The sequence below is a fragment of the Leuresthes tenuis genome, unplaced genomic scaffold (assembly GCF_036924035.1).
Source record: "Leuresthes tenuis unplaced genomic scaffold, fLeuTen1.0.hap1 SCAF_17, whole genome shotgun sequence".
In the NCBI taxonomy this organism is placed as follows: Eukaryota; Metazoa; Chordata; class Actinopteri; order Atheriniformes; family Atherinopsidae; genus Leuresthes; species Leuresthes tenuis.
The window spans coordinates 22630128-22702216 of NW_027325371.1; the positions used below are offsets into that span (position 1 = coordinate 22630128).

Below are 72089 nucleotides of genomic sequence, written 5' to 3' on the forward strand. Positions count from 1 at the left end.
AGAGTCTGAAAGCACATCCAGTCAATCTCAATCAAGACTCAACACTCAAAGGAGATTGTTATTGTTCACCAGACCTCTGTTTATTGTTTCTAATTTAGCGTGATGGTTAAGACTTGGGTCTTTTAACATAAACGGCACCACCTATATGAATTAACCACTCAGGGATCCCCCTCGTCCCTTGAAGCGGTTGCATTGCCTTGGCTACAAGGGACCTTGGGCATTACTGCTGCTGGAGCCAACTTCATGCAGCACAGGACCACCATGGTCATCTACTGTTAGACACTGAGGTCTTCTTCAAGGGATTCAGGATGGGGAAGTCCACCTCATAAAAGCACACTTGCCTGGGTATTCGCAGCCAGAGCAGCTCCTGCCTCACATGTCCACGTAAAAAAGGTTTATACCATAAATCATAAGTGATTAGTTGCTCATGGCAACATGCTTTGCGAGAGAAAATGGGACTTTTATGTAATGGCAGGCTTTGTGTGGAGAAAGCACATTGCTTAAGCAGGACTGTGTGTATTTTGCAGGGTGTCAAAGCCTGTTCATGTGAAAAGCTGTGGGAGCATACACATGAACATTTAAGAGTGTTTTTCTTTAATTAAATGTTGAAAACTTGGAGTCAAGGCTCATGTAAAAGACAGCAGAAACTAAATGTTGCTGCTGTTGGGAAATTACCACAAGACTGAAATTCCATTGCTTTTCTTCCCCAGAATTGATATTTCACCACAAGTTCGCACATCTAGTGATTCTAACTGGCTCAGGTCAAAAAATAGTTTGTTAAATTCCAAAACTCTATTAGCTCAAATCAAAGAAAAGGGTTCATTTCCTTCAACTTTAAAGGTAGGCAGACTCTGTGCAGATACATGTTTTTTTTTTGGATTCCGACAATGGCAAGAAGCATCTGGTAACACTTCTGTGTAATTGCTGCTGAGAAACTGAGAAGATCTGAGAGCAGAAGAAAATTCCAACATGTTTTTCCGCCGTCCTTCTCCTGCCCTGTTCGCCTCGTGTTGGAATTTCACCCGGGTTTGGGCAAAACAAATGAGAGGGGTATTCGAAAAAAAAGCCCTGAATGTAATACAGGGAGGCTTTTTTTCAGTGACTATTTATTTTGTATGTGCAAAAGGTATTTTCCAGAATAAAGTTGTGAGGAGATTTAAATGAATATATGTCACACTAACAAAAAACTAATGACTCTTAATAAATAATTGCTCATTGCTCAACATAAGTTGAATTGATGTGGTGGTGATCACACTCTTATTCTCAGATATCACCAGACCTTTGAGTCCTCTTATTTAAAGGGGAACTCCGGTATTTTTAAACCTAGACCTTATTTCTGGCATGGCATACGTTCATCTACTCACCGAGAACAGTTTGGTAAAAGTCGGCGTCCTTCGGAAGATATTTAGATTCCTCGAGATCCATATAACAGAGTGAACAGGGCTTAGACGATGCAGCCTCTAAATAAGGCATTATCTGTCTTTATTTCATCAATACTTTCAGGTGAATGAATGAATGAATGCGTACTATTGCACTGTTAGCTCATAGCTGCTGTGTTGTTGTTATTGGCGGCTATCGGTGGCTTATAGAGGGCTTTCTACACACTCGTCTACTGGAATGACATCATTGACGCGCGCTGCTGCAGCACAGCTCATTTACTCCGTGCTCTGTGACAGTTGGCTAACTTCACACGTAGTTTGCTATTGATAGTTTTATGCAACATGGCAGGATATTTATCATATTTTTTCACCTTACCGGAGTGAATGAGGTGTGCTACAGCGGCAGCTGTTTTGTTTTTACAGGTGTTGCAGCTGGTTGTCTGGTTTTTCATTGTTTGTATCTTTCTATTTCTGTTCTGTTTCTTTTTCTTTTCTCTTCCTCTTTCCCTATCCCCCGGTCCAGTTCAGCACTATTTCATGTTAAGTATTGTAACAAAAATAAATAAATAAGTAGTTGATGGGCATCAAGGGGAGCTTTACATTCATAAAGCTTCCCTTGGCAAAGCAAATCTCTTTGGCATAAACAGTATTCAGATTACAATTCTGCTGCCATAATGCTGGACAGGACAAGGGGAAAAAAAAATCTAATACTCCTTTTCGCCATACTCCGCAGCTCTTTCCAAATAAGCTTTTTCTTCTCTACACCTTCCCAATTCAACCACTGTCCCTGCTTAGCCTGAATCACTGCCTTTGTATCCCTTAACATTTCCTGCTGTCTACGAACCTGCTCAATAACTAGCTTTCTCTTCTCCTTGGGACCTGTTCTACTCCACACCAGTTTGCCTGGGCCAAGCCCCAAGCCCCTCGAGCTATTTGAACATTACCCACAATTTCTGTATGTTTAAGAGTTGCTTCTGCCTTCTGAGCTGCCATTTTTGGATTCCATTTCCTCCCCTTGGTTGGGTTTGGAACCACCTTACTAACTACTACATCTTTACTCCCAGCTAACAGGAGCTCTGTCCTAACTTTAGTACATTTAAACTCCTCTACTAGACTAGATCTGGAGTATGCTATTCCCATACAGTGCCACAGTATTTAAGCATCTAGGAACACCTAGCCATTTCCTAATGTAAAAGCTAACTAATCATTCATCTCTGTCAGGTACCGCCTACCTAAACTCTTTACTGCCTTTTCCCTAATTATTGGAATTGTTTCTTCATTTATTACAACTTGCTATAATTTAATTCCCCTCTACTTATTAAGATACTTCTAGACTTAGTAGGTTGATTTTCATACCAGCCTACTTTAGATTTTTATTAAGTCTCTCAAGTATTCTCTTCATGCATGGCACTGTTGTAGTCACCAATGTCATGTCATCCATGTAGGCCCTAATTGGTGTAAGATGCATTCCATCCTGATTTCGCTCTCCACCTACAACCCACTTGGAAGCTCTAATAATTATCTCCATCACATACTCTGCCATAATGCCTATTTCTAGCCTCTTCCAGCCTGCTGTACTTAGGCACAGTCTAATATCCTGGAAATATTCTCTTACAAAGTTAACAACTCTAAAATAATCAAACCCTTTCCATTTAAGGCTATGTGACACTGAATCAAATGCATTTGCTTGATCCAGAAATATAACATGCAAGTCTTTTTTCTCAATCTTGGCTGTTTGAATCTGATGCCAAATCATACTAGTGTGCTCTAAACACCCTGCGAAACCTGGTATTCCTGCCTTCTGCACAGTAGTATCTATTAAGCTATTCTTTTCTAAATAACTAGCTAATATCTGTGTAACTACACTAAAGAAAATCTTCCCCTCTACATTTATGAGAGAGATCATCTGGAACTGACTCATGTCCGAGGATTATTTCTCCTTTAGGATAAGAATGGCTCTTGCCCTACGCCATGCTCTAGGAATACACTGTTTCTATTCTTAATTGCCTCTAGAAAAACTTTAAGATATCAGGTGCACTGTTATAAACCCAGTAGGGGACTCCATTTGGCCCTGGGGCGGACGAAGCCTTTGAATGCCGGACTCCCTCCTCAACCTCTTTCCACCTAGGTGGTCTAACCATCTTATGAGCTATCTCTCCTAGTGGTGAAATGTCAGGTGGAAAGCCTACAACTCTGCGCTGCTCAAGATCTGAATATGTATTTCTTAGATACTCTTCCGCCTCTGACTATGATGCCTTAAGCTGCCCTCCCTTTTCCTGGTTAAACAACCGATTAATAAACTTGAATGGGTCCCTGTAAAACACAGTCCTTACATATTCTGTATTCTTTCTCTTTTTCCTAAGATATTCAGCCCTTCTGAGTATTGTTAGCCTGCCTCTCAATTCTTCCTGTAAAACATGAATTCCATCCCTCTCTTCCTATGTAGCTTTTTTCCACTGCTTCCAATTTCTCCACCCTGGACAGGTCGCCAGCCCATCACAGGGCCACACAGAGACAAACAACCACAAAGAGAACCCACGCATACACGGGGAGAACATGCAAACTCCACACAGAAAGGCCCCAGATGGGTATCGAACCTGGAACCCTCTTACAGTGAGGCGACAGTGCTAACCACTACAAGTGTAGCCCCCCAATATGATTCATTTAATTCTTAATCTTGCATGTCTCTAGATTATCTTTGCACCATTCATAACTCCATAATTATTTCAGAAAAAGGGAGAGTTTAAATCTTGGGAAGCGTCCTCCTGAGAACAGAGGACTCGGGGGAAGAGTCTTTTCTGATTGGTTAAAATCTTGGGTTTGCAGAAGGGTCAGGGGAAAGGTCACTGTTGGTGATACGTGTATGCACACTACTCTGTGTTAACGCCAGCCAAGAAGCTAAAACTTGCAAGTGTGAGGGCTGGCATCTAAATTTAAAGCACCGTCCTGTCAGGTGGGGCCAGAGGTAGCTCCCTGCCTTTATAAGGACAGGTGAAGGCAATTAGTGCCTCTTTGGTTGAGGCCTGGTTGTGTGGCAGGATTGCAGTGTCCATGCAGGTAAAGGAGAGTGAAGGAGAACGATGTGTTTTATTGCCTTATGGGAAAACTAATACGGCCTCTTGTATATTTGGTTGTGGTGTGACTGTCCTGGGTGATCCAGATTGAGCATGGCATGTAGCCCTGAGCTACATGCCAGCTAAGAGGTATGTGTTAGTGAATTTTTGGGTTTTCATTTAACTTTAGACATTACTGATATATAATCATTTATAAAAGACTCAGCTTTCCTTACCTCTTCCCTGTTTAAATCAGAATAGAGCCCATTAACTATTGTGTCGCTTTTTCAGCAGAGCCCCATATTGAACCAGATTTAAGGCCAGACTACTGCTTTGCCTGAGACAGTTTGCCAAGGCTGTTGGTTTATATGTTTACTGACTATACAGCTGAAATAATATGTGGATGGTTGGAAATTGTGTCTTTACATTGACTGTAGTGATACTGAACCTCTAGTGACTACCCTGTTGAAAGAAATTATGATGTGGGGAACCAAGAGTCGCTGGCGGTTGTCTTAGCCCTTCAAGAGTGGCGGCATTGGTTGGAAGGAGCGGCTCACCCATTCATAGTATTGACTGACCACAAGAACCTGTCGTACGTCCACTCTGCCCACCGGCTGAACTCCTGCCAGGCTCGGTAGGCTCTATTCTTGAGCCGTTTCAATTTCACCCTCACTTACCAAGAACGGTAAGAACTCTTTCTCTCGTCAGTTTTCTCCCACACATACAGATGAGGCTGCAACGGACCCCATCCTCCACACGTCCTGTGTGGGAGGTGCCATTCAGTGGTTTGCTGAACAGGAGGTCCTGGAGGCGCTTCAACAGTACCCATCCAAAGAGTCGACTCTTTGTTCCCCCACTGGTAAGAGCCTCAGTACTCCAGTGGGGGCATTCTTCTAGAATCGCCTTCCATCCGGGTAAGCTGTTGCCCTGATTCGCCAGCGCTTCTGGTGGCCCTCCATGACCACTGACGTCAGGGAATTTGTCATGACTTGTGCTGTCTGTGCCCGCAACAAGCCCTCACACCGCCCCCTAGCTGACCCCCCTCTCCTCCCCCTTGTATTATTGACGGCCACCCAGCTTATACAGTGAAGGTCATTTTGAGGTTTCCAATTCTCTGTGTACTGGGAGGGTTACGGTCCTGAGGAGCGTTCCTGGGTCTCGAGGTTGCTCATTCTCGACCCCCGGCTTCTCTCTGAATTTTACACTAAATTCCTGGACAAGCCGGGTCGGACGCCAGGTTAGAGGGGTGTACTGTTGTGCTTGGGTTTTTCGGTTGTTTCTCCTGTGCATTTTCTTTTCATTTGTCTGTCTCTCTCAGTATTTAGTTTCACCTGCAGGTGGTTGAGGGGTGGCTCCACGCTGGCCCACCTGCGAACAATTCTCCATAAAAGAATGCTCGGGACTTGACTATGCCACCAGATAATTCCGTATGTTTGGTCTGAGTCACGGAGTCTTTACAAAGATTCTTGTTCAGTCTTTCTTGGTGCTTAAATAATACTTTGCCACCTCTGTTTTTTTTTTTGTTTTTTTTAAGTCTGCAGAGTGTTCGTGAGCGTCTTTCTTTCTTTCTTTAGTTGTTACCCATATTGGATCTCCCCAGCCATTGGCTGGGTGTTTTTAGTTTACATTTTTTCCAAGCAGAGCTTGAATTTTCTTTTCACTATTGTTTTTTTTTTTTGGATTTTAATCTCCCTCTGGTTTATTGTCTCCTACTTGTGGTTCCAGCCTCCTGAGGAGAAGTAACATTTTCTTTGGTAATGAAGGAGGAAAAAGCCTACTTTTTTTGAATACCCATGTTCACATGTACTTCTATATACATGTCTATTACACCCTCTATGTAATCGCACTTGGAACAGATTTACATTGACTCATATGATCTTAGTTTCTCTGCTATTTCTTCTTGAACACATTTCAATTTAAACCTGAAATGTGAAATGTAAAGGAATAATAAACAGAAGCATACTGGATCATGAAATGTTATCAGAAAAGCTATAAAATAATCAGATATGATAAAGAACCAGAACTGATATAAAATTAAATTACAGGTTTATAATTTTGTTACAGTTCAGCAAGAAGCAACAAGTACAACAGAGTGGGAGATATGGGTGTTTGTTTACTCTGTAGTAAGATATACAGTGACTTGACCTGACAGTTTGTTTAGTTCTTAATCTGCTGAGTGGTAGCATTTTAATCCTGAGATTGCATGGTGGACAGAGAGGAGACCTGGTTTCAACACACAGACACTGACCACACACACACACAAAGATGCAGCCTGCTATCACCAAAATAAATACTTTATACCCACACTTAACCACATTTCACCAACATACCCAACCACACCAGTGAGCCCACCCTGACTCTGTATCCCAATCTGCCGTCCCGACTGACTTTAATTTAGCGTTTCAAGTCTCTGTGTGGCACCAGGGTGGCAGAGTGGCAGGGTGGCACCACTGAGGATTTGTGGGTGTCTATGCTGCCAGAGGTGGAGGAGTGAGGGTGCATATGCCTTCAAGCTGTTTGCCGGCTTCAAAGCAGTTGTTCATTTTGTTTGGTAAAATGCTGCATTTTACACACTGTCACTTCTACTGAGCACTTTGGAAATTACTGCTGTGAAGCTGGTTTGCAACCTTTTATCTTTTATCACTTGTACTGATGCCAGCATGATGCTGGCATGGATGTGGAATTACTATGTATTTTTCAAATTATGTGAAGAACACAGAAGGAAGCATGACATAAAGAACAAAAGAAAAATACACTTAAAAAAATAGAAAATATTAAATATATACTTGAACCGAAGGTGAGGATGACAAAGAACTTTTGACGGGGAAATCTAGAACCACCTGAAACAAACAAAAAAACTTCAGTGTAAATTGCAAATGAAAACCCCAAACAGGAATTTAATGGAATGATTTAAATGATTTGCTATTTTGCCACTCATAATATTCAGACTTTTTCTTTTTTTACTTAAGATGATGTGTTTAAGAAAAAAGTCATGCACTATTTGGCAGTAAAAAAAAAAACTCTCAGGATTCTCTCCCTTTTGCATCATGGTTTTAAAGCTAGTATGATCAAGAAGAGCGCTATGTAAAATGTAAATACACGCAGAATCACTGGATCGAGTCAAAGTAAAGTGTATGAGGGAACATGTTCATAATTTTGATAGATGTATGAAATGGCAGGGAAGTTATATCAGACGTTGTCTTGATGCACTTTATAAAGCTCATTTACTCTTCTGTGATGGCAGCATTATTGCAAAGAAGTACATTACATTTTAGAGTATCATAAACTGCCTTCAAAGGAATGGCTAAGAGAGAAGAGGGTACGAGTATGGTACTGGCCTGCCTGCATTCTACTAACTAAGTAATCTACTAACAAAATGCATCAAGTTGATTAGTAAAAACATGACATATTTTGGGTTCATACTGTCTGCAACTAAATGAAAATGCAAATACATGTACGAATAAATGGTTACTTATTACATATTTTTGCTGGATTACTTTAGAAAAACAACAACTATGATCTCAGTCAGAAAATCAAAGCTATGGATGTCCATCTTGAAATGTGTAAGACTTTGGATTCTTCACTGTGTTTGTCTTGTAGCTGCATTTTCCATTTTACCCTGTTTTCAACCAAAGTAACAAAAAAAAAAGAAAACAAACCCTTCAACATCGAAACTTCAACATGTTAGCTGTTGAGTAGAGGCTTCTTATTGTCTAAAAGTCCATGTAGCTGTTTTATCAGAGAGAAACATCCCGGTGCTGATGGATTTATACACACACTGGCTGCTGCCTGTCTAATCAGAGATGATCTTAAGCTCTAATTCAATCTGCCCTCTCACCCTCAGAAGGATGATGGAGCCAAAACAGTCTGTGTTTAAATGACCACCCACACAAACAGACAAACACACTGAAATACATGCAGCCAACTAGACAGGCAAAAAGTAAGCAGGGCAAGGTGGGCAGACACAGACAGGCAGCTTTGGTATTCATCAGTCAAACCACAGAAGGCCTTTGGGGAAATTAATGTTACTGTGTTTGTTAAAAACTGTCTCTGATACACAGGTGAAGTCAGACAAAAAGGTATCAGTATAGAGTCAGCAAAGTTCAGAAAAACAGAGGCTGTTTAGACTAGTTCTGTAATGGACAGAGAGATAAGTAGGCTAATCATTTCATATGATTTATTTATTGAATTCAGTATTTTTACAATATACTTTGTAATCCCCACACAACTCATGTAGAAACAAACCTAGAACTTAGTTATCTAATTTTAACAATCAAATACTGCTGTAAATGTGCCAGAATTGGCCAAAAAGCAATTTTGTTGTTGTTGTTGTTTTTTCTTTTTGCTTTTGAGAGCCAAAATTCAGTTCACATCAGGGTCAATGCTTTTTATATTAAATGATAAAATCCTGATCTTAATGTCCAGAAGGAACTTTTGAAGGTTGATAGCATTTCTGGCTCATGAACCCAAATTGGGAGTTGGTTCCTCAACAAAGGGCCCTGAAGTGAAGGGTCTAAACTCGCCAAGTAAACCTGTAGTCTGAGAGCAAAGTGCTCAGTTGGGTAAATATTGAACTAGAGATTTTTAAGATAGAATAAAGCATGGTCATTAGGAGATTTAAATGACTGTATTTGGAATTTGGAATACTATACTGGATTTCGCAGGTAGTCAGTGGAGAAGTGAGAATTCTAGTCAGAACTCTGTAGCATTTTTGATCGGCTGAACACTTTTCAGACTTCTTTTGGACGGCCCAATAATAAGGATTTGCCATGGCCAATCTTAAAATGCATATGAGTTTTTCTGCATGATTATGAGACAGGATGTTTCTAAACTGAGTTTGAAATTAGGTCAGCAGAACCCTGTAACAGGCAAGAGTTTAGGATTTTTGCTAAGAAAACTTGAGACAACGCTACATTCATTTTTGAATACTGGATGTGGCATTTTGTTTAACTAAGAATCGGAAACCCACAGAAAACCATTAGTTATGTGACAGTGACAGAAAACAGCAAGCTAAAACTTGTTTCATCTGTACCTCTATTCACACTGTTTAAAAAATTATGGGAATTCTTCAAAATCCTTTTGAAGGTGGTTGAAGTGAGCAAATCTGTAACTAAACTGAAAGCGATGAAAGCGTTTGTAGAAATTCAGAAAATAGTAGGAAATGCTCTACTCAATTAACCCTGGCGGACACTCTCACCATGCGTGTTTTGTCAAATCAACCATAATTACAAAAAATGAATGGAAATAGTGTAATTAAGGGCCAACGGCTAAAAATTAAAAAATGTAATCAAAATTTTAAATTTCAATGAATAATTACACACGGTCATATTTTTTAAATTATTTTTATATTATTTGTTAATGCAAAAATCGTTATTCTTATCCCAAAAAACGTTGATATGAATTGCACTTTGTGAAAGATATTGAATTACCTTCTGCCACTATATTTTAAAACAAATACATTTGACAAATTTGTTTTAGTTAACGTTTTTACTTTTGTTTTTTGTTTTTTACAGCCCTTCTCAAAGATTTGTCTCCTGAGAGCTCTGGACAGCTGTCAAAACCATAAGTTTGTAATTTGTCTAAACTTCAAAATCTGCACAGTTTATTTCACAACAACAAAAGCAAATTATAGCCCCACAGTTTATTGAATTATTACAAATGATTCCAAGATTCTTATTGAGATAAATACATTGTTGAATAAAGTGCGGTGGTTAGACTGACAGTGAACATCAGTGTACAAGAAATGTCAAATTTTATTATGAAAGATGACTTGATCTGAAGCTGACGTCAGTTCAGGAGTTTTTAAGTCTTTTTATTTTGTACATTCACTTGTTATAATGTCTTAATTACCCACCTTGGCTGTTACTGTCTGCAAGGCAGTGTTTGTGTAGAAATTCATTGACATATGCCTATACGTTAACTATTACAAATAAACATCTCCAGGGCCCTCTGACTCTTACCTGAACCCTAAAAAGCCAAGTGTTTGATTCAAAGCCCAAACAGCCTGTTAAAAGAGTGACTAGAAAGGAGGACAACACAGAAATGTCCCAACTTTTCAAATTAAGTCCTCAATCATAGGGTCTAAAGTTCAAACACAGACATGCTTTAGAGGATATTTAATTGATTTGAGTACATTTTCTAAAGACTTATCATAACCACCACTTACATCACCACTACATTATAGCTTATTGGTTTTTGCTGTGAAAGGAATGGCGGTCCCTATTGTGTGACTGTGATAAAGACAAACGCACGTTCATACAGTCCCTGGTGTCTACTGCCCTCTCCTGTTGCTGTTACCGTCATAACAGTCAGAGTGAATCAGGCCAAAAGGCGACAGTGGATCAGGATAAACAAAGTGAATGAATAAAGTTCAGTTTAGAGGCAAAGATGTTCTGATGAAATGCATGTTTATCATTCTTCCACTATTTCTGATGACTTGAACAGGGCTGAAACTCAACTCATCATCATTAAAACAGTATAAATACCACATGTTGCCTAGACCTGTTCGACATCCTCTATTAGACTTTTCTTGAAGAATTAGTGCAAAGAGTAAAATGTAGGGCCATGAATATTCACAATAGGGAAAAAAATCATATATATATACTAATAATTACATATTGTGCTAATACTTGCAATATTTTACATATATACTGTGTAATCATCATCTTATTTAACAGAAATAGGAATCACCAGTATATATAAATACTTCAATAAAAACTGAAATAAAAAGCAGCTTAAAACTAAATTATACTAAATTCTTGTGGAGAATAAGTATGAAGTCCATAGAAATATGTATGTAAAAGTACGTAAGTACCTTAAAATTTTACTTAAGTGTGGTATTTTAGTTTAGTTTACATTTTATTAAATCACGTTTTCCTTCAATTTTAAACAAGACTTCCTAATCGAAGTTTGAAAATAGAAAGTAAAAATAATAATCAAAATATGTGTTTAGGCATTTTTCTAAAAAGCTTTTTGGGTGTTAGTTAAACATGAGGAAGCTGTCTGTTCTCTGCCCTGAGGTTGGACTGAGGGAGGAATGTTTTCCCGTCTTAAAAAAACCTTTGATCTCACACTCCTTAATCACTTCCTGAAGATTATACAGTACGTGCACCTCCGCACTTCCCTCACTGAGTGTGTGTTTGTGTGTGACCATGTGTGTGTGTGTTGTGTGTTATGGCCTGAGGGCAGCCAGGGCAGATGTAGTCATTCTGCCTGATGACAGACAGCGATAGGGAAGAAACAGAGACAGAAATATGATGTCATCAAAGAGTGACAACCAAGAAGAGTGATAAGTGCATCTGGCAGTCGAACTGAAAAGCATGAAGCGAATGAACAAACCAAAAGAGTCAGCGCATTTTTACGCTGCAAAAATACACATTGGAAGTGCTGGTAAAGTCATTTGGCCCAGTCGTCAGTGCGACTTTGGCAAGTCTGAGTATCATTATGGTTTGTGGGGGCAGCTAAATGCGTAAAGGGGCAAGAAATGAGGATGCAAAAATGAGCATACGTTTAGCTCTGAGTGATAGAATTGCAGGGCTTAATAAAGACAATATTGTCGTAATAGGATGCCCTCAGTTAAGTAGATCAATTCAATGCACCTGTAACTGCTTTCAATCATTTTCAAAATACTGAAAAGAAATCAGTCTGGTTCAGATAGAAATTCTCGATCCACTGTGTTGTTTGTGGCACTTAACTGTGGAGGTTATTTAATAGAGATTCAAAGATTAACAAAACCTGAAAAGTAAGCAGAGATACATTTGTTGTTGATCTCAAACAGAAGAGAGCAATGCTAGTCACTTTACAGATTGTCATGTCACGCTTTGAGTTTTGTTTTTGTCTTGTCTTGTTTTCAGGTTTTTTTTAGGTTAATTTCTTGTAATTTTTTTCCCCTGTCAGGTTAGGTTCAGTATTTAGTTTCCAGGTTTCCTTACCTCACCTTTCATGATCCAAGTTCACGTTCGTTCAGTTTTTGTCAGGTCAGGTTTTTGCCTTTTGTCCACAGTGTTTTTCACACTTTAAGATTTCTTGTATCCGGCTCAGCCACGCTTTTGTTCTTTATTTTGTAAATAAATCTAGTTTTGCTTAAGTTCTGCATCTGGGTCCTCCCTTCCACACCATGTTGTGACACAGATAATCACAAATAACAATTAAATAAGTCGTTTACTATATTTAAAAATGGGAAAAACCTCTGAACCAACCCAATCTAATGACAGATGACCCTCGGAGTGAGTTGTTTGTCTTGTTTGTCTCTGTGTGGTCCTGTGACGGAATGGCAACCCATCCAGGGTGTCGCATGTATCTCGCCCTGTGGCTGCTAGGATAGGCTACAGATCCACCGTCGCCCTGAATTGGATTAAGCGGGTATAGGAAATGGATGGATGGATTACCATTTAATAACCATTTAATGATTGCTATTATCATTAAAGATGATGAAAAGTGTCTGCATTAGGAGGAGAATCTACTCAAGCAGCACAGCTTCTAAACCAACGCATATTTTATTTTTATTTTTTTTTACAGTTGTCTTTAATAATATTTATTGAAATATATACACAACCTAAGTAATGTTATTATGTAAACCCAACCAGGAAGGGACAAACAACTTTCAGTAAGGTGTTGCCACATGTTGATCTCAATCTCATGTCACACTGAAAAGTGCATGCCTGAAAGCGCTACATGTTGTGAAACATTTTATTTTCTCTATAATACACATTGGAATATTTGGACCCATTGAAGGCAACGTGGGGTTGTAGGGAAGCTGGGAATTCAAAATCCGACCTTCCAATTGGCAGACGTCAGCTCTTCCTCCCGAGCGTCAGCCGACCTATATTGTGAACAATTCGCATTTGCCTCCAATACTAGGATAAATGAACAAAGATGACACCAAGTGGGTTTTGGCTTTCTTAAGTTATGGATTATAAGACATATAGTGTATATGCTTACATAGAGCTGATTTTTCATAGACAGAGCATTATAACTGGAGAGGAAACCTTATTTTTTAGACTTATGGTAAGGCATACCATATAATTTGACTTAAATTGACTTTATTTTCATTAAAAAGCACATTCACAATGTACATTTGAACAAGAAAACAGAAGACAAGTAAAACAGTATAAATATAAAGTAGAATAAAATAAAAGAAAATGAAACAGAATAAAGAATGACTTATTTACAGAAATAAAAAGAAATAGACAGTCTGAGTAGTGCAATAGAGTTCACAGTGTCCATGTAAAGTGACCATGTCCATGTCCCTTTGTAGAAAATGGTGAGGATGGGAGGTGAGAGGTTTGCTATTCTCATCCGACAGTGATGCAGACGCTGCTGTGCTATCTTCACAAGAGCAGAGGTGTGAAGGGACCAGGTCAGAGTGTCTGTGATCTGCAGCCCCAGGAATTTGGTACTGCTGACTTGCTCCACTGCAACGTCATTGATGAGGAGGGGTGTGTGACTGGGCTGTTTTTTCCTGAAGTCAACAACGATCTCTTTTGTTTTGTTGACATTCAGGATTAAATTGTTTGTGTCACACCAGTCCAGCAAGTGTTTCACCTCCTCTCTGTAAGTCAGTTCGTTGTTGTCCCTGATGAGGCCCACTGCTGTTGTGTCGTATACTTTATGATGTGGTTCATACTGAACCTGGCACGGCAGTCATGGGTCATCAGGGAGAAGAACAGTGGGCTCGGGACGCTGCCCTTGGGGGAGCCGGTGCTGAGGGAAATGACACTGGAAGTATTTCTGCTAACCTGCAGAGACTGGGGTCTGTCTGTGAGGAAATCCAACAGCCAGTTACACACACAGGGGGGGTGTTGAGTCCAAGGGGGGCCAGTTTGTCCACCAGGTTCTTGGGGATGATTGTGTTGAATGCTGAGCTGAAGTCCAGAAACAGCATTCGCATGTGGGTGTTGTTCTTCTCCAGGTGTTCCAACCTCAGGTGGAGTGTAGAGGACACGCCATCCTCTATGGAACGGTTGCGCCAGTAAGCAAACTGGAACGGATCAAAAAAAAAAAAAAAGGGTGGGGTGAAGATGATGTAGTCCTTCCCCAGCCTTTCGAAGCACTTCATCATGATGGGAGTGAGTGCGACGGGGCGGTAATCATTGAGGGAAAAAATAGGTTTTTTTTGGGCACTGATATTATGGTGACAGTCTTGAAACAGGATGGGACGACAGCATGGGTCAGCGAGGTCGTCAGGGCCTTGAACACAGGACACAGAAGCAGGGTCGAGTTCAAAGTCAAGAATGTTTATCTATATAAACAGCAGGTGGAGGATCTCCAAGCAGAGCAAATGAAAAGGCTGTGAAACACCTGAAGTACTCTCCTCAATAACTATGGTGGAGAGGAGTGCAGCTATGAAAAATTATTGAAATCAAAACCTCTCCACTCTAGGAGGAAAACAAAGGGCCATTGACTATAACAAAATGAACTCTCTCACTCTCAACACAACACACTGGCCTGGGACAGAGGAAGACGTAAAATATTTGACCACATGAGGAACAGGTGAAAACACTTTGGGAATCAGGGAAGACAATCAGAAACTTGACACAGGAGGAAGGGCAAGGTATTTGAAACAAGAGGGAAATTAGTGATTTCAAAATAAAACAGGAAATGACAAGACAAGACATTAATCAAAACGTACATCTTGACAGAGGCGTTGAATAGGTCTGTGAGGACATGAGCCAGCTGGTCAGCACAGTCTTTGAGCACCCGTCCCTCTGTCTCAGGAGGGCACGCAGCACTCTGAGAGACAGCACACACGTGGTTTTAGCTGCTGCCCACTGCCAGACGTTTTAAGGGTGCTTAAAACACGGACAAATAGACTGAGAGACAGTTTTTACAACAGGGCCATAGCCCTCTTAAATGCAAATATGTGACACTATCATGTGTCGTTTCCACCAGGTGCAATAAACATATGCGCAATAGTTTACTAACTTTTCTAATTTCTCACATTATATATGTGTGCAGTGCTCACATTTATAATATGCCACACGTCTCTGTTTATAGCCCTGTCTGTCGTCCCTTAATTTGTATATAGTGTTTCTTTTTTTTTATAAGTGCATGCCTTATTTAGTTGTTTTATTATTTATCTGACATGTTTGCGCCGGGGGGAGAACTGTGCCCCAATTTTATTGTGCTTGTGTACACTGTACAACAATGACAATAAAGTCTCTTAAATCTTAAATCAACTGTTCAGTGAATTCTCATAATAAATTCTCCATGGAAGGGTGGCCGTCAAGAAACCTTTCTTAAGGAAGGGAAACAGGGAGAAAAAGCAGAGGTATACCGAATGACACAAGAAGTGGACTGAAAATCTGTGGCAACAGGTCTTATGGAGGGATGAAGCCTCTCAACATTATTGAAGCAGTGTGGGATCATCTTGACAGAGAACAAAACAAAAGGCAGCCAACATCCAAAGAAAAGCTTTAGGATGTCCTTCAAGAAGCCTGGAGATTAATTCCTGAAGACTACTTAAAGCTTAAAGAAAGCTTGTGAAAGTGGGTACAGGAGGTATTAAAGACGAAAGGTTAGCAATGCTAACAGCTTGTTATCAGTTTTTCATACCTGCTATTGAGAGTTGTCAGTGGCTGGAGGCTTTCCTCGCTGCCATCAGATGACAGGCAGGGTACACCCTTAAGTTGGTAACCTGTCACAGTAACAAAAAGCCATGCACACTCACATTCACTCCTAAAATCACCAATTAACCAAACATGCATGTATTTGGACTGTGGGAGGAAGTTGGAGTACCCTGCAAGAAAACTCAATACAGAAAAGCCAAGAACCCTCTGGCTGTGAAGTGACAATACTAAGCACGATACCACTGTACAGCCCCCATTATTTAACCTTTATACATGTTTGAACAGGTTGCTTAAATAACTCCACCTCTAGCTGCCAAATATGAAGGAATTGGAGGTGGCTCAAGATTTTTGCTCAGTACTATACACCAGTGAGCCATAACATTAAAACCACTGACAAACAAGGGACAATGCTAGATAGACATATGGATCAATTATTGTCATGTGTTTTGAGGAAAAACAGCGTCAGAGCGTTCACACGGAATATGTGCTACTTTGTCGTTTGACACCTATTTAAATACCTAAACATTTTTGCAGACAAGAGAGGAGAAACAGTGAATACAATTTACTTTCGTATTTGCTCATTAAAAGGGAAAATTAACAGTAAAATGCAGCCTACATTCAATTTACGACTCAGCTTTCCAGCAGAGACATTTGTATAAATTAGTTAAATAAATATAATTCTATATCTTTAAATTTGCCTCACAGGCACAAACTAAATCTGTACTTAATTCCTCCTCAATAGCTTTCAACATCTAGACTTCAGTACCCCACTGTGGGTAAACGGAGCAGCACAGCGCTCCCTCACCCTGCCTCATCTGCTGAAACCTGAGAAATGCCGACGCAGCAGCCGCTCGCTGAATGAAAAAGTCCGACTACTTCTCTCGCTCAGCAGAAACTCCACGTGGTGCTGCCCAGCTTCAGCTTGTCAGCACGACTGATTCAACACTGTGTCAGCTTTTAGCATGTCCAAAGTGAACAGCGGCTCTACCGGCTGTCGGGCCATGGTAATGGCCGGAAAGTACCTGTCGAGTCCCAGGCCGTCGTCCGCGGCGCTGAAGCGGAGCTTCGACCTACAGCAGCGGAGGATGTTTGCGCCACAGCGCCGCATGTTGAGCTCCGGCGCGGCAGGCACGGGGGCGGGAGCCGTGGCGCTGGGTCAACACGAGAACCTGGGGTATTTCTCCGCCGCAGACCGGCACGCATTGGCCAACAAGAATCTGATTTATAGGGATGTGAAGGCTTTTCTCAGTGAAGTTGGAGGAGATCCTCGGGAGGCTCGATACTGGCTGACCCAGTTCCAGAGAGCGACTTCGGCTCAGTCTCCTGCCTTTGCAGTGTTGGAGGTAAACGTTTTTGTGTTTACTCCCATGAGGCGTTAAGCCAATGTTTTGGTCTATTGATCATACCACGTTATTGAGTTTATAAATCACCACAGCCACATCAGTTCATAAAAAAATACTTAATACAATAGAAATACTGAAGAAAATTAATCCTTTTCTTTTTCTGAGGAAAAAAATGCCTATCCTGAGTAAATATTTATTTTGAAAAGTTGTTTATTACAGTTTTTTTTCTCATTTTAATAGAAATTAAACAAATCAAATTCATGCAGGGCCGTACACAGGGCCCAAAAAATACTGAGGTCATGAGTCAGAACTCCTAGGTGGTTCGGGTGCATGCTCCCCAGGACATTTTTTTAATTCTGTTATTTGAATCTGGCCATTTTCAGAGTCGTAAGGAGCAAAAACAACATCATAATGACTTGTAGGCTTATTTGTTTTGTTTGTTATCAGAGAACATCAGACTCATCCTAAATGATTTGCAAATGAGTAAAACTGGAGAATGAATTTCATCAAGTCATGGATTAGGAATAAAAAAATAATTAACTGTCCTGGGACAGTATGTATATATATATACAAATGCTTCATATTTCCTTCAGTATTTAAAATAGATACCCAAGCCCTATTACACTATCATGTTGATGATGGTGCCTAATCTGTTCACTCTTGTTAAGGAAAGGCAGCGTTTGAACACATTTCTATTATAATCTTACACATACTTCAGTTATCATGCATTATACATCTGACTTTTAAAACGTATACAGTTCTGGCATAGTCTCTTCCTTTTATAGTACCTGCTCTCCCTCCATCTCTCTCGTCTCTGCTTCTCTTTTTGCTGCTTGGCCCAAAGATGAGCTTGGTTTGGCTTAGCCTTTTCCTCGCTATCCTGTTTTCCCTTTTATTGAAGAATATAAACACAGTCAGATACTTAACTGATAGAAATGAAAACAATATGCCATTTTAACATCATGTAATTAGATGTGTCAGAAATCTTAAAAAACCTTGAATGTGGTGCAGAGCTTTTTAATTTTGAAGTAAAAATGGGGCATTCTGAGGCTTTTTGAAGAACCATTATGGTGACTCATGAAGTAAGGGCAAGTTACCACAGAAAATGATTAATTATCATTATTATTTTGAAAATTAACCAGGTGTTTTATTTTTCTTCTGCGCACGACTTCCTGTCTCGCACGATCTGCTCTGTGCCGTGTTGCTGCGTTGTGCTCCGGCATCCGGCAGAAATATATAACAGGTTCAGCATCCAACATTGAGAAATCAACACTGAATAAACGTTAAATTTGCAATCGAAGACATCGCTGACATTTCAGTAGCCAAATGAATGTTGACTCAACCGGTGGAAATTGATTGACGACCGGTACTGACTGAGTTAACCAAAATTAAACTTTGATTTGATGTTTCTTTGCTATCTGAGTAGTATGTTGGGCTGAAATAAAAATATCTCCACATTAATAAAAATAAATAAATTCTCACAGTAATCTACGACTATCCACCTACATTTTTAGCTTGGTGTGCTCCTCTTCCAGTGACTGGTGTGACTGACTGACTCACTAACGGTAGCGGTAACAACATCAACGTCCGACTTGTGTGTGGTATTTACCATAGACATGGTAATGGTAAATGGACTTGTACTTGTATAGCGCTTTTCTAGTCTAACTGACCACTCAAAGCGCTTCACTACATGCCACATTCACCCCACTCACACACATTGATACAGCACGTCTTAAGATACTTAACTACGTGCTTTTCTAATCATTCATACACACATTACACTGGGAGGCAACGTGGGGTTCAGTGTCTTGGTTCAGTGCACGTTGTTGATGACGCGCAGCACTTTATGCCCAAACTGAGCCACTGTTTTATTGAACAGCGCTACTATTGGCTCTTCAAATATAAAATCACCACAATTTAAGCAAAATTATTTTTTTTTTAAACAAAAAAAAACAATACCGAGGACACGACCTCTGTGTCCACAATGGTAGTTACGGCCTTGAATTCATGACAGTTCACACAACAGGAACACAACAGTGTACGTTGCATATATTTCTTGCATTCCATGCATGTATGCTGTGATTCCTGCCCGTCTGGGTTCCACTCATATCGCCCCAACCTTTTTTTTTTTTTTGCGATCATCTTTTTATTGACACCATTCTCATAATTGACACATGTTCAATAACGCAAGCATGACACTTCATACAAGACACTTATCAGAAGGTGTACCAAACATACCCTCTCTCCCACCCTCCTCCCCAAAATTGACCCACCCATACCCTCCCAATGCCCCCACAATGTACACTTGATGTACAAACCCCAATCCATGTGCTGAATCCAATCTGCTGTTGCTCTCCACAGGTTGATAGTTCTGAGTTTTGCTTTGTTAATCCTTGGTGTGGAGAGCTCCAGCATCACCACATCCAGAAAGTATGCGAACCACTGCTGGATACTAAAAGAGTGCGGTGGGCACCATCGCTGAGCTATCATTTTCTTAGCTGCTGTTAAGCCGGATAACCAGATCTTCCTCTGCCTTTCAATCAAGCCTGACTTTGAGTTGTCATTAAGCAGCAAGACAACCGGGTCAACAGGGATTGGGTAGTCTGTTATGTCTGATACTATTGATGTTATTATAAGCTAAAAATTTTGTACCTCTTCACACTCCCACACCATGTGTAGGAAGGTTTTAGTTTGGTCAGGATGACAGAAGGTACAGGACGGGTTAGGAATGGCTTGAGTAATGTATCTTCTATTAAGTGTCCAGTATGTCCTGTGGAATATGTTAAAGTGAATGAGTTGGTGGTTGGGAATCTTGGAGCAATGTAAAATGTTATCTCAGACTGCATCCCAGTCAATTGTGTTCTCCTCAATATTCAGATCCCTTTCCCATTTCTTTACTACTGGGAGTTCACCTGTGGATGCTTTCTTTAATGTTCTGTAAATCAAAGACTCTAGTCCTCTTATGGGATAATCAAAGATCAATTTGATGACTGGATGTGCTTTCAGATCCCTTCCCCATGGTGTTCCATAACATTCTAATGCTGATCTTAAACACAGATAAAAGTAAAAGGACGTCCTTGGGATATCGTAAGCTGTTCTGAGGTCCTCAAAGCTCAGGAGACTATTTTCATTGAATAACTGGTCTAATGTAAACATACCTTTTTCACTCCACTGTTTGTGAGCAAAGGGTTTATTTACAGATAATGTGCATGTTGTGCCATAGAGGGGTATTCTTGTGCCACTTATTAGTGTAGCCCAGATGTTCCTCCGCCCGCCTAAAATTGTCACGTTTTATGTTTTGATCCATGTCTTGTCTCGTCATTTCCTATTTTATTTTGAAATACTAACTTCCCTCTCGTTTAAGGTACCTTGCTCCTCCTCTTGTGTCAAGTGTCTGATTGTCTTCCCTAATTCTAAAGTGTTTCCACCTGTTCCCCATGACTCCTCATGAGTTCAAATAGTCTGTGTCTCCCTTGTCTTGTGCCAGTGTGACGTAACTTTCCACGTTCTTCACTCTAGCGCCTTGAATCACAGAAACCATAGTCTCGAATCCTTGAGCCTGTAGTTGAGCAATCCTCCTACAACGCTATCTTTGTTTTGTAATTTATTTCATAGTCATAGTTTAGCCCACGGTAAGTTAATAGCCTGTTTTTGTTCCTCCATTTAGGAGTGATTTTTGGTTTTGCTAATGTTTCATAGAACCTCCGTTAGAGGAGAGTTGCGTTTAAGTATTCGTTAAAGTTTCATAGTTCTTTCATAGATTTTGTGTTTCGTTTACAGATATCTTTTGTGCCTCCATTAAAGGAGAGCCTAGAATTAAGAGATAAGTTTAAAAGTGCCTCCCTTTGTGGAGCGATTTATGTTCTTAGTGATTGTGCCCCGTTTATCGGGAGAACGTTCTTTGTTTAATTCCGCCTAATCAGGAGAGTGTGTAAGTTTATTTGTAACTGTTTATAGCCCTTTCTGTTTTCCTCTGGAGTGGAGAGTATTTTTGGTTTTGATCATTTTCATAGCTGCACCCTCCTCAAATATAGTTATTGAGGAGAGCGCTTCAGGTTTTTCACAGCCTCTTGTTTTCACTCTGTTCTGGAGAATCACCAGTGGTTGTGTAAAAATAAACCACCTTGTTCTGAAAGACCCTGCATCTGTCTTGCAATCTCTGATTTCCAATAAGTTGTTCTTTTAATTCTCTCCAAGGGACTGTGGATGAGAGGTCCATCCACACTCTGAGAGTGCGTAACTGAAACGCCATGTGACACGTTTTAAAGTTGGGGAGGGCCAGGCCTCCATTGCTTGTGGTACGTTGTAGAGTAGTGAATTTTAACCTAGGTTGGTTGCTGTTCCAAATATACTGCCTGATTAGAGAATCAAGTTTCTTCCAAAATTTGGTTTGGGGAGGTAGAGGTATCACTGCACTTAAGAAGTTTACCCGGGGTAAAATGTTAATTCTATCAACAGAAATCCTGGACCATAGTGGGTTGCCCATCTAGCCCATTGTTTAGTATAGTTTCATAGTTATATTGGTTATATTGGTTATATAGTTATATCCAATCGCTGTAACGATGTGTGTATGATGCAACCTAAGTAAGTAATTTTTTTTTTAATTGATATCATATTACTCAAAGGGAGAGTTACTGGCTTGTTATTCAATAAAAGCATATTAAACTTGTTCCAGTTGATATTATATCCCAAGATCTCACCAAATTCACCAAAAACCTTAAGAATCTTTGGGATGGATTTCTCAAGATCAGAGATGTACAATAAGATGTCATCTATAAATAAAGATATTGCACTATTGGTCACTTTGAATTGGACACTGCAAATTTGATTTTGTCTAATAGCTTGGGCCACCGGTTCAAGTGAAATCGCAAACAGCATAGGTGAAAGTGGGCATCCCTGTCGAGAGACGTGCTCCATGGAGAATATTTCTGAATGCAGTCCATGGGTTGAGACCATGGCTTTGGGGTTTGCATATGAAATACACACCATGTCAATGAATTTGCACCTCAGGCCCAGCCTTTCCATTACTTGCTACAGATAATTCCACTCAAGGCGGTCAAACGCCTTTACAGTGTCAAGTGAAAGAACTGCTGCTGGTGTTGGTAAGCTTTTGGATTCTTGCATTACATGCAATAATCTACGTATATTATCTGCAGCATGGCGCTTTGGTATGAAGCCTGAAGTCTGATTGGTCGGGGTGGACTAGTTTGTCAATAAAGCACTCTAAACGAAGTGCCAGGATTTTAGAGAAGAGCTTTATATCAGTTCCAAGGAGGCCTATAGGTCTGAAATTGGAACAATCAGTAAGATCTTTACCTTTTTTTGGTATGAGAGAGATCAATGCAGTATTTGTCTGTTGATTAAAAGCTCCCTTTTCTATCGTTGAAGTTAGCGTTTGTAAAAAATATTGTAATAAAAATTCTGAAGGAATTCCATCTAACCCTGAAGCTTTACCCCATTCATTCTTTTCAATGCTGATTTAAGTTCCTCTAACGTGATTGGTTGGCCCAGTTCTTCTACCCCCTCTGGGTCAAGAGCAGGTAGATCTAGTGATTTAATGGCAATGCGTTGTGTCAAGATTGACAGAGGATTTATACAGCTTCAAGTATAAAGCTAGAAAAGCACTATTAATGTCTTTGGGGTTTGACGAGACGCCATGTTCTGTACGGATGCTGTTGATTGTAGCACTAAACTAACTTTGTTTTAATTTGAGAGCAAGCAATCTGCTTGGTTTACAACCATGATAATAATAATTTTGCCTCACTCTGTGCATTATGAATTCAGCTCTCCTTCTTAAAAGATAATTTCAATTCTGCTCGACTTGTGACTAGACGATCATATGTGGACTGGGAAAGGCAGATTTTAATAGATTGCTGTAAGGATTGACACTGTTCCTCCAATTCAGCAATCCTAACAGTTCTTTTCTTCTTCAACTTAACTGCAAAGGAGGATGTGAAATCCCTGATGAAAACTTTTGTAGCTTACCACACAAATGCAGAATCAGAAAACTGAACCTGTGTTAACAGTTAGAGTTTGATGTAGAATTTAGAGCTAAACTCAATGAATTTCTTTGTTTTGCAGTAAGGAGATGTTAAATTGCCACCTTCTAGACCTTTCCCCCAGGGCTTCACATTGGAATGTGGTTATCAGTGTTTTGTGGTCAGACAGAATGGCTGGATCCATTGCAATGGTTTGAAACACTGTCTGAAGCTCACGAGAGCATAACATATAATCAATGTAGGAATGAGAGAGGTGATGTGTAGAAAAAAGGGTATAGTCTCTGCTAGTTGGATTGTGCAGCTTCCAAATATCCACTAGTTCCAGGAGAGACTCCATTGTTGCTCTGAACAAGTCTGACGCCTATTGTTGGGTCTTAGTGTGATTTGCCCCTGATCTATCTTGCCTGATATCTAACAATGCATTCACGTCCCCTCCCACAATTAGAGAGTATTCACTGATTGAGAGCAATTCATTAGTCAACCTACTACTACTGCTACTTTTCTGTTCCTTATAGTGGTGCATATATAAGATATCCTGCCGGTTTGGTCTTTGCTACATTTATCTATAGTAAGGGAGCATCTCCTTGCCATCAAAACTATGGCACCCTTAGTTTTGGCGCCATCACTGGATGAAGTAGCAACCTTGTAATATTTATTTTGTAATCTGCTCACATCACATTTACGTAGGTATGATTCTTGTATGAGAGCGATGTCTACATTCTTCCTTTTTAAATAGTCCAGGAATTTAGCCCTCTTAACTGGCCCATTAAGACCCCTAATGTTGACTGAGATAATTGAAAGTTTAGCCATTCTCAATATATGTTTGCGTATTAGACTGTCCCCTACCAGATCTCTTCCATGAGATTATACAATTGGAAGGTGTACTCTTGAAACTAAGCAAGGTGTGATAGAAACATAAAAAATAAAATAAACCCCAAATTCCCTTGAGACCGCAAGCCCCACCCCCTGCTTGCAAGATGCGTGGCCACATCAAACTTCATCAGTTCGCTCAAACTCCAGTCACACGTAGCTGTCCCTCCCTTATGAAGTTACCGTAATCTGGAACAGGTCTCATGAGTCCTTTATTTAAAACACTTAGAAATATTTCAATATTCCAAAGGCAAACCACATGTTCATGAAAGGTACAAAAAAAAATAAACAGAAAAACAAACCAACCTAGTTGGTGTAGGTTACCTGCATAGTAGCCCAATGTGGGGCAAAAAATAGAAAATAAAATAGGCTATGTAAATCGACTGTACTGAATTGAATCAATGCTCGTAATGCCTCTTCAGTCTGTTGTCCCTAAACATTAATTACAAAGCCAAAACTTGCGTATAAATCTCAAAGCAGCTTGTGTACTAGTCCGTATCTGATGAGACTACCCGTTGCGGTTGCGCCAGTTGCGGGGAGTTCAGTAGAAGTGTGTTGTCTTGTGGATTGTCACTGTTTTCACCCGACAGATGTTGATCCAGCTGCGAACCCTCCGGTGGGGATGCGTCGATATTGTCGTACCCAGGCCCTGACAGAAGTCGTCGGCATCTTTGATTTCGCTGTGCATTTACAAACTTGAGGCGTTGCTGTATGGTGAATGGGCTGTAGTCCGGTTTGAACCTTAATGTTGTTTTTGAATCATGAATCGCTTCCTTTTGCTGTGCTGCCCTTGCGCCTTGACAAATAGCTTGGTGGTCCTGGTACCTGAGACACCTAAATATCAGAGTGCGATTCCCTTTAGTCTTTCCATATATGCGATGTGCTCTGTCGATTTCAATGATGTTCTTGTTCTTTAGTGCGGGTATCCATACTGGCAGTTGTGTTTGCAATGGGGTCATCCTTTTCCCAGCCCTCTTTTAGTCCAGTGATGCGTACATTGTTGCGCCGAGACCGGTCTTCCATTTCGGCTAGCTTAAGTTCAAATGACTTTTGGTCCTTGACGCCGGCATCCACCATGTTCTTCACCTCTCTGTTGTTCAGCCCATCTTTTTGATGAAACCAACAATGATTGCGATATTTAAATGAGGAAAATGACACCACAGACTTGAAAGACTTAAGACGCCTGTTCTTTGTTTTCAACAGCAGATACAGTCATTGGAAAAAGAACGATTTTTTTTTTCTTTTCTCCAAGATTGTATACTAGAATGTCCATCCATTTTCTATACCTGCTTAATCCAACTGTCGGGTCATGGGTATATTAGAATTTAATATGGATAAATTATCTGGTCACAACCAGGTCTTAAATTTAGATAAATAGAAACCTCAGTTCCTCACCACACATTCAAATTAGCTGTAGCCTACAGTCTGAACCCGCAAGGAGAGAACATTCCATTCCACGTCGAACATATGGAATGTCTTAACATTGATTAAATATCAGGGGCTGATGATAAGGGTTGTACAAACTATTGTAGAGAATAGTTCAGTGGGACTGTAATTCAATTGTATTTAGAGTCCTGGACTTGACGTCTATATGCATATATCCAATTATAATCACACTACAACCTAGTGGTTAATGGCAGTCACATTTTTATACCTAATTGGTACATGATCTATTGCTCCTAGGGGGCTGCCTCGTTCTACCTCAAACTTGTGCAGGAAATGCTTAAGACTTTGATGTTGCTTGATTAATATAAAACACGCTGATAGCGAATTAAACAGGAAGCGATTTTTAGGGGCTAAGGATGTCCAAAATCTCTTAAAAGTTTGCACCAGTTAGGAGAAGTGAAACCTCCAGTTCCGTATGGTTTGCAGCATTGGGTGGAAAAAATGGCTCTGTAGTAGCAAAGTAGCTCATGTCACGTGTGTACTTACATGTTTCATCAACATGGAGGTATACATATGTAACATCCTAAGACCTTAAATTCCTCCACTTGGGGTAGGAATTCACTCTTAACCAAGCGCTCTCCAATTTCCACAGAGGTTCGAGGGGCTAATATAGCTACTTGATGCTTTAACCGAATGTGCTTTTTTAAGTTCAAGTCAAATGACTTAGACTTGAGTTAAACTCGAGTCATGAATTTACTGACTTCAGACTTGACTTGAAAAAATGATGAAATACTTGTAACTCGACCTTCACTGAAATGACTCGCAACTTTACTTTGACTTCAGCCTATTGACTTGGAAGTACTTGATATCGCTCCTTAACACACACACACACACACGCACACACCTCTATTTCCTGAAACAACTAGTTTCAATGCTGTTTTCACCTACAGTACACACACTCTTTTCATCCAATCATGTAGCAGGACACAAAGATGACCAAGAAGAAGAAAACGTTGCAAAGAAGCAGAGCGACAGTGGCAAAAAAAAATTATACCAAAGGTCATCTCGTTCGCTTACAAGAATTGCGAGGTTTTCAATAAAAAACGCATTGCAGTGTGTTATGAGGTGCGAATGGCGATCACCCTCTTCATCACGGGCCCAGGTGTTTGCTGTCCGCCACTCCAGCGTCACCGGAATAACTCACAGACTTTTCCTTGCTGGTTTCTTGGTGGAGCTATTTATTGTGCCCCCTTTGCTCCCCACGTGTGTTCAGTCCCCAAATTACTACAGTCTGTACATATCTTTTTTACCACTCAAGCCCAAATCAGCTCCAGCTTTTACATCATTCCCAGCCATTTTTCGCTCCCCTCTCCACCCGTCTTTTCTCCATTTAAAGGGCTCCCTCTCTTAATTAAACTCCTCCATCAACCTTCGGGTAACAGGTGCTCCTTATCACCTGCAGCCGACATAGATTCCCCCAATACACAAAAATACTCATACACAACCACCAACATAACAGATTTTAGATTAGCACCCATCAGTGCCAGTGATGTCCCAGTCTCCATACTGATCCAACCCCAAACCCACAGAGTAGTAGGTGTGCACCCCTAATAGCCTGCAGACTACAGATCAGGTCCTGGGAAATGAGGGACGGGGTCACTCCGTCACACAGTGTGTACAACAGACGGGTCAAAAATCACAGACGGAGATTGACATTTGAAGCTGCACAAAAAAGAACAGTAAGCCAGTCCAGGGACGTTGCTAGGCATACAGCTGTACAGGGGCACAGGCCCCCAGGCAGAACACCACCACCAACACTGCCTTACTGTAAACAGAAAATGAGCCTGCACTGGATGTATAAGAACATTTATTCAAATTTACATGAAACTCAACAGGTTTAGGCAAGGTAAGGCAAGGCAAATTTATTTGTATAGCACAATTCAACAACAAGGTGATTCAAAGTGCTTCACAGAGACAGTAGAAATAAAAAGCATGATTTAAAATTTTAACAAAAAAGAAAGAAAGAACAATAGATAAAATCAAAACAATAAAGATAAGATTGAATAAAAAAATAATAAAATTATATATATGAAAGATAAGATAAAATAAACTAATAAAAATTATAAAAATGTAAATGATGATAAAATCAGTAGTTAAAATATGTTTACATCTTGAAACTCAAGCTTGTTTGGAGCTTTACAGCAAAATAGATGTGTCTTCAACCTGGACTTAAATACACAGTGTTTCAGCTGATCTGAGGCTGTCTGGGAGTTTATTCCAGACATGTGGAGCATAGAAGCTGAATGCAGCTTCTCCATGTCTGGTTCTGACTCTGGGAACTGATTTAAAAAAAACGGATTCAGATGACCTGACAGGTCTGGAAGGTTCATACTGGGTCAGGAGGTCACTGATGTAAATTGGTCCTAGACCATTCAGAGCTTTATAGACCAGCATCAGAACTTTAAAGTCTATCCTCTGATGGACAGGCAGCCAGTGTAAAGACCTCAGAGCTGGACTGATGTGGTCCACTTTTTTGGTCTTAGTGAGGACTCGAGCAGCTGAGTTCTGAATGAGCTGCAGTTGTCTAACTGACTTTTTAGGGAGACCTGTAAAGATGATATTACAACAATCAAGCCTACTAAAGATGAATGCATAGACTAGTTTTTCCAGGTCTTGCTGAGACATCAGATCTTTTAACCTTGATATATTCTTAAGGTGATAGGCTGTATTTCTTATTGTCTGTGTTTTTCCAAATTTAGGTCTGAGTCCATCACTACACCCAGATTTCTGGCATAGTTGGCAGTTTTTAGGTGTATAGATTGAAGCTCTGTGGTGACCTGTAATCATTTCTCTTTGGCTTCAAAGACAATTACCTCAGTTTTGTTTTTGTTTAGCTGGAGAAAGTTGTGGCACATCCAGTCATTAATCTCCTCAGTGCATTTACCAAGGGCCTGTACATGGTCTCGGTCTCCTGGTGACATTGTAATATATATCTGCATGTCATCTGCATAGCTATTGTAGTTTATTTAGTTGTTTTTTTTATAATCTGTGCCAGTGGGAGCATGTAGATGTTAAACAGAAGAGGTCCCTTGAGGAACTACACGTGATTCTTGTTTGCTCAGATGTAAAGTTACCTATTGACACAAAATGCTTCTTGTTCTCAAAGTATGTTTTGAACCAGTTCAGTACAGTTCCAGAAAGACCCGCTCAGTTCTCCAGTCATTTGAGTAATATATTGTGGTCAACTGTATCAAAAACAGCACTGAGATCCAGTAAAACTAAGACTGACATTTTTCCATGTTTGTATTCAGACATGTGTCATTAAACACTTTGGTCAGAGCAGTCTCAGTGCTGTGGTGCTGTCTAAAGCCTGACTGGAAGGTATCATAGCAGTTATTTTGTGTTAGAAAGTAATTATGCTGTTGAAAAACTGCTTTTTCAATTATCTTACTTAAAAATGGGATATTTGAGATGGGCCTGTCGTTGTTCATTTGTGTCTTGTCAAGATTGTCCTTTTTCAGCAGAGTTTAATTACAGCTGTTTTTAGTGGCTCTGGAAATACACCTGACGTTAAGGACAAGTTCACAATCAGTAACAGGTCTGACTCCAAAGTCTTTGAGACCCCTTTGAAAAAAGCTGTTAGCAGGATGTCTAAACAGCAAGAGAAGTTCAGTTGACGTAAGATGTCCTCTAGGTCTTTACTGTTAATGGGTTGAAACCAGTTTTCGGTGGACACGGTACATATGCTGAACCTGCTGCTGATGTACCAACTGCTTGTCTAATATTTTGGACTTTGTCTGTGAAGAATTTGGCAAAGTCATTGCAGGCCATGGTGGAGTGAAGTTCAGTTGCCACGGGAGGGTTTGTTAGCCTGCCAACTGTAGCAAATAAGGCCCAAGCATTATGACTGTTTTTGGTCATGATGTCAGAGAAGCAGGACTTCCTTGCATTCCTCAGTTGTAAATTATAAGAATTAACTTTCTCTTTATAGATGTTTTAATGAACCTGGAGATTTGTTTTTCTCCATCTGGGCTCAGCTTTCCGACACTCTCTTTTCCCATTTTTCACCAGTGTGGAATTTTGCCATGGAGACTTCTTCCTTTAAGACAGTGTTTCTCAATTCCGGTCCTCATGACCCACTGCCCTGCATGTTTTCAATGTTTCCCTCCACCACCACACCTGATTCAAATGAATGGCTCCTTATCAGGCCATTGCAGAGCTTGATGATGAGCTTCAACATTTGCAAAGTAAGCATTTGTTCTTCAGTATTGATGAGCTCCAACTGCAAATACAGCTGCTCCACCTCATTTGCCATTGTTTACTGTTGTTAACTGTGACCGGAAGAAAAAGCAAGGATTCGGCTATAACCCCTGAAACCACACAAACACACAGACACGCCCCCTCTGCGTTGCTCTGCAATTCACCTACATGGTGAATTGCAGAGCAACGCGTTCCCTCGAAGCAGAACTTTGAATGCTCAATGACGGAATAAGAAGCATAAACTAGGCTTAAGTCTAGAGTGTGCCCCCTATTGTGCGTGGCCTCCGGTACATGCTGAGTCAGCCCAAAGTTGTCCAGAGTGTTACTCTTTAGGTCTTTAGTCCCTTTGTCCTGAGGGTTGTCCATATGGATGTTAAAATCACCAACAATAATTACAGTCAAAATCAACACAGGTCATAGATAGCAGTTCGCAGAGCACAGATGGATGACGCAGGAAATAAAATATGTTGGAGGTGAACAGTTTCACCTCTGAAATTAAATTAATTTGCCTTTAAAAAGATGCCTATGTTCCCCAAAAATGTTAAAATTATTAATAAAATGCACTGAGTGGTCAGCACATGCCAATAAAAAACATTTATTCAGTGCCAACAATCTGCTGAATCTTTCCTCTCCTCCTCTGGTGGTACAGGTCCACTGATATATACAGCTTCATTCATCGAGCTCACTGTGTTTAATAATGCAATAAAGTCCTGTTTCAGAATCTCAGATTGTTGCTTGGACATATTGTTTGACCCTGGATGCAGAATGATGTTTGTCACAGTTGGATTTTTATCTGCAATTTCAAGAATTCTCTCCCTCAGACCGTTAATCATATCCTTAGGAAAGCAGAGGACTTTAGTGTTCTTAACGCACATCCTTTGAACATCATTTACGGCAGAGTCACCCACAATCAGCGTTTCAGGTCCAGCCTTTAGCTTTCCCTGTGCCCTTTTACTTTTTAACAGGTTTTCAGTCCTAGCCTTGCTGCTTTGGGATGGATGGTCATCCAATAGAGATCCAGAGTCCTTCGATAGTGGAGCTCCAGTATTGCAATCTTCTGCAGGAGGCTGTAGAAGTCATCTGTGGAGAAGGGAGGCATCTTGCTGTTAGTTAGCCTAACGGTTAGCACCTTTCCAGGCTATTTAGCTTTAGCTGAGTGCTAGGTGCCCAGACACTGTAAATCAGGCTTCAGCTGTGTGTAGGCCACGCACACGGAGCGCTGAAGATAAAGAACTAAAAAAAGATATTGCTGTTTCTGTGAAGAACACTTTAATCCCAGAGATTTATAAGTATCCATAAGCTATTGCAGGTAGGCGCACGTGGAAAAAAGGGAAAAATCCGCATAAAATCAATATAATAAGCAATGCAAGCAGAGGAAGGGTCGGCAGGACGAAGCAGGAAGTTAGAAGGTTTAATAGAGCTATAGGCTATCTAAGCAAATAAAAACACTTTTGAGTTCAACCATTTAGCTTTTCAATTCCTCCCTCTATAGCACATCAAAATAAGCCAATAAAACAAGAGGCAATATTACTAAAAACACATACATTCCAGCTTGTATAACCTTTTCAGTCTTTAAAATTATCACAAGGAAGTTTTCCTGTTTTGGTTTCCTAATGCCTAAGATAGTTTAGTAAGTCAGGCTGCTCTCACCCACAGTTCTTGAATGTATGAAAAGTTATGCACAGATTTGTGTGCATAATCCTGCGAATATTCATCAACACGGGCAACCAGTGCGCCTGCGCAAAGCCTGAAGTCAGGGCTGATGTGCCTTTTATTCACAGAGGAAAATGAACATTTTAAAATAGTTTCGACATTTTAATACATTGTTGAAAGCGATAAATTAACTTTTTATTTTTGCAATCTTCCTTCCTGCAAGCTTTAGTTTGTTGGTTATTAACATGTAAAGTTTATTTTTGTTTAGAACGTTGCTATGGTGGTTACTAAGGACGCTACTATCGCTGTAGCTTCCGCAAAAGTCCCGTTAATCACCATAGGCTACTTTTTTGTTTGTTTTAATTTGATTTTGTTCCAGTTTCACTGCTGAAACACACTATAAAGCAAATACATGCAGGCAACGTAGAGAAATAAGTTTGTTTTGGATGAACAACAGCGCACCCTGAAAGATCACTGTCCACTGATATCTTCTGCATCCAATCAGAGCGCCGAGGCGAATGGAGAGAACCGGAATAATTATATTTACAGGAGGATGTATTCACAGACAGCTAATATATAAACAAATAAAACAAAGTTAGGTTTTATTTGTCATTCTTATGCATCACATAAATGTTTTTATTGATTTTGCTTCACACATCCACCGTTTGTAGATCAGTGCAGTTAATTTCAACAATAAATAAGTAAACATGGATAAATAAATCAAAACAGAAAAAAATGGTCAGGGATAAAAGAGAATAAGAATTATTATTAAATAGGTGCTCTAACAAATAAACAGCTACAGACACCACACACTCATAGCAGTTCTGTTTTGTGCTAAACTAACACAGTTTGGACAGGTGGGAGCGAATAAAATGGAGTGAAAAAAGTTCTTTACTGCAAGATCAAAATTTTAAGAAACACTAAGTGTACTGAAATCCCTACATCATCCCTAATGAACAACATTTGTAAAGCTTTGTATGCAAAAGTTTTAACTGTATATCCAGATACGTATTGGCACTACAAAATACGTCTTGGTCATCTAGGACCATTTTGTCAACCTGAAGAAAGGGATACAGTAGGTATAATTGGCCATATTAGGTCATTAGAAAATATAATATGAAACTCACTGTAAATTATGGGGAAAACCGGGTCTAAACTGGTCCAAATTAGGTCTGGTCTGACAGTGTATTAAGCAGACGTCAATATTTTGAACACATGTGGCCACTAACTACCCCTTAAAACATGTTTGAATTATTTCATCCAGCTTGGTCTTAATAAGGGTCTGAGAAAGTACACCTCAAAGCGCCTTGCTTTGGAGCAAGATGAAAATTATATTTTGGTGTAGGACAAAAATGAAGACATCATTGGAAAGGTCTTGAGGAAAGACAGTATGTCAGTATGAAAATTGTGGGCAGCTCCTGCTCCTAAGAGGTGACCTTTGAACCTTGAATCTGAGACACTTTTGAAGGCTTACAGAGCAACAACAAAATGGGCTACAGACCAGTTGTAAACAGTTTTGGAAAGCTCTTGACCTATACTACCATTACCTGTGGGACACCTGTAGGGGGCGCCACTAAGTGGGGTCAAAATAAAAAAAATACATGATTTCACCCCTTTAACCATAAGCAAGATCAAATGTGACCAAACAGATGTGCTTCCCAACCCCAAAACATAATAATAAGCCTGAAAGTTTCCTGGACACAATTTCACATATTAGAGGAAATACATTCGAACTACAAAACATAAGACGCTGCCCGACACTGTGTACGGCAATTTAGTACAAATTGTAGTTTTATATCGTCCTTTCGGGCTAGAGTCAGGGTTGCGAAATTAGGGTTTAAAAACATACATCTGCGCATTCTTCAACTGAAAAAGTGTTACCCTAACATGTATGTTCATGTCGTGAGAAAAGCTATGTTATGAAAACATAAAAATATGCTAATTTAAACATGATTCCTGCCACTCTGTTTCACCGACGGAAATAGGCGTGTTGAATAGCTGAAACGAATGAAAGTCATTTTTCACTGCAGGTAATTGCGCATGCGCACTGGTGTCATTGGATATTTGTAGGATAATGCACGAAAATCTTTACATAACTTTTCCATATGAAGAATCCTCTTCTCTCCCACCACCTGCACTGAGTCAAGGGGGGAACCCAAGACAGAGCTGGACTTCTTGATCAGTGTGTCAAGTCTCTTCTACATGGCTGAGGTCTTGAGGAGCGCTCCCTGCACTCCAAAGGACCTGAGTTTCTGCAGCAGGTAGAGTCTGCTCTGACCATTCCTGTAAAGTGCATGGGTGTTATGAGTCCAGTCCATTTTTTTGTTCAGGTGAACACCCAGGTACTTATAAGAAGCAAAGTACAGTCCTGGTGGGTACAGTGTTCTCCACGCAAAAGTTTATATAGTCTGTGATGCAGTGAGTGAGACTGCATTATTTAATCACAACAACGTGTTAAAAGTCCCGTGGTAGATAAAATGGCCTCATGCTAACAGCTAACAGTTCAATGTCTAGTGTTAGGAAGTTTGACTCTTTTGACTAAATCGGTTCTTTTACTCTCGAACAGTTAATTGAAAGAATCTTTGAACGAGTCATTTTGTTAATTTTTCCAGCAGGTGGCTCTGTCGCCCTACTGTGGGCATTGCACAAAACGGCCACAGTTGTAAACACTTAACACTGGAAGCAACATAGTTTGCTTCAGCTGAGCTGACAAAATACATTTATTTATTCACATTATTTGCATTATCATTTATCTATTTACACACTTAATGCATTATATACACAACAACACTATACATATCTACAAGAACCGAAGACCACTAATTAATTGTGATTTCATGGCAAATGAATGAACATCACAAATCAGACATCATTAATTTTTTTGCGGTTTTGCAGTAAGACGTATTGCATCACTTCCTGTTGCTTTGTGTGTGCACTGTGACATTTCTCGCTCCTCTTGAATTACTAATAATCACCTTATTTCTCCCTATAATTTACACATCTTGCATAGTTAACTCTATCGCATACTTGTCATATTCTAACGCTCACTCTTACAGATCGTTAGTCTTTTTTTTTCACTTTTTAGCGGTGTGTCTGGTTCTCTAATTTAGCATGGCTACTCTTCCTCTATCTCCTGCTTTCACCTGCTCCGTGTGTCAGATGTTTAGTTACTCCTCTGCCTCCTTTAGTGGTAATGGTACATGTAACAAATGTAGTCTTTTTGTAGTTTTGGAGGCAAGGTTATCTGAATGGGAAGCTCGGCTCTGCACTGTTGAAAACCACCCGATAGCGAGCCAGGCCCCTTTAGTCAGTGCAGAGCCACCTAGCGTAGCTCGTTCTGTTAATCGTCCCCAAGCAGATCCCGAGCAGCCGAGACTTAAGAGTGCCTGGGTGACTGTCAGGAAGAGGAGTCATAGTCCTAAAGTCAAGCCCGGTGGTTCACCATCAACCAAAACCTCTTGTGTTTATTGTTGTGTATCGTCCACCTGGCCCTTATTCTGAGTTTCTGTCTGAATTCTCAGACTTTTTATCACAGTTAGTGCTGAGAACAGATAAAGTCATTGTAGTGGGTGCCTTTAATATTCATGTAGATGTTGAAAATGACAGCCTAAATATTAACTTTAAATCTATATTAGACTCTATTGGATTTTCTCAAAGTGTCCACAGACCATCTGCTTTAATCATACCCTTGACCTTGTGCTGACTTATGGCATTGAGAGTGAACAGTTAACAGTGTTCCCTCATAACCCTGTCTTGTCTGACCATTATTTCATAACTTTTGAATTTACATTACTTGACTATACGGCTTCTGAGAAGAATTTTACACATAGAAGGTGTTTATCAGAGAATGCTGTAACCAGATTTAAAGAGTTGATTTCATCATCCTTTTCTTCACTGCCATGTGCAGATATGACAGAGGATGGCTACCTAAATTTTACTCCAGTAGAACTTGACTCTCTTGTTGACAGCACTATAGCTTCAATGCGTACAACACTGGACAATGTTGCCCCTCTGAAAAGGAAGGTAATCAGTCAGAAGAGGTTGGCTCCTTGGTATAATTCACAGCTGCGTGTGTTAAAGCAGACTGCAAGAAAGCTGGAGAGACGGTGGCGTTCCTCTAATTTAGAAGAGTCTCAATTAGTCTGGAAAGATAGTTTAATAACATATAAGAAAGCACTTCGTAAAGCTAGAACTGCTTATTATTCATCATTGATAGAAGAGAATCAAAATAATCCCAGGTTTCTTTTCAGCACTGTTGCCAGGCTGACAAAGAGTCCGAGCTCTGTTGAGCCATGTATTCCTTTAACTCTCAGCAGTGATGATTTCATGAGATTCTTTATCAATAAAATTGTTTCTATCAGAAAGAAGATTAATGGAATCCTTCCCACTATTATCTTATCTAACTAAGTATCTTTAGAACCTGATTTGTATTTAGACGGCTTCTGCCCAGTTGATCTTTCTGAGCTAACAACAGCAATAGTCTCTTTTAAACCATCAACTTGTATGTTAGACCTAATCCCAACCAGACTGTTCAAGGAGGTTTTCCCCTTAATTGACACTTCCATATTGGATTTGATCAATCGGTCTTTGTTGACAGGATATGTACCTCAGACTTTTAAGGTTGCTGTAATTGAAGTGTTGGCTAATTATCTACCTATATCCAATCTACCTTTTTTGTCTAAAGTTGTTGAAAAAATAGTTGCAGCTCAACTTTGTGATCATTTACATATAAATAATCTGTTTGAAGAGTTTCAGTCAGGATTCAGAGTGCATCATAGCACAGAAACAGCACTGGTGAAAGTTACCAATGATGTCCTCTTAGCCTCTGATAGCAGACTTGTTTCTGTGTTTGTCCTGTTGGATCTCAGTGCTGCATTTGATACGATCGATCACAGCATTCTTTTACAGAGGCTTGAACATGTTATTGGGATTAAAGGAACTGCATTAGGCTGGTTTAGGTCATATTTATCTTATAGATTCCAGTTTGTTCTTGTAAATTAAGTAAATTGGAGTAAGTCATGGAGTTCCTCAGGGTTCTGTGCTTGGACCGATTCTTTTTACTTTATACATGCTTCTATTTGGTAACATTATTAGACAGCATGGCATAAATTTCCATTGCTATGCTGATGATACTCAGCTGTACTTATCTATGAAACCAGATGAAACCAATAGGTTGGTTAGACTACAAGCATGTCTTAAAGACATAAAGACCTGGATGACTCAGAACTGTCTGCTTTTAAATTCAGACAAAACTGAAGTTGTTCTCTTTGGACCTGAGCGCTTCAGGGAGAAATTGTCTAGTTATATAGTTACTCTAGATGGTATTTCCTTGGCTTCTAGTTCTACAGTGAGGAACCTTGGAGTTATTTTTGACCAGAATTTATCATTTGACGCACATATAAAACTGGTTTCTAGGACTGCCTTCTTTCACCTTCGCAATATTGCTAAAATCAGGAACATCCTGTCTCAAGGTGATGCAGAGAAACTAGTTCATGCATTTGTTACTTCGAGATTGGACTACTGTAATTCCTTATTATTGGGCTGTCCCACATATTCTCTGAAAAGCCTCCAGCTGATCCAAAATGCTGCAGCAGGACAAATGAACGAAGACCCAAAGAGTTGAGTCGTGAACGAATCAATACTGTTTCCTATCCTGCTGACTGAGCTTATTAAGCTGCCGCCTGCCATGTGGTGAGAGAGGGTACTGCATGAAAATGAACGAATCAATTCTATCTCCTGTCGTGCTGACTGAGTTTATGCAGCAGCCGCCTATCATGTGGCGAGGAAGGGTACTGCATGAAAATGAACGAATCACTCACTGAGACTACTCGTTACTCCTGACTCATATAAAAAAATAGTTCATATTGAACAAATCGTTCGCAAACGACACATCACTATGTCTTTGCAGCAGAGTTGTTCTTTAACAGTGGTATGACCAGTCTTACACCATCTGTCATTCACGAACACAGCCAGCCCTCCTTTCCTCTTAACACTCTCCTCTGTCCTGTCGGCCCGATGTAGATTAAGACCACCCAGTGAAACATGTGAATCCGGAGTCAGTGAGTTCAGCCATGTCTCCGTGAACAGCATGATGCTGCATTCCCGATGTTCCCTCTGGTGCCGGGTCAGCGTGTTAACTCGTCCATCTTATTGGGAAGAGATCTCACATTTCCCATGACGATGGATGGGAGGACAGGTCTGTGTCGTCTTCTCATGGCACGACGTCGGTCGCCAGCACGAGTCCCCCCTCTTTTCCTCCTTAGCTCCTTGGGGACGTCGGGCTTCTCCTGGAGTAGCACCGCTGCGTTACGGAGCACCAACTGCCGATCCCTGGTGTAAAGAATAGGGGCCATGGCTGCTTCACGGGGAGTCCGGTCACGGAAAAAAGTTTATTTTAAAAAGTTAACAGAGAGTTAAGAGAAACGCGGCAATTTTGGTGCCCACAGTGCAACTGTTGTTCTGTAGTACTGCACTAAATAAATTAACACACAAGAAAAACTAGAACTATCGAAATAAGAGAAAAAATGCTAAACTTGAGCGAGAGCTGCTGTAACTGCGGCTGCTCTGGGCAGCGCATGCTCAGGTTACTGACTTGGTCCCACCTCTGACTAAGGCCATTTAGCCTGAAATAAAAAAAGAAAAAGATTTTTCTCTTACCAAACGTTGAAACACCACGCATGGACACGAAAGGATGTGAAATTAAACATTAAGAATTATGATGAATATGTTTTTTTTTTTTTTTTAAAGACAGGACATGGAAGCCTATCTGCACCAAAGAAAGGTGAAAAAAGAAGTCTCAGTTAGTTATAACGTTATAATAATGTTAGAGGGCCTCTTACTTTATTATTATTTTTGTTTTACTACTATCACTTTTTGTTTTCTGCCTTTCGCAGGTGGATAGCTCAGCTTTCCACAGCAGGGAAGTGGTTCAGAGTCTCGCTTTCGGACTGTCTTTCCTGCAGCGGATGGACATGAAACCTGTGGTAGTGATGGGCCGAATTGAGCACCTAGAAAAAGGGCCTGCAGAACCTGTCACCGGGTCTTGTTGTACCAGAGAGCTAGTGGAGCGGTGCCAGCAGCTGACAGAGGCTCTGCAGCAGCACTCAGCTACTGTCCTGCCATTCTTCTCTGCAGAGTCCATCCTCCAACTGCACGAAGCGCCACAAGGAAGCAGGTAAGGAGAAGTATCAGGGCACTAATTCAGTCCTCACAGTGGCTTCAAAGTCTGATTTCTTATCCTAAAACACTAATTTAACATTGTAAATAATTTTTGTATGAACCCTGAGATGAGTCTAAGTGTAACTGCAGCAATTAGCAAGTATGAACTGTTTGAATCAGTTTCAAAATGAATTGAAAGCAAGGGCCACATAAGTGGTGTTTAAGAATGCATCATTTTTCTATTGGTGATAGTCTTCAGAAGTCAGATTACAGCCCACAGACTGCCCCTTAATATAAACATGGATCTCTTTCTCCCATAACATGACCCCTAATGCCCATCACTGCTTTTCATCCACCCTTTGATGCTGTCCTCAGTCATCAGTCCCAGATTTTTCAAGTCCTCCAAAAGTCCTGACCATATATTAATCCTCTTCCCTCTCTTTGCCTTGTAGTGCTCCCCCGCACATTGCTGTGGACACCACCCTCCTCCAGTGGAGTCTAAACTGTGGGACAATCCCACTGGTTTGTCCAGTTGGAAGGGACTGGCGAGGTTGCTCAGTAGTGCTGGACCCAACAGAGGTTACGGCAGCCATTTCCCGGGCCCTGCAGCCCTACAAAGTAATTTTTCTAAACAACTCAGGAGGTCTGCGGAGCCCAAAACACAAGGCAAGACAGCTATCTAGTGGACTGTGTTCCACTAAGATAAGCAATGCAAAAGTACTCAAGTTGAACAACAGAAATCTAAAATGTTCTCCTGTCTGAGTGGTTCAACTCCTGTTGAACATTTCCTTTTTGTGTAACAGGTGCTCGACACAGTGTCATTGCCCACCGACCTTCCCGGTCTGTCCGTGGCGGCGTGGTTGAGTGCAACAGAGCGACGTAAAGTGACCACCATTGCCAGACTTCTCAATCAACTGCCGACAGATTCCTCTGCTGTAATCACCTCGGCGAGCACTTTGCTCACTGAGTTGTTCAGCCACAGGGGTGAGGCCAGTGAATGACCCAATACTTGTCCCACATGCATACACACGTACACACACACATATATATTGATATTTATAGAAAGCTGCCTATTTTAAGATGTAAGCCAAGAGGGCACCATACTTGTAAGAGTGGGGGAAGGTTTTTTCCTACCTAAAAAACATGCAACATAATTCAAATGTTTATGGGTGTTTTTGTTTTAAAAAAAATCTAATTCTAATAACTTCTTTTTCTCCATGTCAGGATCTGGGACACTTTTTAAGAATGGAGACCCCATACACCGGTCAGTAGAAATTACACAAACCCATGTAATCTGATCTGTTGCCCTAAATTTAAAGTCTCTAAGGTCAGAATCTAAGGTTAACCTCTTACACAAGGCTGGTGTTACCATACAAGTTTAAAAGCACAAAGAAACACACAGTTTTGAATCACACACACAGGCACACACACACTTATTGCATTTTCGGGTACATAATTGTTTTTGTGTGTACAGGTACAGGTCTCTGGATGAGATCGATGTGGACCGTCTGCTGGCTCTCATCAACAAGTCGTTTGATAAAACTCTGCGGCAGGATTACATGGACTCTCTAAAAGGACGGCTGCACTCCATCTACCTTTCTGAAGGGTGTGTGAAACTATTCCAGGAAAATATTTCTTAATTGAAGGTCCTAGAATATTTCCACATGTAAAACCTGATCAGGGTCAGTCTATATGCTCTCACATATGCACTCTGGAATGGTGGCATGCAAGTGTCTGAAACTTTCCACTGAGATTTTCCACCCTGCTCTGTAAAATCTCTGGAACATCAGATGTTGAGACTTTGTATGAATGTATGAACAAGAAAGTATTTTTGGAGAATGTATGAGTGAATGTGTGTTTTCTCATGCATGTGCTGCTTTCCTCTCACTTATTGCTGTTGTGGATCTGTACAGATACATGCCTCATCTGCTATTCTCAACAAGTTGTAAAGAAACACAGCCATTTCCAGAGTGGAGGTTCTGCACATTTCTGCTGCCTCCTATGCCTTCTATACACCCATTCCCCTGCATCCCTTTCCTCGCATTTCCAGCCAGGGAGCACATCTCCAGCAGAAAACCTCTTTCTGTGACATGCATGTGTGAGCGGCAACTATGGAAAAAGACCAGACCAAATTGTCTGCACATTCTCCTGAACATCTCCTGCTGTTCATGTGTGAAAACGGCTTATCACAATCAGCCTCCTGTCTTTATAATCTACTAAAATAAGCCAAAAATATAGATAACTGAAAGTAAATGTAGTTAAAATGAAATCCTTGTTAACGAGAATACAGCCTTTGTATGATTATAAAATGTTTAAGATATTAAAAATAGACCTTGAACCTATGGAAAAAGAAAGCAGAAACTACCTCTGGAGAAGCAGACTACAATGAGGGGTGCGCACTAGTGTTACTGTGCAATCCCCACATCACATGGTACAGCCTATATTGGAATTCCAGTGCTTCTGCTCTCATGCAACTACATGAGGATAACTCACCACAAGTGCTTTGCCTCTCCACAATAAAGCTTCTGAAATAAAAATAAAAGAAACTTAAACTTAGCCAGACTCACCCTTACTGGACAGATAAATAAGGGCTGTCAACCACTCACAACCAGCTAGGAGGCCTGAGAGGGGAAGAGAGAGAAGGGCAGCTCACGTAGGACTTTATACTAGCCGGCTTTCATTGGGGCAGAGTTAGCCCGGGGCTGTGTCCACTACATGAGAAATAAAAGAAATACATTGCATGTCTGTGTCCCTTTAGCTACAGCGCTGCAGCCATCATCACCATGGAGCCTGTGAATGGCGGCACTCCCTACCTCGACAAGTTTGTGGTGAGCAGCAGTAAGCAGGGCCAGGGCACCAGTCACATCCTGTGGGAGTGTATAAAAGAAGACCTGGGCAAACTGTTTTGGAGATCAAGAGCCACCAACAAGATCAACCCATGGTAAGACAAAAACACATGCTCACATTTTTTGTCATTAAAACCCCAAAAAGTTGGGATGCTGTCTCATGTAACTAAAAGCACAATGCAACTAATCAACGATTAGCAAAACTAATATTTTATTCACACTAGAACATAGTAAACATCAAATGTTTAAAGTGAGACATGCTTTTTCATGACAAATATTAGCTCATCTTGAAACTGATGGCAGCAACACGTCTAAAAAAATTGGGAAAGGTGAATGTTTAGCACTGTGTAGCACCCCCTTTTCTTTTAGGACTGTCTGTAATTCTGGGAACACTATTGCTGAACCTTTGGGATGGTTGTCCCATTCTTGTCTGAGATAAGATTGTAGCTGCTTATCCATCCTGGGTCTTCTTTGTTGTATCTTCTGTCTCATGATGCACCAAATGTTTTCAGTCCAGCACCCAGACTCTTCCACTATGAAGCCATGCAATTGTTATAGATGCAGTATGTGGTTTAGTATTGTCTTGCTGAAATACGCATGGCTTTCCCTGGAAAAAAAAGGTCTGCATTTGAGCATATTTAACCTTTCACCATTCAGTTGTTTGTTAAGTCAATGCCAAGAAAAAAATATATCAGCAGTGATCTTAAAAAAGCGAAGTGGAAATGTTTGGTCATAGTGCAAAGCGCCATGTTTGGTTAAAACCATCAGGTCAAACACCTCATACCAACTGTCAAGCACGGTGGTGGAGGGCTAATGATTTGGGCTCGTTTTGCAGCCACAGAGTTTGGACACCTTTGCAGTCATTTATTCCACCCTGAACTCCTCTGTATACCAAAGTATTCAAGAGTCAAATATGAGGCCATCTATCTGACAGCTAAAGCTTGGCTGAAACTGGCTCATCAACAGGACAATGATCCCAAATACAGCAGCAAGTCTACAACAGAATGTCTGTTTAAAAAAAAAAAAGAATCAGGGTGTTGCAATGGTCCAGTCAAAGTCCAGACCTCAACCTGATTGAAATGCTGTGGTGGGACCATAAGAGAGCTGCAAACCTCAATGAACTGAAGCAATGCTGTAAAGCAGAGTAGGACAAAATTCCTTCACAATGTTAACGTACTGACAACATAATACAGAAAATGACTGCTTTGAGTTGCTGCTGCTAAAAGTGGCTCAACAAGCCAACGAATAATGGGATGAACTTAGTGTTTCTCACAATCCTTCAGCAGTTTTGCTTAGCTTTTGTTGAATGAATAGTGATAGTTATATGTTATGTGTTGTTGTTATTTCTGAGGTTGTATGTACCTCATTCTATGACCCGGTAAAGATTTTTTTTATTATGTCCCGACACGTAAAACCTTGGAACTGAAAGAGGATGTACTTTCTTTTTCATATCACTGCAACTACACTGACAGCGATTTTCTAAAAAACATTTGAAAATGTTGTTTCTGAAATACCAATGCAAATCTTGTGACTAGAAGTCTTTGTAGGTAAACTTAACAATATACCTGGGGTCTGTTTCACAAAGCAGGTTCAACAAACTCTGAGTCTAATCCTGAACTCTGAGTTGATCTACTCTGAGATAGAAAACTCTGAGTTTCCTGTTCCAGAAACGCTGATTTGAGTTAGTTTAGTCAACTCTGAGTAGTTTCACCTTGAGTTAAGCGTGTGCACCACAACTATAGAAAGCCAGCACAAATGGAGCCCCGATTCGACAAGTCACCATGGCAACGGGGAAGAGGAGGGCTACGTTTTTCACCAACCACGAATTGGAAATCTTAATGCGCTCACACGGTGAGTTTCAACACATTTTTAGAAAGAAGTGAAGCTGCAAAAGAGAGGGAGACAGCGTGGGAAAACATTGCTGCTCGGGTCAGTGCGTAAGTTTAAATGTAATCCTGTGTCCTTTGCAATCACAATAATATTACAGGGGAAAACTTCTTGAGTTCATTTATTTCATCCATCCATTTTCTATACCCACTTAATCCGTTGGTCGGGTTACAGGGGGGCTGGAGCCTATCCCAGCAGTCATCGGATGAGAGTTGGGGTACACTCTGGACAGGTCGCCAGTCCATCACAGGGCCACAAAGAGACAAACAACCATGCATGCTCACACTCACTCCTAAGGACAATTTAGAGACACCGATTAACCTAACATGCATGTTTTTGGATGGTGGGAGGAAGCCAGAGTACCCGTAGAGAACCCACACATACACAGGGAGAACATGCAAACTCCACACAGAAAGGCCACAGGTGGGGATTGAACCTGGAACCCTCTCACTTTGAGACAATGGTGCTAACCGCCACACCACACCGTGCAGCCCTTCATTTATTTCATTTTTCATTTTATTTCCCTGCAATCCCGCAGGGGAGAAGCACACTTGGTAGCAGCTTAAGATGAAATACAAAAACATTGTTCAAACAGGTAAGACCTTGGCATGGAGGTACCTCATTTTGATCATGTTTTACACTGTAAAGTAAATATTAAGTGGCTATTTGACTGTGCAGTTGCTTTATCCGCAACATAATGCTGTTTTCACACACATAAATGTCTTCTCATCTATATCATGTTCTGTTAAATAATTACGCCTATTTAAACTAATACAGACTTCTACTCAGCCAACAGAAAGAAGGCAGATGCCTGTAAAACAGGTGGTGACCCAGCACCGCCACCTCTAAAGGAGGCAGAGGAGCTGGCCCTAAGCCAGAATATTGGAAGGCCAGTGGCTGAGGGAGCTCATCCTCTGAGTCCACCCCCAAGACACAAGTGCCTTTATAAAATGTAATGGGCCTATAGATATATTTTTTAAGCCTATTCATCTATTCATTTTGTCCCAACAGATTCTGATGGTGCCGCTCAAGAAGATAATTGTCTGTGCTAAATGCTAAACATCTACGATAACCTGATAACCATCTCCTGACGAATATTTAATTCTCTGCGCAGTAATACTGCACCATCATCCACGGGATCGTTGTCAAAAGGACATGCCATGTTCGTGCAAAATGTCGCCTCCTACTTTGCATAATGGACTTCTATAACTAGAAGAACTAGGCTACGCCAAAAACTCGCCTGCTGACTGAACAAATGAATGAGGAAATAAAATGGTGCGTGTGGCTGACAGAGGGCGGAGACAAAGAGAAACTCGAGGTTTACTGAGAAAAACCTGGTCCCGACCAAGTTAGGTTCATGGAGTCTGTTACTACGGTAACTGACCGAGAGCTTAAGGTAGCCCTCTCTCTGAAACGGGCTAGAGTTACCCCTCTTTCTCTGGTTTGAGTTACCTCCCTTTGTGAAACGGAAAACTCAGAGTTTCCCCCATAGCAAAAACTGCTTTGTGAAACGGACGTCTGATCAGTTGTCTGCAGAAGTGTTTTTATATCTTTGTTTTGTTTACCGTAGACAGTCGTAAATTTATACAATGTAGACTCTGCATGTGAGTGTGTGTACACTTGTTTTACTATTCTGATACTGTACGTGTGCGGTCCAGAGTGTTTTATGGGGACTAAATGGTGGGGCCCATGTGTTTAAAGAGATTTCTTGGGGTCAAAACTTAGATTTAGGATTAGGCTTGAAATTTGGTGATGGTTAGGGTTGTCACCACGAAGACATGTATGTGTTGACATAGAAATTGAAAATAAAACTTTTGCTATAAAATAGGATGTAAGTAATAAAGGGACTGAAGTTGGAAGTACAGTCTGAACTGTCTTTCTCAATCCAGTGCTTCAACAGATAAATCTTACCTTTCCTAGGGCTGAGTGTTAGATTTTAGCCTGAAAAGAGTTAAAAACCAGTGGTAACCAACCAGAATGAGCAACCAGAGGATCCTCTGTGTGATCGGAAGGGATAGGAGTATCTATTGACAGTGTATAGGCTGGGGTGTTGAGATTTGACCAGTTTAAATTCAACTCCAGGAATCCTGAACCTTAAGAAGCTCACATTCACTGAGAAAAACTCAGATCTTTGAGGAATTAGATTTTAGAACCACTCTAATAATGTTAAACAGCAATCAGTTCGGCCCAAGTCAACTTTACTATCAGAGAGCAAAGAATTTCTAAAGTTAAGGTGGTAAAAGTAGGAACTCCAGTAAAAGCATCCGTAGTGACGCCTTTAGAAGTTCTTCAGCAGAGTGCAGTTGTTCAGTATGTTTGTTTTGATTAAATCCTATAAAATACCAGCAGACTGCTACAACATGACCTTGCACACATCAGATTGTAATCACCTGATATTCTGCCCATCTATGCTGGAAATATCAGATTATACCTTACCCTTACTTTTGCTTATCGGGCAGCAGCCAAGACATACAACTTTAGATGTACCGTTTTAGAATTGAAACAATTTTTGTTACAAAATACATTTCAGTTTAATATGTTTTCCCTTTTTGTCTGTGCAGGTATTTTAAGCATTGTGACGGCAGCTTTGTAAATGGAGTATGGACCGTCTTCTGGTTTGGCCTGACTGACATCAGAGATTCCTATACACTGGTTGAGCACGCCAAGGACCTCCCTGACTCATTCCACGGCTCCTGTGTTGCCTCTGCAGAGCAGCGGTCTCCTCAACCTGCCACAGGGTCCTGAACACCTGCTTCCCTGCAGCTGGTCATGTAGCACTTTCTTGATTTCATAGATGAGGATATTTGAATCAGAAGGGTCAGACTTTTTTTTTCAACAAGTTACCTGACATTTGTCTCTTAGAGGGTTAGGGTTAGGGTGTGATCTGATTTGGCCTTGTCTGATCATTTCTGTATTTTATTTGATTTATTGACCACTCAGAATGTTCAAACAACCAGCTTCTCAGTTAAGAAGAGGTACATTAATGAGAAAACAAGTGCTCAGTTTAGGGAGGCTGTAGCTATGTTACCAACTATGAGCACAGAGTCGGCTGACGGACTGCTGGATCATTTCAACTTCAAAATTTTTATTATAATGGAAGCTGTTGCAGCGATAAGAATCATGAGCACCTTGAGCAAATAGAAAACACAATGGAGAAACACCACTATGGTCAAAAACCTGAAAAGAAAATGCAAGAAAGCTGAACGTAAGTGGAGGAAAACAAAGCTTCAGATTAACTATGAGCTGTACAAACAAAGCCTGCGTAATTATAACAATTAGCTGTGCAAGGCCAGACAGCTGCATTTATCTGAAATTATTAATAAGGATGTCTCGAACTCTGTTTGCTATGATTGAAAAACTCACAAATCCTCCTAAACCGTTAAACCCAGACCTCCTCTCCACTGAGAAATGCAACGAATTTGCCAACTTTCTTTGCCAAAAAATTTAGACAATTAGACAAAACATTCACAACACACAGACAAACAAGAAAACTATTCAGTGTCTAAAACCTAGAAATAACTCTGACGTTATGTCACAATTTAATATTGTTGATTTAAAAATCCTACAGGAAACTGTTTGGCATCTGAAATCAACAACTTGCACTCTTGACATAATACCATCTGACTTTTTAAAAACTGTTTTTACCTCAGTAGAGAGTGATCTCCTACAAATAGTTAATAGCTCACTGGCGTCAGGCATTTTTCCCAAGTCACTAAAGACGGTTGCCTTTAAGCCACTCCTAAAAAAGAGAACTCTAGACACCTCTATGATGAACAACTACAGATCTGTCTCTAACCTCTTTTTCATATCCAAGATTATTGAGAAAGTTGTATTTAACCAGTTCAACGACTTTCTGAATTATAACTTTCTTGATAACTTTCAATCATCATCATAGCACTGCAACAGCTCTGGTGAAAGTGTTAAACGACATTGGGTTGAATACTGGTTCTGGTTATGTTTCAGTCCTGGTTCTGTTGGATCTCCGTGCTGCTTTTGATACTGTAGATCACAGAATCCTATTGCACAGGCTGGGAAACTGGGTTGGACTTTCTGGAGCTGTCCTTAACTGGTTCAGGTCCTTTATTTGGCGCTAGTTATTTTTTTACAATTGGCAGCTTTGAATCTGTAAGTGGCCCTTACAATCAATGACCAAGTTTGTAACCTTGGAGTGTTGATAGACTCAGATCTGACTTTCAACAGCCACATCAAAGCTGTCACCAAGGCAGCTTTTTACCAACTCAGAAACATCAACAGAATTAAAGGTTTTCTCTCCCAAAAAGACCAGGAGAAACTCATCCATGCATTCATCTGCAGTAGACTTGATTACTGTAATGGTCTTTTAACTGGACTTCCCAAAAAGAGCATTAAACATCTGCAGCTCATCCAAAACGCTGCTGCTAGAGTTTTAACCAGGACTAAGAGGTCACAGAACAGATTTTAAAAGCCTACTGATGGTTTACAAATCCCAGAATGGTTTAGGCCCAAAATACATCTGTGATATGTTCAGAGAATATAAACCTAGCAGAGCTCTTAGATCCAACGACTCAGGTCAGCTGGTCCAGTCCAGAGTCCAGAGTAAACATGGAGAAGCAGCATTTAGCTGTAATGCTGCAAACAAGTGGAACAAACTGCCAGTCACCAAATGTAGACATTTTTAAATCTAGGTTAAAAACATTTATTTTCTCATGTGTCTATGCATGAAATCTGCACGGTATCTTCTAATTTATTTAGACTGTTGCTTGTTTTAATAATTTTAATTTCTTTCTCTTTATATTCTTTTATGTATTATCAATGCTTTTTCCACTCCCCGCTGCAATGCTTTTATTGTAAAGCACTTTGAGATTGTTTTGTACATGAAATGTGCTATACAAATAAATTTGACTTTGACTTCTGACTTTGACTTAGAGTGTCTGTTCTTGAGTTTTAACTTGGAACAAGAGATGAGGACACAAAAGTTTCAAAAGGGGAAATTTGTACACATCTAAGGCACATATTGTTATGACTATCAGACAGATGAAAAAAGTATGATGCTCTAAAATAATAAGTCTCAATATGTTATTTGAACCAGAACTATTTCTGCATTTGGTATTTGTATTAGTCATTTTTTCACTTTGTTTTCACAGTTGTTGAAACAGATGTATTTTGGGGATAAAAAGATTAGGTCAATATTACCTTTAGGTAAGTTTTGTTTGATGTGATTAAGTAACTGAGCCACAACTTTGTTTGTTTGTGATTGTTTTACATCTCCAATTTTAAAAAAAAAAGAAAAGAAAAAGCTTTGACGCTTTGTAAAATGTAAATACAAACCAAATGCACTGATATGCATCTCATAAATATTCTATTCACAACAGAAGATGGAAAACGTAAAATATTGAAAGTGAGACATTTCACTATTTCAGAAAAAATATTAGCTCATCTTGTATTTGATGTGGCAGCAACATGTCTCTAAAAAGTTGGGACCTGTTGTGAAAAGAAATTGGACCACCTTTTGCCTCGATCTGACACATTCATTGGAGTGTTGTTCGGATAAGCATAGACCGACTTCAACCACCAAAGTGTTGGCTTTTGCTCCCCCTTCACACACATCAAATGAATGTGACAACAAAGCAAGTTAGGAGACAGGTGGAGGTCAGGGCAGGTCTGCTGTCCCTGATCATGTCAGCTCCAGGGTCCTGAAGTCACCTGTCTTTTATCATGCAGCATATCTTCAACTGAAGCAGAAGACGCTGGTGCTATGGAAGACCTCCTGCCTGTGGTACCCAAGAAGGCTGCCCCATCTGGGCTTTATGACTTCCGACCAGTCACACACATGTTACATGTCATGAAGGAACTTAAGAAACTGGTTCTGGCCCACATCAGACCTCAAGTGGGATCTGCTCTTGACCCACTTCAGTTTGCCCACCAGCCCTCAATTCAATTAAATTCAATTCAGCTTTATTTATATAGCGCCAAATTACAACAAATGTCATCTCAAGGCACTTAAATAATATAGTCCAATTCAAGCCAATTGGAACTCAATTAATTGTAATAATAATCCAATGAAATCCAATTAATTAATTTCAAAATAATCCAATTAATTCATGTAGAGCCAATTCAAAAACAATATCTTAGCTAAGGAAACCAACAGATTGCACCGAAACTTGTCTTCAGTCCAATCTCCCATCCTGAGCGTGCCTGTGGCGACTGTGGAAAGGAACGACTCCCTTTTAACAGGAAGAAACCTCTGGCAGAACCAGACTCAGGAAGGGTGGCCATCATCATCTGGAGGCTTTTCAGAGAATATGTGGGACAGCCCAATAATAAATAATTACAGTAGTCCAATGTTAAAGTAACAAATGCATGGACTAGTTTCTCTGCATCACCCTGAGACAGGATGTTCCTGATTTTAGCAATATTACGAAGGTGAAAGAAGGCAGTCTGAGAAACCAGTTTTATATGTGCGTCAAATGATAAATTCTGGTCAAAAATTACTCCAAGGTTCCTCACTGTAGAACTAGAAGCCAAGGAAATACCATCTTAACTATATAGCTAGACAATTTCTCCCTGAAGCGCTCAGGTCAAAAGAGAACAACTTCAATTTTGTCTGAATTTAAAAGCAGACCGTTCTGAGTCATCCAGGTCTTTATGTATTTAAGACATGCTTTTAGTCCGACCAACCTATTGGTTTAATCTGGTTTCATAGATAAGCACAGCTGAGTATCATCAGCATGGCAATGGAAATTTATGCCATGCTGTCTAATAATGTTACCAAATAGAAGCATGTATAAAGTAAAAAGAATCGGTCCAAGCACAGAACCCTGAGGAACTCTGTGACTTACTCTGGTGTGTGAAGAAGATTCTTCATTTAAGCAGGAGACGGAGGAAGAGAACTGATAGCCATGCTAAGCTATAGAACCCGACACACCGCTAAAAAGGCATTTATCTTTATTGTCCGTAATCACAAGTATTACAATACACAGTGTACTCCATATTCATGCTAGAAAGATGCTTGTAGGAATGCTTCCATGACACAGTGTAAGGCTTTCCACTGTTATCGAAGGATTAAAGACAAGATGCAAAGCAGAACTTAGAGGAGACAGGAAGGAAGAGTGACAGAGAGGCAGACTATGGAGCTCAATGAATGACACAGGTGGTTGGTCACTCTGCATATCCACTCTGCAGGTTTGCGGTCTTATTGAGTGCTCTGACAGGGACGCTGAAGCAGAGCATCAAAGCTGTCTTTAATGCTGCTGTGGCCTGAGGTGAGTGCTGCTGTGTTTGTCAGTGGAAGGAGCTTTAGGACAGCATGTTTTTAAAACACATTATTCTGTAAATAAAATAAGATAAACATCTGAACTTCATAAAGCCACCAAATGTTCTCAAAAAAAATTAAACAACAAACAAAAACAACAAAGAAATGATACCTTCCATTCAGAAAGTAGCTGATGTCATGTCAGACACATGACACATATAATTCAAAGAAGCGGAAATCCAAAAAACATAAGAATAAATCCAAAACACACAAGACTATAGCTCAACATAGAAAACCAGAATGATAACTGATAATGCTGACTATCTGGCAAAGACGACAAAGTATTTATACCTGGAAGGTAATTAGGAACAGATAGAAAACGGATGTGTCAGGGCTGCATATCATCCCTTCCAAGATGGAAGGAAAAATCAGGAAAAGAAAAAACACAAAGCAGAACCTGGAGTTGCAGCTGTGGCTGTGACAGAGTGTTTGCCTTTATTTCACTGTGAATAAGCTCAGGTCTTATCAACAAGTCCAGTTGTTGCCAGATAGTGTTGGGTTGAACTTTGCCAGAGCAGGGTGGGTTGCAGACTGGACAGATCTAACAGCATGATTATTGATCACAGGGGGCTCAGTTCTGACAGGGAGGATGATTTGTCTTTGGTTTATTTATTTTATGAAATGTAGACCTTCTCTTTATTATTGAATACAATCTTTCATATATTCGTCCCTTGCAGTCAGTGCTGCAGCCTAATGTTCTGCTTTTGTCTTTTTAACTAATTAAAAAAGATATCAATGAGGATATTTACAATTGTAATCCAAATATGAGAAAAATACATTTATACAACTTTTTATTTAAAATGGCAGTTGTATAAAAACTAAATGTGTTAAATCATTTACAAGGAACTTTTCAGGATTTTCTTTCTCTTCGTTCTTTTAAACATAAAATTGAATGTGACTGCAGCTATATGGAAGTTCTTCAATAAAAACATGATGAAGAACATCTGCATCTTTGTCTCCCTGCTGCTCATTTTGCGATTCACTACCCAAAACTCGTGACCATAGGTGAGGATGGGAACGTAGATTGACCGATAAATAGAGAGCTTCGCCTTCTGGCTCAGCTCCTGAGCCCACAACACTGCAGACACTGCACCGAGCCGCCTGTCAATCTCACACTCCATTCGTCCCTCACTCATGAACAAGACCCTGAGATACTTGAACTCCTCCACTTGGTGAAGGATCTCATTCCTGACCCGGAGAGAGCATTTCACCCTTTTCCAGGTGAGAACCATAGTCTCGGCTTTAGAGGTGCTGATTCTCATCCCAGCCGCTTCACACTCGGCTGCGAATCGCTCCAGTGAGAGCTGAAGGTCACGACCCGACGACGCTAACAGAACCACATCATCTGCAAAAAGCAGAGACCCGATTCTGAGGTTGCCAAATCGGACACCCTCAACGCCCCTGCGCCTAGAAATATCCAGTATATAAATAAATAAAGCCAAAATATCTAGCGTTACATTTATAGTGTTCTGTTTTTTGACGATGGGTCATAATCTGACCATTTATTTGAAATCTCTGTTGAAATTCAGTGATTAACCTCACCATCACAAAACTCGTGGTACTGATAAGTGATTTGTTCTCATTTCTAGATGATTTAATCTGAGCATTCATATCTGTATTCTACTCGTGTTTCATGCAGAACTAAATGGCCCTCAACATGAACATTGTGTTGTCACGTTTAAACCAGCAGCATGGAGAAATACTTCCTATCAGAAAACAATTTATTTAATTTGTTATGATGAAACACTGGTGAAGGAGAATAAGACGTGGAAGGAGGCATAAGAACACCGCAAGTTTCTGGGAGGAGAGGACTCAGAGAATGCAGTCTCTGTGCTCAGGAAGCACAGCTACAACCTGGCCACCCTGATCACTGCAGATGACCATGACTACGCACGAGAGAGAGCAGAACAGGCAACCACTGATGAGGTGGGACAGTTTTCTGCACTGTATTGGTGTTGTTGAGCAACTCATCCTCTGTCTTTATATTGATCTCTCTCTTAAATGTTATTAAGTGTGGACGGGCCTGCGTTTCCTGGGTGATGAGTGGTTCTGGGTGGGTGGAGAACAGGTGTAGTACAAGGATATTCCAAGCTGACCGACTTTTAGGTGTGGCATCCTGGCGAAGAACAGCAGCACCTCCTTTGTGATCAGAGACTGCTGTGAGAGAAGGAACTTCTTCTGTTACAAGAGGCCTGGAAACTTTTGAAAGCCTCAGGGCTCATATTTCACCTCCTTCTCCCTGATGTTAATAACAACACCAGGAGCCTCGTGTACAAAGGGTGCGTACGTACGAAAAATTGGCGTACACACTTTTTCACGTCAACGATCAGATGTATCAAGAGTGAAATGAGAAATGAGAGAAATGTGCGATGCCTCATGCCAACTTCAGGGCTGGCGTATGCACTTTTATACAGCTATTGATTCTTTGGCGACACTTAGAGGTGATGTTGGGAAACTGTTATAATAAATAAATGTGAACACAATTTGTCCTCAGAATGAGTGATGTGCACCCTTGAGACACATGAACAATTAACACACGTGTCTGCAATTACATGAGTGGATATAAAAGCATGTGCAAAGTATTGCAATGCATACCATTAAAACAATGGCTGCTTTAGCGGTATTGGAAGACATTGTAAATGGTGCAATTGGAAGAAAGCGTGTGTTCAGAGACTGACAGGATTTGCTGGCACATGATGACAACTGGCTCATCAGCCATTTTGAGGGCAATGCTGCTGGAACTGTGCGCAGAGCTGCAGCCGGCGCTGGAGCACAACACAGCGAGGAGCCATGCGCTGTTTGTGCCACAGGTGACATGTACATTGGGGTTTAAGCAACTGGGACATTCCAGAGGGAGCTGGCCAACCAATTGGGACTGTGCCAGTCGACCCTGAGCCAAGCCATGCCAGCCGCGTGAGACGGAATTATCTGCATCTCAGCAGGTATATCAAATTCCCACAATGCAGTTGAACAGGCCAACATTGAAGCGCAATTTGAAGTGAGAGCTGGTTTTCCTAATGTAATCGGAGCTATCGACTGCACACACAGTGCTATAAAAGCCCATCACATGATAAATTTGTATATCAACAGGAAACATTTTCATTCCATCAATGTACAGATTGTATGTGATGCACAAATGCTTTGTGGGGGTGGCCTGGTACAAGGCATTCATATATTTACACTTTATTTGTGTAATTGTCCTAATATTAGTCCCTGTGACGTGCAATGAGCATGTGCAACCCCAATTTCTATCCGTCTTCATAGCATCATAGTTGGTGGTTAAAGTTAGTAACTGTTGAGAGAAAAAAGTAAATAGCATTTTTTTTTATCAGTGTCAGTTTTACTTAATATTGTGAGGAGCTACATGCAATTTGAATCATTTAAACATAATTTCCACCAAATGACACCCATTAAACAGTGGATTTCCAGTGACAGACAGTGTATCATTCTCTCATGGGGCTATCGGCAAATAGCCCCAGACCTGCAGCTAAACAGCCAATCCGGTTATGGTTTCTAGGGGGAAATCATGAATAATTGGCTTATCAACGTCGCCAAATTTAACGCCTGTGGGGCACTGTAGATTTAGCCCCAACTGCTATGCAAAATGCGTGAAGGTTTAGGATTGCTAAAGCTACATGAGGAGCCAGCGATAGTTTTTTTTTCGTAGTGCAACTCCCAGACTCTGACCTACACTACGGGGGAAAAAATAAGTGTGACAACCAGTGACGGCTGGTATAATTGGGCTAACAGGGCTCAGCCCTCCCTACATTATTCAATAAAAAATAGAATATAATATATAAATAATTAAATGAAAACTTTAAACAAATTGTTTTTTCAGTTTTGATCAGAGGCGGAGCAAAATCTGGACTGAAACCCATGAAATCGGTCAAAATGGGCTAATTATTTACAGCCCAAGCGAAGCAACTCAGTTACACTTGACTTTTCTGCAACATTTGAGTGACAGGTTGCAAGTCCCGCCGCCTCCATTTGCGGCTTATTTGGGCTAAATCTGTACAGCCCAAAGCCAGAAGATTTGGGCCAATCACAGACGACTCTACTTGATTGCGTGTGTAGGACGAAACTTTGACAATGGCAGGCATCGGCGTCAACGAAGTGGATTATTTACTTTCGAATCCGTTTTCTTCAATGTCCTTAGGTCAGAAAAGTAGGGGCACATCATCCAAAGGATATCCAAATTACACAGAAAGAAAAGCGCCAAAATCGTAGCTATTATGTAACTTGGTTTGAGAGAAAGGACTGGCCAACGGCCTCTTGAAGCTTCTCTTCAAATAAGGTAGACCACCATGTAGTGGCATGTAGTGAAGCGCTTTGAGTGGTCAGTTAGACTAGAAAAGCGCTATACAAGTACAAGACCATTTAACTGGTGTCATTTTTCGACTGTTCATTTGAATGCTTATGCTAGATTAGGCAGGAAATCTTTTGGCACACCAGCCCCACCATTTTTTTCACCAGCCGCCACTGAGTGTCACCCACAGTTGAGCCTCCCCCGCCTGTTTCCGCTTCACATCCACCTTAATATCGGACCACTTCTTTTTCACCTCTGCTTGTGTGCGCTTCTCAGACCCCACAGCATTAAAGGCCTCGCTCACGCTCTCCCACCCACTCCCCTTACGTTTGCTGCTTATATTGTAGGACAGCGTGCCAAAGAGCACATTTTTTGTGGGCCTCCACTTCAGAAAGTTGCACCTCCATCACGCTTTTCCGTCAAGTTATTATTTTTCCCGTCTTACTCATTCTGTTTTCTTTATTTTCTGATCGTGCAGAGAGAGGAATCGCAGGTGCAGGGCTCATTTAAATATGATTTGCATATTTAAGTAGAGGCGTGGACAGGGAGGAGTCGGGTACTCTGACATGTGCGCTGAATTCCACGTTGACTGGGATGTACAAACGGAATGTGTTTGGATTCTTGCGTGCGCACGCATTGATACATCCGGATATTTTTGTGCCTGGTGCTTAGAAACATTGTTGGAATCTCTGCAGATGTTTCATAAAGGCTGTTTATATTCACTTGTTGCTTTGTGTAATAGTTTTTAAAAAAAAAAGAATAACTGCTAATTGATCCTCTGCTGCCACCCTCAGGAGTCTTACAGTAACAGCAGGCATGCATGTTTATCCCAGTAAAACCAGTAATAATGAACAGCCTTTATTTATTATATGACCCACATAACCACCCTATTTCACAAATTTGGAAACACACTCAAATGTAATTGATAATAATTTATTATATAATTGATAATAACAAATTTGTTGCTCAGTGAACAAAAAAATCAATGCCTGATCAGTATGATTTTTTCTTTATCTTCTTTACAGATTGGATTAGAAAATCTCTTTAAATGTGTGAACATCTGCTGGATTTATTAAAACATGGAAAAGCATGTAAAACCAGGTGAAATGTGACACCGATGGCTTTTAATATATTTCCTCTTGTCGTACAAGTTTGAAAAATGTGTACTTGTCTACCACTTCAGGTTAGATGCAGTTATTCTACTCTTTACTTCAATATATGAATAATACATTTTTGATCAAGTCCTAATTGGAAAATGAAATGTGAAAAAGAGTTTTATTTATTTTTTCAGAAATTCTTAACTAATTTATTATTAAATAAGATCTAGTGCTAACAAATAGCTACAGAAGTCGCATAATTATTCAAATAAGGTCCACCTTTGTGTAATCTAATTTTCACTTGATCTCAGTATATGTAAACCTGTTCTGAAAGACCCCAGATTCTGCGACACCCCTAATCAAGAGGCACCACCAAGCAGACGACACCATGGAGATCAAGGAGCTCTCAAAGTAGGTCATGGAGAGAGTTGGAGGGAAGTATAGATAAGGTTTGGGTTATGTTATGGAAAATTAATTCTTATATGCATTGTATTGAGTGTTACTGTGTATGACCTGCAAATGACCAAGTTGCAAGGTACCACCCTGTCCTGTTTTCTTAAATTCCTCTTTACAATGGTGGGCTTGTATAATGAGATGGCTGCACTTTAAGGGGGACAGGGATGAAGCTGATGTTTACGACTGTGTCTGGGTAACTTCAACTGTGGTTTGGGGAGGGAAGGTAGACTAGATAGGAATGATCAACTATACCGAAGGAAGGATGACGTGACAAGTGGCCAATATAACTGAGTGTCTTTGCCTCAGTGGTCAGAGCAACTCTGTATTTTGTACTGTTGTTTTCTCTTGCAAGATATCATTATTAAAAGCCTCTTATCTCCTCAGAAGAGAATAACTGACTCTGTGCCTTACTAAAATTTCCACCACAGTTATAAAAAGAAAACAAATTTAAGCTTGGAAACTCCTACAAAGCACCATTAAATCCATCATAACAAAATGGAAGGAGTACGGCATCAACACAAAACTTCCTAAGAGGGCATTAATCAGAGAGGCAACAAAGAGATCGAAGGCAATCCTGAAGGAGCTTGAAAGAGGACACTGATGTATCCGTCTGTCGTAACAATATAAGCCGTACATTCAAAAGGGCCAGAAAATAATGCCAAAACACGTGGGAGACTCCCCAAACATATTGAAAAAGGTCATTTGGTCAGATGACACTAAAACTGAACTTTTTTCCCATCAAGAAAAAAACTATCCAATAACTTTTATCACCCCAAGAACTCCATTTTCAATAGTAGGGGCTGGAAAACTGGTCAGAACTGAGGGAATGGTGGGTCGTGCAAAATACATGGAAATTCTTAATGACTTCTGTTTCAGTCTTTGAGATTTGAGACTGGGACAGAGATTCACCTTCCAGCAGGACAATGACCCAAAACATACAGTTAAAGCAACACTTGATTGGTTTTATGTCTTACTATAATTGAGAATCTGCAGCATTATTTAAAGACTGCTCTATATCAACAGAACCCATCCAGTTATGTGGTAAGGTCATTGAAACACTCCATAAGGGACTGGCAGCTCTAATTCCTCAAAAAGTACTGACTCGTTAGTTTATTAGATTATTAATAAAAAAAGGAAGATATTTTGAAACCTTTAGAACTTATTAATAGTTTTTAAGTAAAAGAACGACATTGAATGTTTTTTGTAGCTTGTTCGGTGTGATTATTCACAGTCTTTACTGATCCTAAATGACCGAAATGTCAATGTTTAAACAGGTTTTAATTCAAAACAATCATTTACAACATAATGATATTTTTGAAAATTAGTCAGATGCTGTTTAAACAAAAATGTGTTGCAATGATCTAACAATATTCTGTACTGATGACCTGATATTACCAGTGACCTGTCCAGGGTGTACCCCACCGCTCGCCCAATGAAAGCTGGGATTGGCTCCAGCACCACAACTTTGAATTGGATTAAACATGTTTAAAAAATGGATGACTGAATGGATGATATAATATTATTATCATTCAAATCAATCTTCAACATACATTTACTCAACTTAGATGACTTTAACAGTCTTCTCTTTTTTATTGTCTTTCTAGGATTAGGGTTGGTCTACTATTTACTTCCATTTGCCCTCCAATCTCTTTTTTGGTATCGATGTTTCAGTAGAGGTTTGTTGGCTCAAAGATGTCTTCTCTCACTGGTATCAGACAAATGCTACTGGCTGTTGTGAATTGTCAGTTATTGAGAGATATGCCTGAGATGGGCTATTGAGGGCTGGCCTTTGTACAAATATCATTATTATTATTCATTATTTTAAGAGATATAACGAGTGAGTTTACTCTACTTTTTTTCTTTGTAAATTCCAATAGTGGCAAAATGTGATTCCTAGAAATGATCAATATGTAGTATTTGTGCTTTTTATTAACAATTAATAATTTTTGTTATTTTGTAGACTTCTTTTAAAAACTTACTTTAAAAAAGTGGGAATCCTTTTATATTGTTGTCCTTAGCCATTCTTGTCTGCTAAAAATTATATTCATACAAGAATTTATAAACACAAATTAGTCAAACTGTTAACTGTCAACATATTTCATGAGCTTTCCCTACTAAGAAAAACCTAATCATGTCTGCAGTTTTGATGGCAATGTTTAGGACAGCTTTTGGTTTAAAGATACTTCCACTTCAGGTCTGTCTCTATTGTCTCTATGAGTTGTAAATTTGCACTTTCATGTCTGTTGTAAAGTTTCCAGAAACAAGGAATCACAAAAAAGATAGTAAGTCATTCCCAGCAAAAAAACCCCACTATTTTACCTTAATCCTCTGTTATCTATTTGAATGAAAGTATATTGTATGATGACGGAGTCCAAAGCTCTACTTTGGAATTTCTTTTTCACCCTTGTTTCCTAGTTTCCTTTCCTTAAGAATGGCTTCTTGACAGCCACACTTTCACAGAGACCATTTCTGATGAGGCTTCGGTGAACAGTGCATGAATCAGCTGAAGGGTCAGATGCATCTCTCTGGTCCTGTATCAGATCTTCAATGACTTTTTCCGTTTTTAAAGGACATAACTGTGTCATCTTTCTCATTTTTCATTTATACATCAAAAGAAATGAGAACAACTGATTTGCCCTTGTAACAGGCTGCTGATAATCAAGTGTCTAAAGATGCTATTTAAAATCGGTTCATTACCTTCGTTGGCTGTCTCTGATCTCTTTTCAAGTACTGGTTCAGGGCTGGTGTTAGAGCCAGTTGGTTCTCATCTGGTTTGGTTTTTCAGTCAGAGAACCATCACACATCATTAAGTCTTTTAAATGTCTCTTCAGTACATGTTTGAACCTCCCACTGGGTTCTTCTAAATTTCTGTAGAGAATCACTGTGCAGGGAGACAGTTTATCTTTACAGACTACCATGTTTGTCTGTTTTGAATGAATGGTTGTGTTTGTGAATGCTTCTTGCAATATCGACAGGGACAGGAATGACGCTGTTAAAAGAAACACACTGTTTCAATAAGGGATATATTAATTCCATCTAGATAATATTCCATCAGACAATATTTAAAAAAAAAAACACTATCTACAAATGCCATTTTAAAATTTAGTTGCAAATTATGATCGGGAATGCAGCTCAGTCTGGTGCATTGGGTGATATTCGCAAATGCAATTGGTGATATTAGAATGAACACCAGGGAAACGAGAGAAGCCTGGAGTTCATGTTCTTTGACTGCTGCTTCAGTATCATACCATAGAAGCTCATTTTTGTGTTGTTCTTTCTTGAACTGAGCAGAATAAACTCTAAACTTGCCGAGGACTTTTAAACGTGGCGGTCATAACATTTCACTTGGTTCGATTTATCTCCATAACTCCACACCAAGTCCCAGTGTAACAACTACAAAAACAACCACATTACCATGAATTCTGGTAATGCATAAGGGCTGGACTGAAAATTGAATATGTCCAGAGAAAATCTTTGAAAAACCCTTTTAAAGATACAGGACAGTCTGGCTCCTTTGAAGCAAAAAATAATGGGAGGGGACTTTCGCTCATTCCTGTACACATAACACATAAAGAGAAAAATACTTGTGTCCGTACTAAATACACACACACAGACAGTAATTGCAAATAGTTAAATTAACCTATAAATCATGGACCTGACTATTTTGCACATAACTTTAAGGCTTACATTAATTTAATTATTTTTGTTTTATTTCAACCACGTCACACAACAGGTTTTATATATTTCTCAACAGAAAAAAAGCTATGAAGGATCAGTAATGTCCACATATGGATTGTGCTCAGCCAATCCCTGTACTGAGAGACCAGAGAGCAATAAGTTTATGTGAGTTTAAGATCAGGAGTTGGCACCAGTCCGTGGCCCTCTGATGATGCGGATCCTAGCTTCTTCGTCCAGCTCCTCCACAATTCTCTCCTGTCTAACAGATAGGATGGTGTAGCCAACTGGGCAACAACTGGTTAAAGGAAAAAAAACATTGAAAACAGTTTGACCAGACCATTTTTAAAGACAGGATTCACATGCATGCAATGCCTGCCAGACACAAATGACTTGCCCTTACACAGAACGTCAGTTTATGTCCAATGACAAGCAGCTAAAATCACTGAGTGGGTTTGCAAACTTTTCTGTCTGCATTCACGCATCCTCAAGAGCAAGCAAAAAGTTTTTTTTTAAATAAAAAATAATAAAAAATGGACCGTGTAATCTATAGTGGATCACATATCACAGATCATAACACAATCTAAGATCATATTCCAAAAGATGCCAGTATTCAGTACAGAGCTCAAGTATATGAGGCTGTCAAATACACGGAATATTTATGTCTACGTGTGACATGTACTGGATATGAGACTATGAAACTTGTTACAATGATGTCACGAACGAATATTTTTATTTTGTGCGTGACCTGTGAAGGATACACATGCCGACCACAAATGATCCGATACACAGGCCAGTCAGCAGGTTCCGTCTACGGAGCCGCTCCGCATTTTTCTTAAAGAAGTCGAGGTCCTGTCGTCGGCGGAGAAGTTGTTCCTCCCTCGCTGTTTGTACTGGTCGGTCTGCTTCTTTCTCCGCCATGGCTCTTGTGGGTCAGCGCCGTTCAAATTCTTGTTTAGTTAACTCAGCTGCTAACCCGGAAGAAGTAGCAACTCCTCGACACGTCTTCCTCTGTTGATGAACTTACATGAGCTTACACGTATCCGAACTTTGCTGTCCTCTAGAGGTCAATATTTGGATTCAACGTCCATGGACTTATATGTGTTAGAGAAAATTAAGTTTTTGCTCTATAATGTTCGATGAGAGACTGTTCACCAAGAGTATAGATTTTATTTACAGTGAAACTGAAACTTTTTTTTTCAATACATTAAGCATTAGTGTGGCTATTCCATACTGCCCAAAATGAGGGGCATCACAGGCAACGTGGCGCTCCTGTACTACTGACCACCATGTCAGACAGGGAGCTCCCCAGCTGAGCAAACTGAGGCCTGTCAGACAGTCAGAGATCCAGGAGACAGTGGTCCCTCTGGCACTCATCCTGAGCTGCAAAGTGCGAATTATACAGTGACAATTGGGGGGGTGTCAACATTTTCTCCAGAGTGTAAAGGGAACCCAGTGCTGTGCATGCCTCAGTGTTAACAGAAGTCTTACAATCCTTACAGTATCTTGCTTGTTCAATTACATGTCTGTAGTCTGTACATGATAAACCACATTTTACAATTCATTGGGCACATAATCTACCACACAAACAACTTCTGCAGTCAGCAGTGACCAACAAAGTATTCCAGACAGTTAATAATGAACATAAGAGTCTCAATAACCCTGCTTTGTCACTGTTTCAGTAAGGTTTACATCAGACTGACCAAGTCATACCATGAGGCTGAACTGCCAGGGGTCACAAGAATACACCATACTGTGAGGGTGAACAGCCAGGGTCTTTGTCTTAGTTCACAAGTAAACAGATTCAATAAATCTGTAACTAATCATAGGATGGGAGGGTGAAGAATTGGCATTTAAAAGAAAAAAAAAGTGTCAATACAATTTTTAAGAAAGAAAACGAGAGTTGAAATCCACAGACTTCCATTTAACAATTCTGAGGATATCTCATGACTAGTCAGCAGTAAGTAAACAGCCTTAATAATGAACATATATGTATGTATACTTGTATTCCATCATGATACATTTCTAACTGTTATTCTTCAGAAAGCGTTACACAGGGTTAGGAGGTTTTGTATTACCACAATTGGACTACAGTACTGTTTCTTCAAATTTCGATAAACTTTGACAAGTGAAATGATTCAATAAAAGAACAACAATTATAGCTACTTACATATTTGATTAGTGGTCCCATGGTAAGCTGTGAGTTAGGGTCGCAGTGTTCCGTTTTACACTTCAACTTTCCTCTCTCTGCATCGTGTGTGTTTATCAGCCTCAGCATCACAGAGCAGTGTGTGCATGACTGTGTGTGTGTTGGTTGCGTGCACACCTCCAGCTGCCCTGTTGTGAAACACTGCAGGCATTCCATGGTCTAAGAGACAAGACAACCACAAGTGGGAAAGGTCTCATGCAAATATACCAAACAATATAGAGACATTCAGTTGAATAAAACACTGAGAATACGCCTAATACGCCTACAGCTAATTATGAGATATTAGTTCATATGAGATAAGGAACATAGTGAAAAAAAAATGACTGACAGAACAATGTGATCATTTGACCCTGTTTGTTACAGAAATGTCAAGAAAGATGATTCAAGAAAACCCCCTTCATATTCTCAGGGGGCTATTAATGTAATCTCACACCAGCTGTATATCTGCATCTGCACCGGACAAGAATAACTCAATAAACTGGCTTTTGTTGCCTCTCATACTTTGTTACTTTGCAGCTAAAAGATTCATTTACCTTCAGTTGAGCAGTGTAAAGAACATTTCAGAAACCTTGTTACTCATCCTTATAACTGTCTCAACATTTAATTAGCTATATTCAATGTGATCTGCTGTCTTCATTGCAATTCATTATTAATCAAGGTAATCACACACAGCCAAAGACAAACAATGAAGTTTTCAGGTTTCCTGTGTGTTAAATCTGAGGGAAACTTCATCTGAGAGCAAATACTAAACCAGACAGATTTGTCAGCCTACTCCATGTAGGCTACTTCTAAATATGAGTCTGCACACTTATCAACTAGCCCAGAGTGAATAAAAGTTTAAAAAAAAAAAACCTTATTCTTTCATTATGCTGCAACAGCAGTGGTAGGAATTTTCATGAGTGACGATGACTGTTGTGCAACAGTCCTGAAGTCAATCTCCTTGGGTTGTTTGCAGTTGATATTAAAAATTATTTAAGTAAAACAAACAAACAAAAATAGAAAGGAATAAACTACAGTCAAAATAAACAGAGAGCAACATGTTCCTAAAGCAAACAAAACTTATGCAACACCTGAACACAGAGTTACCCGCAAAGTGATCAGAAGTCTCAAGAGAGAGATGTTTTTATGATAAAATGATTAAATTAAAGTCATCATTTAATAAACTTCAAATTTTTTTCCACAGCTGGAAAATTATCACCATCACCTGCATGAAATAGCAGTTTAGTCACAGAGGCACTATGTATGTTGGGATAAACCAAAATACACCCAAGTGATTTGGCAACTACAGACTTAGAAAAACTTATTTGGAAATAATGGTAGGTCACTTTTTCAGCAGGGTTAGTTTTCTCAGCTGTCACCCAAACATTTGTGACTACAAATGTTTGATTCCACCTTTCATTCTGAGATCCAATTAATTTCCAGTTAAACATCTATATTAGACATGTGTAACAGATGTACAAGTCATATCCTGCATTTTCTGTTACTGGTGAGCTGTTAACTCAAATGTGGAGTAAATTTTCTCAGCAGCAAAAAACTGCAGCTCACACACTGAAATGTAGTCAAGAGTTATCTTTCCACAAAGCCTTTTAGGGGTGCAATATGAGTCACTGGCCTTACACAATTTCAGTTCCACATCATATGCAAACTTAGGGATAGGAAATGGAGATGGCCACTCTGCGACTTGCCTTAAATTCCTCTGGATAGAATCAGTCCAACTAGGTCTAAAATCTTTAGAGTGAACACTGAGTGTGTCCTGAGAGGAGACTGAACTAGTGGATTGGTCAAGTGGACATGAATCACAGTTCTACATTATATGCAAGAACGCACGCTCAGCTGGTAATTCAGAGATTTCTGTTAAGTTGCAGAGTGCGAACAGCAAGCCGTCTCCCGGGCCTATAAAAAGAGCCTGTGTGTGTTCTGCACCATGACAGATCCCGGCAGAGGGCCAGGAGGATAGTGGGGGACCCATCTCACCCAGCTCACTCCCTGTTCACTCCCCTCCCATCAGGTCGCAGGTTCAGGTCCATCAGAACCAAAACTACCAGGCACTTGAACAGTTTTTTCCCCCAGGCCACCACCCTCTTAAATAAGGACATCTTATCCCCCCAGGCCCGCCACTTCCACAGACATTGAAAGATAACTTAATTTTAACATTCATTCCTGCCATCCTGTACATATCTTACCTTGTACTTCCCTACCCCCTCTATCTCTGCACTTTATCTTTCTGCACTTCCCTCTATGCCTGCACTCTATCTCTACTCTGTCACCTCTGACAGAGTCAGACCAGTTGGTTCCTTCTATGTAGTTTATTGTTACCTTTTTACATAGCTTGTTATATCTTCATTTATAAGTCGCTTTGGATAAAAGCGTCTGCTGAATGCATAAACATAAACATAAACATACTCCTGGTCAACTAATTCTATTTCATTCTGAAAATTCCATTCATTCAAATTGTACATATTGTATTTACCATATTTTTTATTGTTATTTCTAATTTGTTATTTTATTGCTCTGTGCGCTGTTACCAGGTCAAATTCCTGTGTACATTATACATTTGGCAAAATAAAGCAATTTCTGATTTTTCTGATGTTTGGTACTTGTGCCTGCAGTGTTTCACAACAGGGCAGCTGGAGGTGTGCACGCAACCAACACACACACAGTCATGCACACACTGCTCTATGATGTCGAGGCTGATAAACACACACGATGAAGAGAAAGTTAAGTTGAAGTGTAAAACGGAACACTACGACCCTAACTCACAGCTTACCTTGGTACCACTAATCAAATCTGTAAGTAGCTTTAATTGTTGTTCCTTGATTGAATCATTTCACTTGTCAAAGTTTATTGACATTTGAAGAAACAGTACTGTAGTCCAATTGTGGTAATACAAAACCTCCTAACCCTGTGTAACGCTTTCTGAAGAATAACAATTACAAATGTGTCATGATGGAATATAAGTATACATATATGTTCATTATTAAGGCTGTTTACTTACTGCTGACTAGTCATGAGATATCCTCAGAATTGTTAAATGGAAGTCTGTGGATTTCAACTCTCGTTTTCTTTCTCAACAATTGTATCGACACTTCTTTTTTTTAAACGCCAATTCTTCACCCTTACTCTACTCCCATCCTATGATTAGATACAGATTTATTGAATCTGTTTACTTGTGAACTAAGACAAAGACCCTGGGTGTTCACCCTCACAGTATGGTGCATTCTTGTGACCCCTGGCAGTTCAGCCTCATGGTATGAGTTGGTCAGTCTGACATAGCCAGATGTAAACCTTAACAGGAAAGTTGGAGAATTCCAGGATCTCTTACTGAAACAATAACAAAGCAGGATTGTTGAAACTCTTATGTTCATTATTAACTGTCTGTTCACCCCCCACCCTCACAATATGGTGCATTCTTGTGACCCCTGGCAGTTCAGCCTCATGGTATGAGTTGGTCAGTCTGATATAGCCAGATGTAAATCTTACTGAAACACTAACAAAGCAGACTGTTGAGACGAGAGGGTTATGTTTCCAGAGTTAACATTATTTTGCTCTGAAAGTCTGATTTTTATTAATTTCGGATTGTAATTATTTCCGATGAGCACAAAAATGGGAGCAAAAAAAACATTAAGAACATGCCCACTAATTTTTGTTAAATTTAGTTTCTGCTACCATTTTCTAACCCCACAGTGGAAGGTCCAGGTGAATGGCAGCGGTGAGCCAGGTACGTCTGCAAAATACTCAATATCAATTTTATTAGGATAAAATGACAGCAGAATTTTTTGTTGGCTTATCTGAAAAGTAAAATCTGTGAGTTACATGATAGTTGGCAAATTTGTGGGTTTTATGCACTGCACAATTGCCAAGGTCATTGCTAACACTAGCTTTTGCTTAGTCAATTTCATTCCACTCAGTATTGTTGTGGACCGTTTTGTCATGCTGTTCGGTTAGCAAGCACATGTGTTTTAGTCTAAATTGAATGGTGTACATTGACGGTTATCTTAAAAAAGAAAAAACATTGATTGTTTTCTCCTGCTATTTGGCTAGCAAGTGCGGGGTTAGCAAGCGGGGGGTTGGCAAGCCTTTGTGTTTTTTGTTTAATCTGCTGTCAAGTTAGTAAGCATATGGTGTTTTAATTCACCTGCTTCCCAGTTAGCAATCGTGTGTATTGTTACACCTGCTATTTGGTGAGCAAACACGTGTGTTTTACTCTGAATTGAGTCCTGTACATTGACTGGAAGAGGCAGAGTCGGAGAGCTCGGAGACGGGGCCTCCCATTTCTGGGGCTGGGGTTGCCGAGGTGGTCAAAAAGCTCCTCGGTGGCAAGGCCCCGGGGGTGGATGAGGTCCATCCTGAGTTTCTCAAGGCTCTGGATGTTGTAGGGCTGTCTTGGCTGACACGCCTCTGCAGCATCGTGTGGACATCGGGGACAGTGCCTCTGGACTGGCAGATTGGGGTGGTGGTGACCGGAGGGTGTGTTCCAACTATAGGGGTATCACACTCCTCAGCCTCCCTGGTAAGGTCTATTCGGGGGTATTGGAGAGGAGGATCCGTCGGATAATCGAGCCTCGGATTCAGGAGATGCAGTGTGGCTTTCGTCCTGGCCGTGGAACAGTGGACCAGCTCTATACCCTCGGCAGGATCCTGGAGGGTGCATGGGAGTTCGCCCAACCAGTCTACATGTGTTTTGTGGACTTGGAGAAAGCGTTCGACCGTGTCCCTCGTGGAGTCCTGTGGGGGGTGCTCCGGGAATATGGAGTGCCAGACCCCTTGATAGGGGCCGTTCGGTCTCTGTATGACCGGTGCCAGAGTTTGGTCCGCATTGCCGGCAGTAAGTCGGATACGTTTCCGTTGAGAGTTGGACTCCGTCAGGGCTGCCCTTTGTCACCGATTCTGTTCCTAACTTTTATGGACAGAATTTCTAGGCGGAGCCAGGGCGTTGAGGGTGTCCGATTTGGCGACCTCAGAATCGGGTCTCTGCTTTTTGCAGATGATGTGGTTCTGTTAGCGTCGTCAGGCCGTGACCTTCAGCTCTCACTGGAGCGATTCGCAGCCGAGTGTGAAGCGGCTGGGATGAGAATCAGCACCTCCAAATCCGAGACTATGGTTCTCAGCCGGAAAAGGGTGGAATGCTCTCTCCGGGTCGGGAATGAGATCCTTCCCCAAGTGGAGGAGTTCAAGTATCTCGGGGTCTTGTTCACGAGTGAGGGACGAATGGAGCGTGAGATTGACAGGCGGCTTGGTGCAGTGTCTGCAGTGTTGTGGGCTCAGGAGCTGAGCCAGAAGGCGAAGCTCTCTATTTATCGGTCAATCTACGTTCCCATCCTCACCTATGGTCACGAGTTGTGGGTAGTGACCGAAAGAACAAGATCGCGAATACAAGCGGCCGAAATGGGTTTCCTCCGCAGGGTGTCTGGGCTCTCCCTTAGAGATAGGGTGAGACGCTCAGTCATCCGGGAGGGGCTCGGAGTAGAACCGCTGCTCCTCCGCATTGAGAGGAGTCAGATGAGGTGGCTCGGGCATCTGGTTAGGTTCCGGGCACGTCCCACTGGGAGGAGACCCCGGGGGAGACCCAGGACACGTTGGAGAGACTATGTCTCTCGGCTGGCCTGGGAACGCCTCGGGGTCCCCCCGGAAGAGCTGGAGGAAGTGGCCGGGGACAGAGACGTCTGGGTTTCTCTGCTCAAGCTGCTGCCCCCGCGACCCAACCCCCGGATAAGCGGCAGATGATGGATGGATGGACATTGACTGTTTTCGCTCTGCTGTTCAATTAGCAAGCATGTGTGTTTTACTTATATTTTTATCCGCAGTCTGGTTACCAAGTATATACTTCTACTGACATTCATTCAGGGCCAGTGTGTTAAATTGGCATCATACAAACCTTATAGACATGTCATGTACTTAACTTGTTGCTGCTATAGAGTTGGCCATTATTTTGTTCACACGGATTTACATAATCAGAGCAGCATAGACAACATATGAGTGTAAAATACAAATGGAGTAAGTCAAATAAATGGATTATAAATGTTAATTAATGACTTTGTAAATAAATGTCCAAAATCTAATAAAAATAACCTTTTCATGTCATGTAGGATGCAGGCTGTTAGAGTGAAGTACAGAGATCAACAAAAATACCTCGATTTTGAGGGCCAAGTGACCTACACATTGTTTTTGGAATGTGGTGAGTGGAAAACCCAATGAGTTTCACAGTCTAACACACTAAACATACCAAAGCTGTCAATTTGAGGGGATGGTGCAGATATTAATCAACTATTACTAAGAGAAGCTATACTATTGAGGTTTATATTGCTTAATTTCAGACATTGAGACAAGGGAACCAAAGATCAAAAATGCAGAGTGACTGCAGGGTTATGGGACTTGTTAATTCACTCCATGTCTTAACTGGAACAGGTTGAAGAAGTCTAATTTAGATTGACTGAATGGAATGTTGCTCAATGCGGGCTCGTCTGCTCCTTAATATTTACCAAGTGCTAACAGATCTCACAAATTATTTCTAGTAAAGACAGCCAGCTACAGGTAAATGCAGTAATATTTTGTGCAGTAATCAACTCAACTGCACTGGTTAGTTGAGATTAAAATGAGTTTACTTCACCAGGACTATCCACTTAGCATCAGTATTGTTATTGTTATTGCCTCATTCTTGAGGCATGTATTAAAGAAAAACACTTACAAAGTAAATGCATGTTAATTAAAAATGGCTACACTGTGAGTGATTGTAAAATTTATTAAAACAAAACTTTCCAGTCTTGTATTAATGAGTGAAAACTGCAAGATTTAGAAGTCATAGTGTATGGATCAACTTTTTCTCTGATGTAAATGCATTTTGCTTACAGTTGGACAGACGTCATGAGGAGTCAGAGAGTGAGTACCCTGAATCTGAATTATCCAGCCATTTAGGATCAGACGAAGAGTACAGCCCACCTCAGACTGAATCATCGTGTAGTGATGAGGATGGGAATGTCCTGGATATATCCAGTAATGAAGGTCCAGAAACAGATTCAAAAGAAGACAAAGATCAACAAGCAGGCAAGTGCAAAATTAAAAAACACAAAACCTTCAGAACTTATGTGAAAAGAAAACTGAATAAAGACAAGATCAAGTATGGAGTAAAAAGTGTGACTGTAAAAACCTGCTCAAAAAGGGAGGATGGCAAACAATCATGGGACAAAAAGCACTACTGTCTTTACTGTGGAAAGCCACTCTCAAAGATAGCGAGGCATCTGGAGAGGAAACACATTGGGATCTAGGATGTAGCCTATGCCTTCAGCTTCCCGGTAAAATCAAAAGAAAGAAAGGTTCTTCTGGAGCAACTACGAAACAAAGGGGATTTCAAACACAACACAAAAGTCCTGGAAAAGGGGAGGGGACAACTTGTGACATGCAAGCAGCCCTCTTATAACACCTGTGTTGAGAATTATTTGCCATGCACATATTGTTATGGAATGTTTGTCAAAAAGGAATTGTGGAAACATCAGTCTGCATGCAGAAGCAAAAAATATTGCTCAACAGATAATGAACCAAATAGAAGAAGAGTACAAAGTCAAGCTGGACACCTTCTTCCAATCGTTGCTTCCTCTACTGGATGTCAGACCATCATCAATAACATGCGGCAAGATGATGTAGCTTTTCACATAAGGACAGATTCTTTGATTTGCAGGTACGGTGAAGCATGGACATGTGAAGTCAAAACACCAGTATATTTCACAGAGAATGAGGGAGCTTGGCCGTTTCGTGTTGGAGGCTAAAGACATTGATAAAACTGTAAAGGGCTTGGAAGATTTGTTCTCGTGGTCTCCATCAAGGTATCAGTTTGTAGTCAGTGTGGCAAAGAAGGTTACTGAGTTTAGTCCTGGCAAAAATGAGTATGGGGAAACCATCTACTGCTGTCAAAATTGGATTCTGTCTCAAGGGAGTGGTGGAGGTCATCATTGGACAAGCACTCATGAATGATGATGACCTGTGTGAGAGGAAGGCAAAGATATTCCTGGAACTTTTAGAAAAAAACTGGAAAAATCATGTGTCTGTCAGTGTTCATCAGACATTGCAAGAAAAGCGATGGAACAAGCAAGACGACATCCCCCTTACAAAAGATGTGATCACTCTGAGGGATCATCTGAGGATGGTAGAAGACAAAGCAAAGGAGGAGCTAACTTTAACAGCCTACAAGACATTGAATGAGATGGTTCTAGCACAGGTTATAATCTTCAACAAACGGCGTGAGGGGGAAGCGTCACGCTTGTCTCTTGACATCTACAAGACAGCAAGCGTAAACCCCATTAACAAAGACATTTATGAAACCTTGTCTCCACTCGAGAAAGAGCTCAGCAAGCTTCTGACACGAATTGAGGTCAGAGGAAAAAGAGACAGGAAGGTCCCGGTTTTCTTTACGGAGATAATGAAAGAGTCTATTGACTTGTTAATTAAAAGGAGGGATGAAGCTGGCATACCCCCAGAAAATCCTTACCTCTTCGGAAGACCAGGTGCAATGACAAACATATGTGGCTGTGACTACCTGTGAAAATATGCTGAGAAGAGCAAAGCCGACAACTCTGAGCTACTGAGATCAACTTTCAACTTCTCGATCTAAGTGAGCAACAGCTCGAACAAGTCGTAAGATTTATGGGACATGATAGCCGAGTTCATCAGGACTTTTACTGGCTGACTGACAAAACATTTCAAATCACCAAGATCAGCAAACTTCTTTTTGCAATGGAGCAGGGCACAGGGACCTTAAAGGGAAAGAACCTAAACACCATCAACCTTTCTGTAAGTGGTATGTATGCACTACAGCTGATACAGTTTTGTCCTGTCCCTAATTGATCCAATTTATTCAACTGTAGCCTTTTTTTGGTTCTGCTTAGCACTTACTTTTACTATAATCATCTTTCATAGGTGAAATTCCAACGTCAACTTCTGACATTGGCCCACAGAAGAAAAGGATCCCAGGCAGAGCAGAAGATGGTGGTATGTATCTAAGGATTCTGTTCATTTTAAACTTATGTGTTAGAGGTGCACATAATATCTGCGGTTATTTTGATTTCATTGAATTGTCTTTCCTGTTGTCCTCGAGTCAAGGGAGGGAGGTAGGAAAGGGAGGAAAGAAAGATAGAGGGACAGGAGGGAGGAAGGTAAGAGAGAGGGGTGGAAGGGAGGAAGGAAAGAGGGGCAGGCAGGAGGGAGGAAGGGAGAGGGGCAGGAGGGAGGGAGGAAAGGAGGAGCTGTCAAAACAGACAGAACATAAGATTAACGTTTGCTGGTTCCTGCATCTTAAATGTGAGGATGTTTATGTGTTTATGTTTATGCATTCAGCAGACGCTTTTATCCAAAGCGACTTACAAATGAAGATATAACAAGCTATATAAAAAGCTAACAATAAACTACATAGAAGGAACCCACTAGTCTGACTATGTCAGAGGTGACAGAGTAGAGATAGGGTCTAAAGTGGGGAGATAGAGGGGGTAGGGAAGTACAAGGTAAGTGCTAGGATAGGAGGTGCTCTCTGAAGAGCTGAGTTTTCAAGAGTTTCTTGAAGATAGACAGGGACGCCCCTGTTCTGGTAGCGCTCGGTAGGTCATTCCACCATCGTGGGACGACACATGAAAAGAGTTTGGATTGTCTTAGGCGTGGTGTAGGAGCTGC

At 40.5% G+C, this 72089-nt stretch overlaps 2 protein-coding genes across 2 annotated transcripts; one reads left to right on the forward strand and one right to left on the reverse strand.

Annotated features, from left to right (window-relative positions):
* The first annotated feature begins 16839 nt into the window (after positions 1-16839).
* Positions 16840-48434, forward strand: nags (N-acetylglutamate synthase). The gene is made up of 9 exons (XM_072368580.1): positions 16840-17342; positions 38404-38684; positions 39121-39334; positions 39472-39652; positions 39893-39932; positions 40143-40274; positions 41427-41609; positions 45963-46272; positions 48340-48434. Exons 1-8 carry the CDS (start codon positions 16962-16964, stop codon positions 46144-46146), a joined length of 1596 nt encoding a protein of 531 aa, XP_072224681.1. The 5' UTR covers positions 16840-16961; the 3' UTR covers positions 46147-46272; positions 48340-48434.
* An 11805-nt stretch (positions 48435-60239) lies between these two features.
* Positions 60240-61221, reverse strand: coa3b (cytochrome C oxidase assembly factor 3b). The gene is made up of 2 exons (XM_072369399.1): positions 60988-61221; positions 60240-60513 (listed from the first exon to the last, which is right to left on the reverse strand). Exons 1-2 carry the CDS (start codon positions 61145-61147, stop codon positions 60407-60409), a joined length of 267 nt encoding a protein of 88 aa, XP_072225500.1. The 5' UTR covers positions 61148-61221; the 3' UTR covers positions 60240-60406.
* Positions 61222-72089: the final 10868 nt, after the last annotated feature.

Bases quoted from the DNA above. Each gene is read 5' to 3' on its own strand.
- nags (XM_072368580.1), top strand. From the start codon at position 16,962: ATGTCCAAAGTGAACAGCGGCTCTACCGGCTGTCGGGCCATGGTAATG. The intron at 39,653-39,892 runs GTGAGGCCAGTG...TCTCCATGTCAG, and splicing joins TGAGTTGTTCAGCCACAGGG to GATCTGGGACACTTTTTAAG. The intron at 41,610-45,962 runs GTAAGACAAAAA...TTGTCTGTGCAG, and splicing joins ACCAACAAGATCAACCCATG to GTATTTTAAGCATTGTGACG.
- coa3b (XM_072369399.1), bottom strand. From the start codon at position 61,147: ATGGCGGAGAAAGAAGCAGACCGACCAGTACAAACAGCGAGGGAGGAA. The intron at 60,514-60,987 runs GTATCCTTCACA...GTTGTTGCCCAG, and splicing joins ATCATTTGTGGTCGGCATGT to TTGGCTACACCATCCTATCT.